The 72,089-nt window shown below is 32.1% G+C and overlaps 2 protein-coding genes and 1 non-coding gene across 3 annotated transcripts; 2 read left to right on the top strand and 1 right to left on the bottom strand.

Annotated features, from left to right (window-relative positions):
- Positions 1-12,523: 12,523 nt before the first annotated feature.
- Positions 12,524-12,631, bottom strand: LOC121221430 (small nucleolar RNA R71). Its single transcript, XR_005918821.1, has one exon. It is a non-coding gene; the product is annotated as a small nucleolar RNA R71 (small nucleolar RNA).
- An 11,590-nt stretch (positions 12,632-24,221) lies between these two features.
- Positions 24,222-28,799, top strand: LOC107891974 (TVP38/TMEM64 family membrane protein slr0305). Its single transcript, XM_041101762.1, has 9 exons — positions 24,222-24,640; positions 25,258-25,319; positions 25,796-25,850; positions 26,584-26,682; positions 26,887-26,973; positions 27,663-27,779; positions 27,915-28,007; positions 28,293-28,323; positions 28,435-28,799. Exons 1-9 carry the CDS (start codon positions 24,545-24,547, stop codon positions 28,623-28,625), a joined length of 831 nt encoding a protein of 276 aa, XP_040957696.1. The 5' UTR covers positions 24,222-24,544; the 3' UTR covers positions 28,626-28,799.
- A 12,347-nt stretch (positions 28,800-41,146) lies between these two features.
- LOC107892672 (probable E3 ubiquitin-protein ligase LUL4) lies at positions 41,147-49,550 on the top strand. Its single transcript, XM_041101760.1, has 3 exons — positions 41,147-41,797; positions 47,759-48,269; positions 49,164-49,550. The coding sequence occupies exons 1-3, from the start codon at positions 41,295-41,297 to the stop codon at positions 49,272-49,274; spliced, it is 1,125 nt and encodes a 374-aa protein (XP_040957694.1). The 5' UTR covers positions 41,147-41,294; the 3' UTR covers positions 49,275-49,550.
- The last annotated feature ends 22,539 nt before the right edge of the window (positions 49,551-72,089 follow it).

Here is a 72,089-nt window from a genome sequence, read left to right as displayed (position 1 = left end):
TTCGATTTTAAAGCTTAATTTTGATTATACGCGAGTCCGATATTGTATTTATTAGGTTTTATATTTTTTATTTATTTATTCCAAAATTTAGGAGTTTTTTAGTAATTTCAATTATTTAAAACTTTTATGTTTCTTAGTCAACTAGAAATATTAGTTTCATTAGAACTACTTCTTTATTTAGATTAATTGGAGTTTCATTCAACTTAGGAGTTCTATTTTGATGTAATTAGTTAGCCTATATGAAGGAATTTTCATTATTCATTAGATATGATGTTTGATTATTTGATTTAATACAACTCTTTAAGTTTCTTTCTTTGCAAGATATCTTTCTTGTAATATTTAGACGGTGTTTTCATCTTGGTTTCTTCAAGAACTGTCGAATTATACTCTTTATCCTCCAAGTTACTAGGGCTCAACTTTAGGGGGTTGGTTAAAACCATTTGTGAAGCTTGTTGAAGATTCTTCTTCAAAAGGTTTCATCGGGGATCGCCTTTTCGTCTTCTTCCATTCAATATTTATCATCTTACCCATATCTTTATCTATCTTAATTATGCCCATTAGAATCTTTTTCTAATTCTTCATCTTCTTGTTTAATTTTAGGTTACTTGGTTTCCAAGACAGGAGTTTTTCTTGTTTGATTCGGTTTCCCCTCATTCCAAATAACTCAAATCTCGATCCTATCCCAGGTGCCCACTACTATTCTTATCATTTGTTATCACTCCGTAACCACCCAACACAAACTCAGAACCAAACTAACCCATACAATCCCAATTGACCTACAAACACACTAGTCAAACCACCCAAATTTATACCCAACAAATCAAATCCTACAAGTTCATAAATCAAAATAAAAAAAGGATAAAATATAAAAGCAACAACAAAAATCCATCTTTTCAACTTTGAAGTAAACCTTGCAAAAAAGATAAAGAATACGAAAAAGCAAAGATGAAAGAGAATTACACATCCCTTATTTCGGGTTTGATAGTTTGAAAGGCTTTGAGTGTTTTATTCAATGATCCCAATAGTGAATAGCTTGTTTAAGAGAAGAGCAAGGCTTGACTGGGAAAATAGACTCATTGGATGGTTATTGACGGAGACAAGGTCTAAGATAGCTCAATTTTTATGTTTTGATTTTGGGCCTTTTGAGGATCTTTTCGAGAAATATAATTCTATAACTAAGAAGAGGAGATTACAAGGAGCATTTTGGTTGTAAAGTTGATTGGAAATGCTAGGATAATGACATTAAAGGGGATAATCGGTGGAGACAAAAGAGAGAGGGGCATCATTTTGGGACTAAAGAAAAAAAATAATTTAGAATATTTTCAAAATATTACTCCCATTTCGATAATATTAGTAACCAAATTGTAAATTTTCATAGTTAGATGACGAAAAAGAAAGCTTATTAATAGTTAAGTGACCAATGATATAGTTTACCCATTACATTTTCTACTAGTTTGCCTTTTGTCCACCCTTTTCAAGACCTCACAATGTGTTTCTTTGTAGGTATTTTTTCATTAATTCATCATCCTAATGGATACTATGCATTCATAACATAAATTTCTTATGGTTTAAGGTTAAAGTTAACCAAAATTATAAATAAATAAATAAACAAGGGTGAAGTTATCATAAACATTCCAGATGGAATGTTATATTACCTAAGAAAGAGTTAGTATTGAGATTATCTCCACATTACAAAATCTTAGAACTATTGGTAATATTATATTATTGACCCAAGGTAATCTTCTTGATCTAAACATGAGAATGTGATTTCAAAATATAAGATTAACACCAGTAATGTTACATTTTCCAAATAAAGCGCACTAAAATCTCCTTCTTGAATTTTGTAAATAAAGGAAATAAGTGATAGGAAAGCTTTTTCGTTTTTGGGATTCAATCTTGGTCAACTTCGAAATAGTCAAACACTTAAACTGACTAATGACTAAAAGGGAGCGATAGAAAGAAAACACAAAAGTAGGTTTTTTTCATATATATCAAATGAAACCAAATATTAGTGAAATAGATTAAGTCCAAGAAAATAAGTAGAAGCCAACATTTAAAGGAACTAACTTCCATAAAAGTCAACTCCTTTAAGTTTGACTTTAAAGTCAGTTCCTCTCGGTGCCAACTTACTTATTCCTTTTTTTCTAGCTTTTGTGATTTTCATGTAACTTCCTGTGATACAATGTAACACCCCTCACCCCACTCAATCGTCAGATCCGAGTTACAGGTTGCTACAGTTGTTGTCGGAGAAACTACAGATGAAAACATCGAAAATAATTCATTTAAACATACAAACATTTCACAATTACAGTCATTGCAAGAAAATTAGACTTTTTGAGATTCAATCAAGCTTATCAGGACTTGATTGCTAATTCGAACGTGAAATAAGGCCAAATTGTATGTAACACCCCTATACCCGGTTCGACCCAAGGAACCTAATATAGGAATATTACATTTGGTGCCAAAGTGATTTTGGCTAATCACTAATATATTTGAACATTAAAAAAAACAAATTTTTATAACTTATATTTTAGTCCCTAGTACTTGGAACACACTTGATCTTCCTAAGCACATGCCATTCCATTCAAAATTTTGAAACATACCCTCTTGGCACTTGGAGATGTGATGAGATGGATTCTCACAACCTCAATTACAACACTTCAAAATCACTGTACCTAATCTGCGCACGAAAAATAAAATCGTACGTTGAGTAAAAACTCAGTGGTATTTCTATAATCTGAATATTTAAAGACAATATAATATAATAGGCAAAATTAAATTATAAGGACATATTAATGTCTAGTATCATGACTATCATTTTTTTATTAAACAATATCCTAATTCACACAATTGCTATAAAAATGGTTATTCACATATCAAACTATATTTATTCATACAATGGCATTAGTCATGCAATACTCAATTCATGAATACATCATTATATACCATACTCAATTTTCATCACTTGCTATATAATATTTTTCCATAATTTGTTCACATATCAATTAAGCAATGGCACTATCCATTTCATATTTATTTTATAAGTATATAACTCATGTATTCCATGTATTTACAATATATTTCACATTTTATTTTCAATTTAGCACCCAGTGCCTCATCAAATAATTTGAAGTAATAATTTGGCACCCAGTGCCTCATCGAATTAATCCAAAGTAATAAATTGACGCCCAGTGTCTCATCGACTCAAAGTCAAAGAAATCCCTGAACTCTTCCAATCTTATGGCATGCCATCTATATACGGCTCTGCTTGATACAATTAATAGGTTTTAATTTCACAAATTAAAAAAAATCAATATCGAATATCAATTTTTCACATAATCACATATACATATAAATTCAATTCAATATCAAAAAGCCAAATACTCACCTCAATCACTTGCCATAAGCATTAAATCAAAAGACAACAATTAATAATTAGATTCAGATTATAGAAATACAAACTAGAAATTCCAAGCTATTCCTCGTCGACTTTATCTTTTCCCTTTTTAGTCGAGGATTCTAGTACGACGTTAGCTACGAAATTAAAACAATTAAAATTCATCAATACAATACAATTCAATCTCATTTTTCATATTTCAATTTTTACTCAATATTTGCCTAAATTTCAATTTAGCCCCTAAACCAAGACTAACTTTATTTCTTCACAATTAATCTTATATTTTCATACAAATTCTACTTTAAACTAAATTTAACTCCATATTTTCACTAAAATCCCTAAATTTTGAATTTTCACAATTTAGTCCCTAATACTCAAAATTTACAATTTATTTTACAATTCAATCCTTTTTCATTTCTAACTTAAAAATCTATCAATTTAGTCCCTAGTACTAAAATTATTCATCATAGACAACACTTAAAAACTCAATAATTTCTAAAATTTCGGCATAGGTCGAGTAGTATTTAACACCGGGATTCCAAAAATATAAAAATTACAAGAAAAATGGACTAAATTGACTAGCCAATTGAACTTGGAAACTTTGAAACCCTTGCTATGGCTTCCTTCTTTCTCTTTTTCTTTTTCTTTCTATTTTGTTTAACCTTCTGCCTTTCTTTTTGTTTCTTTTATTTATTATATCTACTTATTATAATATATAATAAATATATATACTTAATAATTAAGATATAATATTATAATATTATAATATATATTTTTTAACTTTAAGTTTTATAAATATCTATCTTATGCCGCCTCATTTATAAGTAATCGCATAATTTCTTATTTAGTCCCTTTAATTTTTCTTTAATCTATAATTCAACTTTCACCCTTTAAGCAATTTAGTCCTTATACCTAATTACTCTTAATTCATGCAAATTCACCTAACCAAAACCTAATTAACTACACAACTAGCTTCGTAAATATTTTTAATAAATATTTACGATTCCAATTTATGGAAACAGAGTCTCGGGAATACACTTTCTGACATCCCTGACTATCGGGATCATTACATTGTATAATTTCAAAACTTTGAAATAGGTATTGGTACCCTTGAAAAGTACCAATACCAAAACTAGCTTCGATGTTTGGAAAATTCATATTTAAATCACAATTATCGATACTTGACTTATTGTACTGACACTTTAAGTATTGATACCAAGTTCTCGTATCGATACCATTTTACTATTATGCTTATTTTGCAAATACTAGTCAAAGTATAAATCTATCGATACCCTTGTGAAGTATCAATCCCTGATCTAGGGTATCGATACTTTAGTCTAGTATCGATACCATCTTAGCATTCTGTTTGTTGAAAAACTATTTGAAAAGTGTCAAGTATCGATACCTTCACATAGGGTATCGGTACTTTAGAGCCAAAGTGTCAAAAACTCCCATTTTAGTCCCCTTTCATGCCCAAGCAAAAACATAAACATTTGGTACATTGAAGCACTTTAGTAACCTACATTAAGACCACTCCAAACACTAATCCATCATTTAACATATATCAAAATCATTCGAATCAACTTGCCTTAATTTGGCACCAAAATACCTCAACATCTTAATATAAGTATAAATTACATATAATTCTTTCATTCATTCAAAATAATATATAATGTTGTGCCATTTTCATATTCAATTCATACCAATGCACCATCAAATAAGCTATGCCATATAACTACCAAATTTTCCATTCAAGTAATACATGTATTATTTAGCAATCTACCATCATATTCACATTCTCATATAAGCATTACCAATTCAAAATTCAACATTCAAAAAGATTCAAACTAAGACTACCATTCAAAATAACATTTATTAACCCTATATACATACCACATAACTGAACATAAAACAATCAAAGGCTACCGAATCAAAGGTTGGATAGTGTGAGCTTCTAGACGATCTGATTGACACGTTCCGTAAGCTGTCAACTACAGAAAAAGAAAACAACAACAAAGTAAGCATTTCAGAAACTTAGTAAGTTCATAGGCATTTAATAATGACTTACCTCACTTTACATATAAATACAATAAGTAATTCAACTTGATAGATATGCCTAATCACGGTAACACAATTCAACAAGGTGTGTTTATCATATAACATATCTTATAGCCACGTAACATTTGACATACCAATCCAGTATTATTCACATGAAGTTAACAATCCAATTCCATTTTCAATATCTATTCAACGTTTAACAATCTATACCTAATATCATTTCATTTCGTTTTCGTTTTCTCACCTTCCATTTACCAAATAATTTGAAGTGTTGAACATAGAGCATTAAACTACTAAACAGTTAATAGAGTAATCAATAATTCAATTTCATTACAAGTTCGATTCACATTTTATCGATCTCAATATCATCAATTCATAAAACAATATATCATTTCATACATAGCATAGCATGATTTGTCTCAATTTCAAGTCAATTTCATAATTTCACCAAGTTTCCCTATTTTCAATTTAGTCCTCTATCGCGATAATAAATCAAGTTCATACCAATATGATTCGATCAGTCATAATCAGCAATCAATTTATTAGTTATCTTAAATTTATTTTCATTGCATTCAATTTATCATTTCTTTATGATTTAGTCTATATCTCACCTTTTGTACCGAATTGCAAACAATTCAAATTACTATCTAATATACACCAATTCATAGTGAAATTATATAAAAATTTAAATAGAATCATACCATATAGAGTTACCTGGTTAAATCGACAACAACCAACACATCGAGGACTAATCCATAATTTTGCCTTTTCCTCAATTATCCTCCGATTGATTAAAATCCCGATTTATATGATAATTCATTTCAATTTCTCAATTCTAAGCATCTTATAACAGCCTATTTTAAAAATAAGTCAGTTCAATTTCAGTTTTTGAATGTTCCCTAAAGTTTTATATTTTATTCAATTTAGTCCCTAAAATTGAAATCACCGTAAATTTCAAATTTGAACATCGATTTCATAACCGATCTCGATTTTATCCTTCTACATCCCTTATTATCTATAATTACAAAAATTTAACATCAATTTCAAATTTTTACACTTTAGTCCCTATGTTCAAAAACTAGCAATTAAACTTTACAAATTAGTCCTTTTTCATTTCTAATCTTAAAATCTAACAAATTAACTCCAATTTCATCAAGTATTCAACAATGGAAACTTTTGAAAACATTAAAAATTTTACAAATTGGTACACAGGCTAGCTTAATCAAGCTCCTAGTACCTCAAAAACATAAAAATTACAAGAAACAGACTTGTGTACTTACCAATTTAAATGGCTAAAATGATTGAACATAAAAAAAATGGGTTATTAGGTTTCTTTTTGTTCATATGGTGGAGGAGAAAAGAAAATAAAGATGACAACATTTGTTTTATTATTTATACTTACATTAACATTAATTAAATTAGTTTAATTAACAAAAATCATATTTTATTCACTTAATATATTAATATCATAATATAATTCAAAGTTAGTGGCTTCCACCACAAAATCCCACTACCCAATAATAATAAAAGGTCCAATTGCTCAATTGGTCCTTTAGTAAATTAAAAATCCATAACAATTAACTTTTACCACTTTTACAATTTAATCATTTTACCTTAATTAACTATCTAAATGACAAAATTAATGGACTAAACTTAATTAACCTCTATACTAATCTCATAAATATCAAATCATAATATTTATGGACTCGATCATCGAAAATCTAGTTCCAAAATTGTCATTTCTAACACCACTGAAAAACGGGCTGTTACATACAAGAAGTTTTCCCGTGATTTTTATGCATACAATAGATATGTTTCACTTGATTATTTTATCAACTTTAAGCATGTGCATAGTGCAAGCTTTTAGCATGTGTAGAAAAGAAGGGGTAATTGCTTTGCAAATAGAAACTCTGGTTAAAATAGTGATCGAAACTGTGGCCACAACTTCAACCATAAAATCAAAAGTGCAAAAATGTAAAGATGAACACCGAAATTATTTACGCAATTCAACCTCAGTCTACGTCTGCGGCGCCTTGCCTAGTGCAATGAACCACTATCTTTCTCACAGTACAAATAATTATTTAAGTCTTAACATCAGTGTAACTCTCACTAATTTAGTGACCTTACCATTGTACAAAAATAATGCACACATAAAATGTTTCAAACTTGAACAAATTTGTGCTCTCTTTATCTCTCATTTTTTCGGTTATCTTTTAACCTAGATAAAACTTAAGTTTATATACTACTTAAGTTTTTCTTAGATAAGTTTCATATTCTAATCACTCTTCTATAAAGTAAAGCTAAAAATAAGCATAGGATAATAATTCCATAAGAGTCTCATTGTAATTCAATGAATCACATATAGAAAAGTGACATTACTTGTTCCATAAGTAACCAATCTTCAAGTCTTCAATTTCAACTCAATTGGTTTTCATGTTTTGATATCTAACTCGTCCAAGTATCTTCAAAACAGATAGCCCAATGCTTTTGTTCTAAAATATGCCAACTTTGAAAATAGGCAAGTATGGCAATGAAACAATGCCTCAAGTTATGGCCATTGTTTCTACCACAAAAACAACCACAAAATTTTCCCTTGCCTTCAAAACTGTCAATAATCTCCCTCTTTGGAAATTCTTAAACAAAACATATACAGAAAAAATAAAATAACTATAGTTACACATTCTCCCCTAAAGGACCTTCTCCTCAATCAAAAAATCTTTGTCTACTTCATCTCAAAGTAATTTAACCATACATGAAGATAATAACACAATAAAAACAAAAATATAAGTTTGTTAATGTTATCCAAAACATGTAAGGGCAAGAGAAAAAATTACTGGATTGAGTGAATCGCCAAACTGTATTGACAAGAATTAGAATCCTAAGTTTGTGGTTATCGTTGCCCAAAAAGATGTGGTTATTGTTACTAAAAAAATTTCATATTGCATTATACTCACTCACGATTACAATTTTTAGTTCAATGATTGCAAAGGGATCATTGAAGCTGCCTAGCCAAGATATCCAACTTCAAGGCCAATAGTTTACTATTGCATGCTTTGAAGTCCTTGATCTATCTTTTATTGGCAGCAATCTCATCGAAAAGCAACTTGAGGAGCCTCTGACCAATAGTAGCTAATGTTCTTGAGAAACCAAGAACTATACTAGAATCTGTGTATAACACCTCTCACCCAACTTGATCACTGGGTCTGAGTTACAGGATGCTAAAATCGTTGCTGAAGCAACTATGGTCGAATAACTGTAAACGGAAAAATATATAGGATTTTTCCTATGTAATTTATCACCTTTTTACTTAAATTCATTGTTAAAACTAAGTAATTGTTTAATAAATTAATGAAATATGTGAAAATATGAAATTAGGACATAGAAATTATTAAAATGTGATTTTATGCTTTATTATATAGTTTTCATGCAATAAATGGCTTATTTTATATTAATTTGAATATATTATATTTTTTAAGACATAAAGTAGGTCATGCATGATTAAATTAAATAATAAAATATAAAATTATATTTAATAATTCATTTTAAAATATTTCATTAATAATTTGGGTTTTAATTAATTAATTAAATTGGATAAATTTTATTCTTTGGTCCTCTAACTTGTTGATTTATTTTGGACAGGTCTGATAGCTTTGCTGATTTACAAAACCGTCCAAATTAGAGACCAAGTCAACCCAAAATTTGGCTGCACATGGTTGTCTATTTAAACCATTCTTTGGTTTAATTACATAAGGTCCATGAAAAGTTGAAGAAATTAGAGATTTACATGAAGATTTGCACTTGACCGAGTCTCAGTCCTGAGTTGTTCTGGCACTAAAATTGACCAAAAATAAAGGAAAATAAGGTCAACCTGCTTAATTTATGGCCGCCCACCCATGGAAGATTCTTCAAAAGATGAAAACTTTGATTTTTAGTAAAATATCCCCCTCTCATCACCTATAAATAAGACCCTCTCATTCCTTCATTCATCATCCCTCATGCATCATTCTCTCGTCTCTCCAAATTCTCTTAGCCTTTTCTATTCACACTTCTAGCATTATCTCTTCATAGAGATTTTTGCAATTTAAGCCTCTTAAAGAGCCCTTAGTCGGCCACCTTAGAGAGCCATCAGCAAAGGAGCAAAGTAAAGGAACGAAGGAGCCTCATCAGTCAGAATTTTGGGTGACAGCCACTCTGAATTGGGTTTAATCGTTATTTTCTTTAATTTAATATAAAGATGTTTTCTATGTATTCTTTATTCTTGTTTACAACAATGATAGCTTAATTGATAGGAAATTAAGTTTGCTTAATTGATAGGAAATTATGTTGAATGAAGAATGTTATCTATGGCTGTGACATACATGCAAACTATGATTCATGTTGGCATATTTTGAAGCTTAGTATAATCTTAAGGAATGTTTGCATATGAATTACTTGTTAATTAAGAAGATCGATAAGCATGAAGTTATTAATACATGATTATGGGACAAAGATTAATATTGCTTACACAATTAGCAATTTTGCCTTAGCAAGGCCTTTTGTTGTCCATAAATATTACTCGGGACGAGCAATGATTTTAAGTTTGGAGGTGTGTAAATGGAAAAATATATAGAATTTTTCCTATGTAATTTATCACCTTTTTACTTAAATTCGTTGTTAAAACTAAGTAATTGTTTAATAAATTAATGAAATATGTGAAAATATGAAATTAGGACATAGAAATTATTAAAATGTGATTTTATGCTTTATTATATAATTTCCATGCAATAAATGGCTTATTTTATATTAATTTGAATATATTATATTTTTTAACACATAAAGTGGGTCATGCATGATTAAATTAAATAATAAAATATAAAATTATATTTAATAATTCATTTTAAAATATTTCATTAACAATTTAGATTTTAATTAATTAATTAAATTGGATAAATTTTATTCTTTGGTCCTCTAACTTGTTGATTTATTTTGGATAGGTCTGATAGCTTTGTTGATTTACAAAACCATCCAAATTGGAGACCAAGTCAACCCAAAATTTGGCTGCACATGGCTGTCTATTTAAACCATTCTTTGGTTTAATTGCATAAGGTCCATGAAGAGTTGAAGAAATTAGAGATTTACTTGAAGATTGGCACTTGATCGAGTCTCGGTCCTGAGTTGTTGGGGCACTAAAATTGAACAAAAATCAAGGAAAATAAACTCAACCTGCTTAATTTATGGCCGCCCACCCATGAAAGATTCTTCAAAAGATGAAAACTCCTATTTTTAGTAAACTATCCCCCTCACCTCACCTATAAATAAGACCCTCTCATTCCTTCATTCATCATCCCTCACGCATCATTCTCTCTTCTCTCCAAATTCTCTTAGCCTTTTCTATTCTCACTTCTAGCATCATCTCTTCATAGAGATTTTAGCAATTTAAGCCTCTTAAAGAGCCCTTAGTCGGCCACCTTAGAGAGCCATCAGTAAAGGAGCAAAGCAAAGGAATGAAGGAGCCTCATCAGTCAGAGTTTTGGGTGACAGCCACTCTGACTTAGGTTTAATCTTTCTTTTCTTTAATTTAATATAAAGATGTTTGCTATTTGTTCTTTATTCTTGTTTACAAAAATGATAACTTAATTTTATTTAAGCTAGGATGATTACTTTGATTAAATAATATTTATTTGATTCATGCTTATAATGTTTGTGCCTCAATCGATCATGTTTTCAATTAAAATCAAGTCTATATTTCGTTCATACGTGATTGAAATGCACTTGAATTAGCTGAGCGATCCTGACCAGACGACAGCTAATGGACACATAATTGAAATGTGCATGCTCAATTTAGATCCTGACCCGATTAAATTGTAGGTTGCATAACAATTCTGACCAAGCTCTGTTATCTACATAGTTTTTAGATTTATGTGATTAAATTGTTTCAAACCTGACACCTCCCTGTTACCTCACACGAATGCTAAGAAACCCTTAGTAAATAAGGATCTGTAAAGTGCGTATTTACTAAGTAAAGGATTCCGAAAAGACCCAATGTGACTTCCAAACTCATGAAACATCGAGTTGCCATGGAATATTTTTTTGAATGTTATTAAGCATGTTGATAATAAATTGAGTTTAATTAAAGTAATTATCCTAGTTTATTTATGTTATAATTTTTGCAAATTGTGTTTAATTTTACTAAAATCTATTTCATTCATATAGTTTGCATACTTAGGATAATTTGCATTAGGGATCATTGCATTTAGTTTAATATATTTTAATCACCACTTCTCAACTATATTGTGTTTTTTATTTACCAAATTGTTAATATAATTTTACAAATTAAGTGACTTAGCACAAATACAATCCCTGTGAAGATGATAACTCGATAGTTATTTATTACTTGATAACGACTATGTACACTTGCACAAACCTACGCGTTACAAGTTTTTGGTGCCGTTGCCAGGGATTGTCAACAGTTGCCATAGTCATTTTTTTTGTGAAATTATTTATTTTCAATTCGATTTATTTCTAACATTACTAACTTATTCTTTTTAATTATTGTGATTTTCTTTTTAGGTGTTTATGAGCATAGATCGAATTATCGATTTACTCCCTGTAGACCCTGAAATTGAGTGAACTTTTAAACAAAGAAGATGTGAACGAGCAGCTCAAAGACAAGTCGAGATGGACCTTGGAAATCAGAATCAAGACCAAGGTAATGAAGCCGATAATGTACGAAATCTTATCCTCATTGCCGATGATAGGGATCGATGCATCAAACATTATACTGTGCCACTTTTCAGTGAGTTAAACCCATGAATTAGAAGTTTGAATGAAACCAGTGATGTTTTAAATGCTACAAACGGTGGGCCAATTTAGTGGTATGCCCACAGAAGATCCACATCTCCACCTTCGATTATTTATGGAGGTGAGTGATTCATTCAACATAGTTAGTGTAACTGAAGACGCACTAAGGTTGAATTTGTTTTCGTACTCGTTGTGAGATCGAGCACGAGCATGGCTCAATTCATTTCCACCAAGTTCCATATCTACATGGCAAGAATTAGCAGAGAGATTTTTGGCTAAGTATTTCCCACCTAGCAAAAATGAGATCACAACTTTCTAACAATTGGATGACGAGTCTTTGTATGAGGCTTGGGAGTGATTCAAAGAGTTACTTCGTAAGTGTCCTCATCATGGGATTCCTCATTGTATCCAGTTGGAGACATTCTATAATGGTCTCAATGCACATACAAAATTGATGGTAGATGCTTTCGCGAATGGTGCAATTTTGTCTAAGTCTTATAATGAGACTTATGAGACCAGGGAGAGGATCGTGAGTAATAACTATCAATGGCCAACAAATCGAACAGCTTTAGAAAGACATGTAGCCAGAGTTCATGAAGTTGACACTCTCACTTCGTTATTAGCTCAGGTATCGTATAATTCCTCTATGTTAAAACAGTTAATCGCTAATAGTACTAATAATTTTGCAGCTCAGCCACTAAGACCGTTTGAAACAGTTTTCTGTGTGTACTGTGGGGAAGGTCATTCTCTTGAGAATTGTCCATCAAATCCCAAGTTAGTGTACTATATGGGGAACCAATAATAAAATAGGAGTGGACAAGGACCCCAGTCCAACTTCTACAATCCTTCATAGCGTAATCATCCCAACTTTTCTTGGAGCAACCAAGGAAATGGACCGAACAACAACTTATTACAGTAAATACCCAACCAATCTCAAGGGTTTAATCAACAAGCTCTAAAACCACCTCAAGTTGAGGCATCAAATAGTTTGGAGAACTTGTTGCAAGCGTACATGGCAAAAAATGACACTTTGATCGAAAACCAAGCAGCAACACTGAAAAATTTGGAAAACCAAATGGGTCAGTTAGCTAGGAGCTACGTAATAGACCGCAAGGAACATTGCCGAGCGATACTGAGAATCTAAGAAATTTGGGTAAAAAACATATTAAGGTAGTGGCATTGCGAAGTGGTAAAATTCTAGAACCCCGATTGATTGATGTCGAAGATAACCCCATTGAGAAGAATCAACCAGCTGTTAAAGTTCCTACACTAAAGGAATCAGAATTTGGAAAGTCTAACAAGGTAAACCCTGACTTAGTGAATTCAGATATTTTAACATCTTCTTTGGATGCAGATTTACCTACTCAGAAAAGTTGTTCGGTTCAACTAAAACTTCCATCCGTAAAGATTACACCAAAACAAGCAGAAACATGAGGTGTAATTTAAAAATTTTTTGGATGTTCTGAAACAGTTACACATCAATATTCCGTTGGTGGAGGCTTTAAAACAAATGCCAAATTGTGTGAAGTTTATGAAAGATATACTGTCCAAGAAGAAACGACTGAGTGAGTAAGAGACTGTTGCCTTAACAAAGGAGTGCAGTGCATTCTTGCAGAACAAATTGCTACCGAAATTGAAAGACCTAGGAAGTTTTACTATACCCTATAACATTGGTGAATCCTACTGTGGTAAAGCTTTGTGTAACTTAGGAGTGAGTATCCACTTGATGCCTAAGTCTATTTTCAAGATGTTAGGGATAAGTGAAGTAAGACCTACATCTGTGACGCTTCAGCTAGTGGATCAATCTTTAGCATATCCCGAAGGAAAGATCGAGGATGTTTAGAAAAGAGAACTCACCATGCAAATTCAAAACGACTAGGTAACTTTTAACATTCTTAAAGCGATGAAATTTCCCGATCCAACAGTGGAGTGTTCAGTTATGGAAGAGATAGAAACCTTGGTTTCTATGGAAAGTAATTTTGAAGAAGATCCATTGGAAAAAGCCTTATATCTTGACCCTTTGGAGGGTGAAGAATGTGAAGAAAACATGGCTTTGATGGAATCCAATCCAGGAAATTTTATTCAATCCATACGGTTTGAACTGTTAGAGTTGGAAGTCAGAGAATTTGTGCAACCCAAGTTGTCAATTGAAGAACCACCTAAACTCAAACTAAAGGTACTTTCTTCCCATTTGAAATACGTTTATTTAGGTGATTGTTCTACTTTGCCTGTGATTATTTCAACAGAACTAACAAAAGATCAAGAGGAGCATCTAATTGCTTTTCTAAAGAAATTTAAGAAAGCAATTGGTTGGATCATAACTGATATTCAAGGTATAAGCCCTTCTTTTTGTATGCATAAAATCATTTTAGAAGAAGGTGAAAGAGTTCAAATTGATGGGCAAAGGAGGCTCAATCCTATTATAAAATAAGTTGTCAGAAAGGAAGTGATCAGATGGTTAGATGTAGGAATCATCTATGTTATTTCAAATAGTTCGTGGGTAAGTCCAATGTAGTGCGTGCAAAAGAAAGGTGGAATCACGATTGTTGAAAATGACCGGAACGAGTTAATTCTAACAAGAACTGTTGTCGGTTGGAGAACTTGTATTGATTATAGAAAGTTGAACAAAGCCACTCGAAAGGACCATTTTTCGTTGTCTTTTATGGATCAGATGTTAGATCGACTGGCAGGTAATAAATTCTATTATTTTTTAGATGGCTATTCGGGATATAACCAAATAGTTGTAGCTTCCGAGGACCAACATAAAACAACATTTACTTGTCCATACGGTACGTTTGATTTTAGGTGAATGCCTTTTGGTTTATGCAATGCACCTGCAACTTTTCAACGATGCATGATGGCAATATTTAATAATATGGTTGAAAATTTTGTTGAGGTTTTCATGGATGATTTTTCTGTTTTTGGTAACACTTATGATACCTATTTGAGTAATTGGCTAAGATACTGAAGAGATGCGAAGAGATGAATCTTGTCCTTAATTGGGAAAAATGTCATTTTATGGTTAAGGAAGGGATTGACTTAGGTCATGAGATCTCAAAAAAGGAATTGAAGTCGATAAAGCAAAGGTGGACGTAATTGAAAGATTACTGGCCCCAATGAATGTGAAATGAGTCAAAAGTTTCTCAGGCCATGCTGGTTTATCGAAGGTTTATCAAAGATTTCTCGAAAATTTCTAAGTCGTTGTGTTTGTTGATAGAGAAAGATACAGTGTTTGATTTCAACAAAGCATGTTTGGAAGCTTTTGAAGAGCTAAAGAAGCGGTTAATCTCAGCCCCAATAATCGTTACACCTTATTGGAACTCACCTTTTGAGTTGATGTGCGATGCAAGTGACTATGTCATTAGAGCTGTGATGAATCAAAGAAGAAATAAAGTGTTTCACCCTATTTACTATGCAAGTAGAACTTTGACGGGAGCCTAACACAATTATACGATAACCGAAAAGGAACTCTTTGCTATAGTTTTTACTTTTGACAAATTCTGCTCATATCTTATAGGTACCAAACTTACAGTATTTACTGACCATGCAGCCATTAAATACTTGCTCACGAAGAAAGATGCAAAACTAAGGCTAATTCGTTGGATACTTTTACTCCAAGAATTTGACCTTGAGATCCAAGATAGAAAAGGTGTCGAAAATCAAATAGTTGATCATCTGTCGAGGTTGGAGAAAGATGAGGTAACTCAGTCATGTGTGCCTATCAACGAGAATTTCCTAGATGAACACTTATTTGAGGTAAATCGAATTCATGAAATACCCTGGTTTGTTGATTTTGCCAATTATCTTGCATGTGGAATAATTCCTCGAGAAATGACATACCAATAAAGGAAAAAATTCCTTCATGATAGTCGTTATTATTTTTGAGAGGATCCGTTTTTGTTTAAACAATGTGCAGATAATATAATCTGAAAGTGTGTAGCTAAAAGCGAGATTGCTGAGATCTTGTATCATTTCCATTCATCTCCAAGTAGGGGACTTTGGTGGTTCACATACTGCAACAAAGATTTTGCAAGCAGGTTTCTTTTGGCCTACACTATTTAAAGATACTTATGCTTATGTGAAGAACTGTGATAAATTCCAAAGGACTAAAAATATATCAAGGAGGAATGAGATGCCCTTGATAAACATTTTGGAGATTGAATTGTTCGACGTATGGGGCATTGACTTCTTAGACCCGTTTTCTTCTTCATATGGGAACAAATACATCTTAGTTGCAGTGGACTATGTATTCAAGAGTGTTGAAGCTGAAGCATACCCTACAAATGATGCTAAGGTAGTCATGTGATTCCTACATAAGCTTGTGTTTACACAATTTTGGACACCAAGAGCTATTTTTAGTGATGAAGGTTCTCATTTTGTAAACAAATGGCTTAAGTGGTTGCTTGAAAAATATGATGTGAAGCATAAGATTGCTACTACCTATCACCCCCAGTCTAATAGGCAAGTTGAAAGAGTGAATCGTGAAATCAAAGGTATCCTTGAAAAGGTAGTATGCCCTAGCAGAAAAGATTGGTCTCGAAGGCTCAATGAGGCATTATTGGCCTATCGAACAACATTTAAGATTCCGTTAGGAATGACTCCTTATCGGTTAGTCTTTGGAAAGGCATGTCATTTTCCATTAGAGTTGGAGAACAAAGCTCACTGGGCTTTGAAGCAGTTAAACTTTGATCTTGAGCAAGCCGATGAGAGAAGGATTTTACAACTTGATGAGTTGGAAGAGCTGAGGTTGTTTTCCTATGAGAATGCCAAAATGTGTAAAGAAAGATCAAAGATGGCATGATAGTCACATACAACCTCTCGAGTTTAAAGAAGGTCAGAAGGTTTTGTTGTTTAATTCAAGGTTGAAGCTATTTCCTAGGAAGCTTAAATCCCGATGGAAAGGACCTTATACCATCTACCAAGTTTATCCTTATGGAGCTATTAAATTATACAACAATTACAGAGGTACGTTTAAAGTTAATGGTCAACGTCTCAAACACTACTGGGATGGTGAAGTTGAGCGAGTTAAATCTTCGCTCAAATTAACAAACTTTTAATTTTTCATGAACTCATTTTGTAAATAAATAAATAATTAGAACTTATTTTCTTAACTTATTACATTTAATTAATTCTGTCTAAGGAGATTGGAACTTAAACGGGACCGTTGTGACCCCTCTAACCTTTCATGGGAATTAATTTAATATAATTTGTTAAGAAGAAATTTTTTAATTAAGCCTTAAAATTTTTTTCTGTTTAAATTTTAAATTTTTATGTTAATAAAGAGGGTCAAATTTGGCCCAAGTACTAATCAGTTTTTTTAGTAAGATACAGTCTGAGTTTGAGGCCCGAGACAGCAAAAAGAAAGGAAAATCCATGCCTTGTCGTCACACCCATTGCTTGCCGCCTAAGTAACCCTAATGGTGCTAATTTTTTGCTACATGTTGCCCTAATTTTTCCCTATATAAACCCCTCTCCATTCTACCCATTTTCATATCCCTCAAAGCAATTTGCTTACACCCTAAAAATCCCTAAATCTCCCTTTTGTACCGTCAACCTCAAATCCTGAAAGAAACCCTAGTTCTCTTCCCTTTTTTGCTGAAATTCCCTATTACCATCGCAAGATTTTTGCTGTAGCAAGTTCTACCCATTTTGCTGATTTCTCGTTTCTCTTTTGTGCAGAAAATTTGCCAAATTTTTGGGAAAAGATACCATGTCTCGCAAAAGAACCAGATCTTCAAAGACTACTCCTGAAAACCTGATTTTGATCGATGAATAAGTGAAAGAGAGATTTGATTTAATCTTCAAGCATCAACCTATGATGCCGGAAAAAAGGTTTTCACTTGAAGAGTAATGAATTTATGGTTGTTCCTATACCGATTAGAAAGAAAATCAATGCTCTCAAATGGGAACGATTTTGTGATGCTCATTCACTTCTCAATGATGAACTAGTTCGAGAATTCTATACTAGTTTGACTATGCAAGAAGCTACTGAAGTCATCGTTCGAAAGAAAAAGGTACCTCTTACTTCTAAGTCCATCAATGATTTGTTTAATTTACCTGATGTTGAAGAAGATGAGTACTACCCTATGATGAACAATATCAATTGGGATTTTCTTCAACAAGGGCTTGATGTTGTGACAAATCCGAGATCCTAATGGATTATAAGAAAGTATGGGAACCATTCTTGTCGAAAAGACTACTTAAAAACAGTAGCAAAGGTATGGTTTTATTTTGTTCGCTACTGTTTTATGCCTATCTCACATAGTTCCACCATCTTGATGGAACGGATGCTTTTGTTATATGAAATTTTGATAGAAAAGTCCATTAATGTTGGGAAAATTATCCTCAATGAGATTCAAAATTGTGCTAAAAAGAAGGCAGAAAGTGCTTATTTCCCATCATTAATCATTTCACCTTGCTTAAAATCTCGTGTTAAAACACAAGCAAATCTGAAGGGGCGATATGTTCAAGGATGCATTACAAAGTATGATATTGAAAGATTAGTAGAGAGGGTGCATGAACTGAATCAAGGCGAGCAAGAAGAGCCAACTAAGCTGGATACAGAGGAGTCAACATATGGAACTGAAACTACAGTTAATTCAGTCACAGACACTGAAGAAGAAGGATCTGATAAGGAACCGAACCGAACATTCCTGAACCAAGGGTTGAGCTAGAAGAAGAACCAGTCAAGCTAAGTGTTGAACCTGAATATACAACTCCCATGCCGAATTTTGCAAGTACTTCAAGGAAATCAGAGTTGTCAATTTTGATGGATATGTGCAAGTTCATGCACAATCAACAACAAACTTACTGGAAATATGCAAAAATTAAAGATGACTCAATTCGAAATACTTTTAAGAATATCTCTAATACTTTTGTTCCTGAGTTCCCAGATGCTACCTGTGAGACATGGATGGAAGATACTGACGATGCAAGCGGAGCTGGAGCTAAAGAAGACAAGGGGAATAAGTCAGAAAATAAAAGGGGGGATTCTTGTCCTGTTATTTATTTAATTATTTTTAGGTCTTTAGGAATTTATTTCTTTCGTAATTAGGATTTAATTTCTGCAGAATAAAACATAGCAAGCATGAACAAACTTGACACTTCTTTAGAAAGAATAAGACTATTCTTTACAATCCTACCTGGTGTTTAGTTTTCATTCATTACTTTGTTCTTGCAATGACAATATTGCTTCTTTTTAAAGGGGGGTAAGGCAAATAAATTGCTCAAACTTTTAACTTTTTTTCAAGTATGCTTCAATTATTTCTTTCATAAGTATGTTTTAATAAATAAATGTTTAGAGATATTTTTGTTACTGAGATAGTTTGTATGCAAGTATGAATGATGATTTTATCTAAATGAAAGTATGTTATCATGAAGAATGGAATGCTTGTATGATTTTAGCCTTAGTAATGTTTGCCATGAAAACTTAGTTTCTTTTGAGATTAGACATGCATGAAGGTTTATATCTTTAGAATTGAGTTAGTAACTTTCTTGAGGCGAAATCCCAGGGGGCATAAAAATCTAAAATGATATAGGCACTATTTCTTTGGACCGTTTGAGCCTTTTCAAGCCAACCCTATGATATTAGACCCTTGAAACTGTAATTTTGAGCTTAAAGGCCTATTTTTGCAATGAACCTACATTATAATCCAATTACCATCTTTTTAAAATTATCCTAATTTTGTGAACCTATCTTAACTAAAGTTGTCTTGAGAATCAACATTTGAGGAAGTTTTCATAAAGATGTATGTGCTCATGCTAAAAAAAGCAAGAAAAGTTTGCTCAGTCTCCAAAAAGAAAAAAATGTATGAGCTTGAGTTCAAAATAAGTTTGGGGTGTTCCAAAGGTTCACTTAAAGGAAAATGTTGTATTACGAGAAAACCAAGACAAAGTTAAAGGTTAAGATTTTTAAAACCGAAATGTCCCATCTCTTAAAATCCCCACCTTTAAATTAGCCCCATTACAACCTTATAAAAGACATATTGATTTAATGATTATGTCACCTACATTAGTGGAGAGGAAGTCCTAAGTTCAACATATGAAGATCATAAATAAGACTTGTGATTGTTTGGTTAATTGATAGGAAATTATGTTGAATGAAGAATGTTATCTATGGTTGTGACATACATGCAAACTATGATTCATGTTGGCATATTTTGAAGCTTAGTATAATCTTAAGGAATGTTTGAATATGAATTACTTGTTAATAAAGAAGATCGATAAGCATGAAGTTATTAATGCATGATTATGGGACAAAGATTAATGTTGCTTACACAATTAGCAAATTTTCCTTAGTAAGACCTTTTGCTGTACATAAACATTACTCGGGACAAGCAATGATTTAAGTTTGGAGGTAAACGGAAAAATATATAGGATTTTTCCTATGTAATTTATCACCTTTTTACATAAATCTGTTGTTAAAACTAAGTAATTGTTTAATAAATTAATGAAATATGTGAAAATATGAAATTAGGACATAGAAATTATTAAAATGTGATTCTATGCTTTATTATATAGTTTTCATGCAATAAATGGCTTATTTTATATTAATTTGAATATATTATATTTTTTAAGACATAAAGTGGGCCATGCATGATTAAATTAAATAATAAAATATAAAATTATATTTAATAATTCATTTTAAAATATTTCATTAACAATTTGGATTTTAATTAATTAATTAAATTGGATAAATTTTATTCTTTGGTTCTCTAACTTGTTGATTTATTTTGGACAGGTCTGATAGCTTTGTTGATTTACAAAACCATCCAAATTGGAGACCAAGTCAACCCAAAATTCAACTGCACATGGCTGTCTATTTAAACCATTCTTTGGTTTAATTACACAAGGTCCTTGAAGAGTTGAAGAAGAGTTGAAGAAATTAGAGATTTACTTGAAGATTTGCACTTGACCGAGTCTCAGTCCTAAGTTGTTGTGGCACTCAAATTGACCAAAAATTAAGGAAAAATCAACTCAACTTGCTAAATTTATGGTCGGCCACCCATGGAAGATTCTTCAAAAGATGAAAACTCCTATATTTAGTAAACTATCCCCCTCTCCTCACTTATAAATGAGGCCCTCTCATTTCTTCATTTATCATCCCTCAAGCATCATTCTCTCTTCTCTCCAAATTCTCTTAGCCTTTTCCATTCCCACTTCTAGCATCATCTCTTCATAGAGATTTTAGCAATTTAAGCCTCTTAAAGAGCCCTTAGTCGGCCACCTTAGAGAGCCATCAGCAAAGGAGCAAAGCAAAGGAACGAAGGAGCCTCATCAGTCAGAGTTTTGGGTGACAGCCACTCTGAATTGGGTTTAATCTTTCTTTCTTTAATTTAATATAAAGATGTTTGCTATTTGTTATTTATTCTTGTTTACAACAATGATAGCTTAGTTTTATTTAAGCTAGGATGATTACTTTGATTAAATAATATTTATGTGATTCATGCTTATAATGTTTGTGCCTCAATCGATCATGTTTTCAATTAAAATCAAGTCTGTATTTCGTTCATACGTGATTGAAATGCACCTGAATTAGCTAAGTGATCCTGACCAGACGACAGCTAATGGATACATAATTGAAATGTGCATGCTCAATTTAGATCCTGACCCGATTAAATTGTAGGTTGCATAACAATTCTGACCAAGCTCTGTTATCTACATAGTTTTTAGATTTGTGTGATTAAATTGTTTCAAACCTGACACCTCCCTGTTACCTCACACGAATGCTAAGAAACCCTTAGTAAATAAGGATCTGTAAAGTGCGTATTTACTAAGTAAAGGATTCCAAAAAGACCCAATGTGACTTCCAAACTCATGAAACATCGAGTTGCCATGGAATATTTTTTCTGAATGTTATTAAGCATGTTGATAATAAATTGAGTTTAATTAAAGTAATTATCCTAGTTTATTTATGTTATAATTGTTGCAAATTGTGTTTAATTTTACTAAAATCTATTTCATTCATATAGTTTGCATACTTAGGATAATTTGCATTAGGGATCATTGCATTTAGTTTAATATATTTTAATCACCACTTCTCAACTATATTGTGTTTTTTATTTACCAAATTGTTAATATAATTTTACAAATTAAGTGACCTAGCACAAGACGATAACTCGATACTTACTTATTACTTGATAACAACTATGTACACTTGCACAAACCTACGGGTTACAATAACATGAAATATAAACATAAATCATACAAATGCCATCATTACAGATCATAAATTTCATTATACTATCTTTCTCGGGTCTTATAAAAGCTGACGTATGCTCTAGAATTACCCTGGAATCACATTAGGACCAAATTGCAATATTTTCAAAATTTTAAAACAACATAGTGACGTGAGGAATTCCTCGTGACATGACCGTCTGCTTTGCCTCATTGTAATGATGGGGTTTCTCATCACATCGTGGTCCAAAACCCAAATCTCGTCGTGACAACCATCACTTGACGTCTCGACGTGAACTCTGTTTTTAGCACAAAATAGGCCTTTTGGCACCTCTTTCAACTAACTATACCATTTTACACAATTGGTGCATCAATACAAAATTTCTCCTGTATGAAATCATCCCAATTACAAGCCAAATGCATGTCATTCATCCAAATCCAAACATTCATTTCAACCTACCACAATTTTGGATTCAAAATTAAACAATTCAAGTAGATCAAATTCGATCTATCTAACCATGCCATATAACTATTCAACATTATCATTAATCATGCCATTTTATCAGCAATGTTAGCATTCAAATGTCACATTTAGAGCTTTATCATATTACCAAAACATACACTATTCTATATATGGACATTAGCTTTCCAAAATCAAACATTAACCAAGTTCAAAACAACTATCTAGCCAACGTAAACTCATATAAGTATAACACCTATGTACATGCCACATAATCAAGCTTAAACGAGCAAAAGTCTATTGAGTCGATAGTAGGATAATGTGAGCTTTGAGGTGATCCGATCGACGAGTTCTGTAAACTAACAATGTACAGAAATAGGAAAAACAACTAGTTAAGCATTTCAAGCTTAATAAGTTCATAGGTATTAAAACGAATAACTTACCTTGATTTATAATTAAACATAACAATCTAATTAACTTGATACATGTAACAACTCGTTTTCCGTGAAATCGGAACAATGGTCTTGGGACCACAAATTCGAAGAGTAAATTTTTATTTTATTATTATTTTAATGCCTATGGGATGTTATTAAGGCTGTATTAAAATTTTTTTAAGAAATTTTGACATTTGCATGATTAATTACGTGAAAAGGACTAAAACGTAAAAAGTGTAAAAGTAGGGTTCTATTAGTTAAAGGTATAAAATAGCTATGAAATTTTAATCTAAAGGACTTGGATGATAAATAGACCAATTGAGTTGATACTGGATACTTATGGACATGGTTTTGCTGAAATTATTAAAGTTTTTAAAGGTTAATTTGGTAATTAAGTAATTAAAGTTAAAACAAAAGGAAAGAAAAAGGATATCATCTTTATTTTCTTTGCCCTAACCGATTCTAGAGGAGATGAACAGTTTTTTCAGTTAAGGTTTAGGTTTAAAATTTTTAATTAATTAAATTTATTTAATTTAAAATCTATTTTCATCCCATTTAGAAATCTAAATTGGCACTTAAAATCTAGTTGGACTGCCACATAGGATTATTGTTAGAGAGATAACGGAACTTAACGGTAGAGTGATCACTTTGTAACAAAATAATAACATAAGTGACTAAAACGTAACATTTCAAACATAAGTGACTAAAATGTTACCTGAGGTAAACAAAAGTGACTATTTTTATAGATTACCCTGAAAAGAAAGTATATTTCTACCAAAGTTAACTTTTTTTTATGGAAAATTTTACTATTTAATATATAGATAAATTTTCAACTAATTTTAGGTAATTTTCACCCAAATTGTGTCTTTAGAAAGCATGTTTAAGAGACTAAGAAAAGGATGCTACCTACTGAGTTGCGATTCTCAATCCTATCCCAAAATTTTAAGCTTATTCAATACCCAAAACAACACAATAAAGCAATTGAAATAAAAGCAATCAGACAAAATCCCAAAATTCTTTTGAGTGTTTGTTAGGCTAAAACCGCTATAGGAAAAAACCAAACACAAAGCTAGAACAATCCCACTTCTTTTTTTTTTTCTTTTCATTTCTGTTTCCTTTTTAACTTTGCCAAATCTGGCAACCTTAGAAGGATTGAGGGCTCGTTCATCCCATAAACAAGAGATCCTCGATATTGATAACGAAGACGAAGAGTGTAGGCCTTGGCGTCGAAGGTTGTCAATGGCTTTCACCTGGGGTTCCTCTGTCAGGATTACTCTTCTTCTCCTTCTTATTGCTGCTATTGTTTTCGCTTGTTTCACCCTCCCTGTTGAAAAGGTTTGGTTTTTCTACCTATTTACACGTTTCCTTGATCTGGGTGAAGTTTATTTTTCTCTCTTTTTTTCTTAATTTTGCTTTTTCATTTTGTTCTCCGATCTGGGTATTTGTTGTTTTCTCTTTTTGATTGATAATTTGTTAATTTTGTAGGGTTTTTTTTACTAATTTTGTTCTTTCTTTTTGAGCTTTTTCTAATCCGGGGTTTTCCTGTTTTGACCTTTTTGGTTAATCAATTTTTGGATGTTTATATCGATTGAAGATTTGAATGTAGGGTTTTCTACTCAAATGAGTTACCTATGTGGCACATTTTGGGGTTGAGGTTATAAGTGCAAATTTGTGATTTTGGTCTTAGGTTTCACGATTGATATGCAACCAAGCCTGTACTTTTGAACCCAATGTATTTGTCTAATTGTGTTCCTTTTCTGAAACTAGTACAAATTGCAAAGCTGGGACAATGTATGAAAGAGTTATGAGGGGGACTACAAAATTAGCTAGGGCATTAATCCTTAGAGCTGAATTCTTAAGGATTCTGATTCTCTCCCGCTTTCCCAATGTTAGCTGTTAGTGTTTAAATTAAGCTCAGTTGTTGTGTTGATGAAAATAAGTTTTTCTTGCAGATTCTGAAGGATTTTTTGTTATGGGTTGACAAGGATCTTGGACCTTGGGGTCCACTTTTGCTGTAAGTCACTTGAAATCCTGTATTTTTTTTGGCTTCCGTTAGCATCTATCAAGTCATCTACTTGAATGTAATTCGTTTGATTCGGTAATATATGAATATAATAAATCTAATATAAATTGATGTTGCCGTTGAAACATTGTTCAACTGAGTTGAAGGTTTGTCGGTTTGCTTGGTTCTTACTGTCTTTAGCTTTCTGTCCATGTAAACAGAAAGTGGATCATTTCCTTTATGTGAAACATGGAGAGAATGTAAGGTTATGTGTTCTTCAACATTGCATGAATAAAATGCCCCTCAAAGAGTAATGAAATTAGCATCTCATAGTTATGTGGAATACCTCTTAAATTTGAAACTTTGGCATTGGCAATTGGCCAGTTTGCTGGTGAATTGATTAGCTGTAGAATGTAGATAACTTAGTTCTGAAGTTTTGGAATTTTTCTTTTTACTTTTCCAACTCATATTTCTTTGTTGGTTTGCAGGGCTGTTGCTTATATTCCTTTGACAGTCTTGGCCGTTCCAGCTTCAGTGCTTACCGTAAGCGTTAAACTCCTATACTGATGCTTCAGTGTAGCCAAATTTATTACTATTTTGTATGATCATGCAATTTCTTGCATTCCAAACTCTGGAGCATTGATCGTGATTCTTTCTTAGTGGCTCTCTTCCATGGAGTAGGCATGGTGTCCATGTCAGTGGAGCGTACCTTTATCTACTAATTTAGAAGTATAATCCAGTCAGTGCTGATGCTGATTATTTACCATACATGGCTCTTTTAGGAAGCTTTTGGTCAACTCCTATATGGAAAATTTAATTACCTGTTAATATACTTAGAATTAGGTTCTATAGATGAGTTGGTAGCCCTGTGTAAGGTGTCTGGATCAGGATTGAAGTTTCCTTTGCTACAACTAGTGTTGATAACAGTTTGCATTAATATCTAGAGTAATGGTATGGTAAATTGTGGCTCTTGACACTTTTTGGTTAAATTCTATGCTGCCTGCCAAAACAAACCATTTTTAACCCAAAATTTTGTTTGTCATTTACTGGAGGAGAGTTGATGTATGATGACTTGCATTCTTACAGTTAATTTTAATATTAAACTATCCCTATGATCTTTTAACTTCTTTTTTCCTTAATTTTCTACAGCCTATTTTATCAAATTTCTTGTTGTTATGTGTCATATTGTACTTGCCCTGCACAGTTGTAGATTGAAACTTCCAAAAATTAGACAGGAAGTGAACAAACTTTAACCTCACCTAGTACTGTGTTTCAGCTTGGTGGTGGTTATCTTTTTGGATTGCCTGTGGGCTTTGTTGCAGATTCTATTGGTGCAACCCTTGGTGCGGGAGCGGCATTCCTTCTTGGCAGAACAGTATGTTAACTGTTTTGTTTTGAAAACTTTTAATGTTATGCCTTATTACTTTACCTTCCATTGACTGATTTCTTGGCAGGTTATTGATGTGTTTGATATCAGTTTTCACTAAAATTTATCGCTTGCTTTATATTTACTTACGTTTCTTACTTATTTCTTGAGTATCTCGTTCAATTTTCATCTTATTATATTTTCCTTATACAGATTGGGAGATCATTTGTTGTTTCTAAGTTGAAGGATTATCCTCAGTTCCGGTCAGTAGCACTTGCAATACGGAGATCTGGCTTTAAGGTTTATAATCTTTTTCTTAATTTCTAAAGGATGGCATCTTGGTTTGTAGGATATGTCTATCCCTAAGCCTTAAATTAAATTTATGCTATTTGATAGGTTTTGGCTTAAATCATGCTTAATGCATTATGAGTTATCAAATTTGATGGCATCTTGACTTCATGAAAATGCTATTTGCCAAATAATGGGAAAAAAAAAAGAGCAAAATTTTCTTTTCTTCTGAAGTTTGAGTAGTTCGAAGGACATTGAATTAATAAAAGAAAAGTGGCTTTCGGGCTTTCAGTAAGTAATGTTTTGGATTATCTAGATAAAAATGTCACTTGTTATTTCTCCTTGAGGGTATTCATCTCATTCTACAAATACAATCAAGCATTTTTGTTCATTGAATCCATTTTGTATGATCTCAAATTGTGGATATGGGTTATATTATGTTTGGTAATCCTAATCTGTTAACTGAAATTCCTTGCAATATCCGGGAAAAGAGGAAAAACAATTCTGGCTGATATTTAAAGTTTGCCTGATGGTTCTGTTGCAACACTGTATGTTAATTTATGCTCTATATTAATTAATATCTTATTGAGAAAATGGATAATACCATTAGAACTTCCTGAGGTAAGCAGTGTGCTTATGTGAAATGACTTCTTCTGAACCACACACTTCAGATTCTTAAATTTTGTTCTGTTGTTGCACAGATCGTTTTGCTGCTTCGACTTGTACCCTTACTCCCATTCAACATGTTGAATTATCTGTTGTCCGTGACTCCTGTTCCTATTCTAGAATACATGCTGGCCTCCTGGTTAGGAATGATGGTATTTGCATCTCTCTTTAACTATCACCTTTCACTTATTGTTTCCAAGAATTTCTGCTTGCTATTTATACGTGTTTCAGTTTTTGGTGGTTTTGTTATGCTTTGGGTTTAACACTGAGAACGGTGTTTGTTACAGCCAATAACACTTGCTTTAGTTTATGTCGGAACAACACTCAAGGATCTTTCTGACGTGACACATGGATGGAGTGAGTTTTCAACTACTCGTTGGGTAAGTCTTGTTATTCTTTATATGTTTGATTGTTTATCTATTTTCATTTTAAGTGATTGGTCTCAGTGTGTGGTTGCTGAGCTTCAATTGTGGCCCCTTTAGGCCAGGAAATGGACATAATTAGTTACTTTCCGATAAGATTCTTTGCTTTGACTGGCACGAAAGGAAACCCGGGTTGTATTTCATTTTTATATAAGGCAATTCTGGTTAGGACAATGAAGATGCTTTACTTCATCACAATTCTGTCTTGTGTTCTTACAACCCATGTTTGCTTTATGAGTGCAGGCATTTCTCATATTGGGCCTTTCTGTGTCTGGTAAGCTGCAAATGACCGAATTCTAGGATAAATGATAGTCAAGAAAATACTTAGAATTTACACAACTGCAATGATGTCCTTGTTTGACATCGGTTAATTTTTTTTATGCAGTGGTTTTAATGATTTGTGTGACTAGAGTTGCCAAATCGGCTCTAGATAAAGCCTTGGCCGAAAATGAGGATATTGATAGCATCGTAGGCTCACCACCGTTGCCTATTGTGGGTGAAGCACCCACAGATTTCCACCAGCCTCTTATAATTAAGATAGATGCTGCTGCTGCCAATGAAGGTCATGAAAAATGAAGTAAAATTACCTGTAAATTCTTCTCTCCTCTTCTTTTATATGCTGTGATTCAATTTCTTTGCTTGTTGGTTTAGTTCTCCATAGAAATAGCTGATTATACAATGGAGTTGTTGTTGCGAATAAGCAATTTAAGTTTAGTTCAGTGAATGAGAAAGAATGAAACAATTGAGATATTGTTGAGAGTATGCTGATTTAGAGCTGTCTCTTTCCTCTATTTCTTGCACACTGCATGCATTATTTACTTCTGTTATTCGAGCTCGGATATGAGTGTATATCTGACATGGATAGGTTCAAATTTTTAAAGTTTCCTTGGAGGGTAATATCCTTAAAGCCGTGTTTGCATACATGTCAAATACGAAACATTAGAGAACTAGGCATGGATCTTATGATTTTCTTGTTCTCTATGGAGACATCATCTAAAGATTTACGAATACGACTTCAGATATTTTAATTACCATCTACAATGTATTCAGAGTGGATGAGGGTATTCAATTTGGTTAAACACAAACATATATATATTATTATCTGGGTTGTTTTATTTGATTTGGATTTTATTATCCAAAAAAGGTAAAGTGAATTGAATCATTGATTTGGATTTAGATTTTCAAACCCATTTTCTGCTCTAATGTTCAAATTTCTTTGGCTTTCCTAAATTTAGATGTTTAGTGGATTTGGATATGAATTCATATACTAAAACTTGGATTTCAATTTGATGCAAATAATGAACTGCTTGGGATTTTAGAATTTGAATTTTAGAAACATTTAGAAATGTTAACATACATTATAATTTATCAAATCTATAAATTTGTTGGATACTTATTCAATAACAAATTTGAATTTCTTAAAATACTTTTGTATTTGATGTTTTTCTTATTAATTTTAATACGAGTGGGCTAGGGCAGATTCAGGTTTTAGCATTTGTATTTGGGTCATTTTTAGGCTCAACTCATTAAAAACTCTTTTGGTGGGAGACAATTATCTTTGCCAACAAAGAAAAGCATAAATCCTTGTTTTGGTATGCATAAATATTTATATTTAAATTTAACTATAAAAGAGTGCATATCTATATCTATATAACCCATTTAAATCGTTAAGTTGGTGTGATCGATTAAATGGATTTGAGAAATATCAAAAAATTTATTTAAATTGCTGATTAAATGTGTTATGGGTTTAAGTATTTTTATTTTTATGTAAAATTTGAAAAAGACGATTATGATTTTTGATGCCTTTACTTTATGATTTGAATAAAAGCTTGATGTATTTATAGATATATTGGGGTAAGGTGAATGCATAGCATGAATATTATATATGATTTACTTTGTCTCCCCATATTTTGATTTAAATTGGGATAAGGGTTGATGCAAAAAATTATTTATTATTTGAATAATGTGAACCGAACCTAAGCTATTCTCTTCTCAATCTTTTCCTGTTCTAGAATCTATTTTATTTTTGACTTTTATCTTTGAATTCTCCATAACCTTTTCCTTTCCATGTTTCTACTTATTTCCTTTTAATTTTAATTGGGGGATTCACTCTTTTTTTTTAATTTATAAATTTATAAACATTTTAAGCATTTTCTTAACCTGAATTAAACAAAAAAAATAAAAGAAACTAATTTTAAACATTTTTTATATAACATCTTAATTAAATTTTATAATTTTTATTTCACTTAGGAATTTCACTAAAACTTGAGATATTTTGCTAAAGTTTTTCATCTTAGTATAGAGGGGTTAGATCTATATTTGTATAAAATAAGGAGACTAAAAACATCAAAAATAAAATTCATGTCATCAATGTGAAAGAAATTTAGATGACCCAAGTTCGCCACATCAACAAAGTCAATGCGTAAATTAATGACTTAAGCAAACGACTATTAAAATAGAAATGAAATTTTGAAAATTATTATTATATATTTTAGATTTGAGTTCTAGCTTTTTGCTCTCTGATGGACTTTTGTGAAGAAGACAGTTGTGAGACTCGCCTGTCGGAGGAGTGGGTCACAAAAAAAGTGCGCTTTAAAGGAAAGGAGGGGGATGAAGGTAGCAATATGGAGGTTGATTCATTACTAGAGAAGACACTTTCTTGGAAAGACCGACTTCTGGGGAGAAGTATTGCTGGATCTCAAGACTCATCAAGTGTTCCTGACAGAGGACTTTGACTTTTTGGAAGGAGATATTACAAGATCTATGGTTAATGGGGTTCCGTCGATTGAATTCTCAAGTAGCGTACAACAATTGCTGGTTAAAGAGATGGTGACTACGATGGGAGTTAAGCTTTTGGGGAGAAATATTGGATATAACACCCTTCAAAATAAGATTTTCAATCTATGGAAGCCGGCCAAGCCATTTCAATTAATGGATGTTGAACATGGCTATTATTTGGTAAAATTTCGAAGTAATGACGATTTCGAAAAAGTATTAACACAATGACCGTGGGAAGTGTTTGGGCAATACCTAATCGTTCAGCCATGGATACCAGATTTTAATCCTCTTCAACTGTACTCAAGTGTTGTAATGACATGGATCAGATTATCGGGTTTACTCAATTTTTTATACAAAAGGAAAATCTTTAAGGAGATCAGCGGTTTGGTTGGTAGAGTAGCAAAACTTGACTTTAATACCGACAGTAGATCGAGGGGGAGATTTGCACAAATGACATTTTTCGTGAACCTTGATAAGCTGTTGATTCTTTAAGTTTTGGTGAATGGTAGGGCTCAACACGTTGAATACAAAGCTTTACCGTTGATCTGCTTTGGATGTGACCGGTATGGCCATACGAAAATATGTGCCTGCATATCTCTAGTAACTCTGAACTCACTGGAAAGAAGGTTGAGACGGCGAAACCCATGCCATGTGAAAGTGTGTCGGACAAGGGGTCAGAAGCATTCGGGCCGTAGATGGTGGTGGAGAGAAAATCATGACGAAATTTTAAAAAAAATCGAACTCAAAATGCTAAAAGCCAGTAAGATGTTTCGGGATCAATATTTGATATATTGAATCTTTTGGAGGAAGGGAGCGATGCTAATAATGAGGGTTTAGCAGATTTACAGGGTATCAAATTTTTGAATGGAGACTTTAGGTGGGTATGGATGGGCGATTGGGTGCGGTGCGGTGCGTTTAGCTTACTTTTTGTCTCACGCTACAGTATCACTACAGTATCTAATCTCACCGCCACCGCTGTTTTTACACTAATCGCAGGTAAACGCACCGCCCATCTAAACTCACCCTTTATCAAAAGTAAGGTTAGGGTTGAGGGATTTGAAGCCGTTAAAAGTGGGCCGGGCAAGAAAGAAGCAAAATAGATTTCTTTTAAAGGCCTAGAAGGTGAGCTTGGGCCAAATAAAAATGGAAAGGTTATTGGGTCAGCAAGGTACGGGGCTAGATTAGAAAAGGAAAATGGTATGTCACGTTATTCTAGATGGGTTGAGGAATTTGGGCTTGCTATGGAAACTTTTGAATTAGTTTGAGCCAAGTTAACAAATCCCAATGTTGGGCGTAAAAAAATCCCTTTTTTGGCATAATTTTAATAATTCAAAAAATAATTGTGTTATAGTGGATGGTGAATATGGAAACTCTCTCCGTAATGATCCTTTAATAAAGGAGGTTGGTTTTGATAAAGGTTCGAAACTATAATTTAGTCCCTATTTGGCTATAACATCGCATTTTAATCCTACTTTTGAAGGGTCGGTTGAAATCTTGGTATCACTTAGTGCTGGTGTTTTGGATCCTAGAAAGCATTCTGCTGTTACCTTCAAAGAAATTCTGGCTGGGTAATTAATAAGCAATCAGATGGAGTTAGACTTGGTGATTCTAGTAAAGGCATTCTAGTTCATAAAGGGCACAGTCTTGGGGCAAGAGGGGGATATGTTCGAAGAGAAAGAAACCTTGACAAAACCACTAGGGATTGGGGTGTTCGGTTCAAACTAGAGGGAAGCAATCAGATTGCTTTATCTGATATGATGAACTCTATAATTAAATTGATTAATGCACAACTTGAGGCAAAATCTGGAAAAGCTGTTATGATTATTGCTGGGAATCTTCATAAGGAGTCGACTAGCTAGGAACGGTAGAGGTCAGTATCTCTCCATCCTCTTATTTTTTAATTTTATGAGCTTATCAGTTTTTTCTTGAAATTGTTAAGGTTACGCGAGTAGCAAGTTCCCTTGAATTTTTTGCGAGTATAATAGAGAGTTTAAGCTTGATATAGTGGGATTTTTAGAGACTAGAGTTAGTGGAAGTAAAGCAGAATGTATCATTGCCAAGTTGGCTTTTCAGTTCTCACTTCGGATGGAAGCTATTGGTTTTTCTAGTGGTATTTGGGTTGGTTGGAAAGATTCAATACAAGTTGAGATTATCCAGAATCATCCATAATTTTTATTGGTTTGGGTCATCTCCAATGTTACGAAATCTCCTGTCTTTATCTCCTTTGTTTATAAGAGTCTAGATAGACGGAAGAGAAGGCTTCTTTAGGAGGGTTTAAAAGCAACCATGTCTGATGTTTCTGTGCCCTGGATGGCTATTAGTGATTTTAATGTCATTCTCTCTTCCAGTGAAAAGAAGGGTGGGAGGAATCATGGGAGAAAGCGTCATTCTTTTGGGGATTTTATAGATTCAGCTGACCTTTATGATTTGGGTTATAGAGGCCCCTCCTTCACTTGGCATAGAGGTAGGGCTCATGAGCATCTTGACAGAGTAATAGGTAATAATGCTTGGATTGAAGCCTTTCCGCATTTTTTGGTGTCCCACCTTCTGAGAATTAAGTCTGAACAGAGGCCTCTCCTCAAGTCTCTTAAATCGAAACTAACCTACCTAGAGGGAGACTTTTCAGGTTTCTTGTTAGATGGACTAAGAATCCAGATTTTTCAGAGTTTGGTAAGAATAATTAGAGTTATAATGGGGATATGACTCCCTCTATTACTTAGTTTAATTCCAGTATTAAAAATTGGAGTAAGTTTATCTACGGTCACATTGGATATTGTAAAAGGCAATTGTTACAGAAACTTTCTAACATTCAGAAGGCAATGAAGAGGTCAGATTCTGATTAGTTAATTTAGCAAGAGATGGAAGTGTGGGAAGACTTGGAGAGCATCCTTCATCATGAAAAACTTTTTTGAAGTCAAAAAGCAAAATGTGATTGGTTAGTCTTGGGTGATCAGAATACCAAACTTTTCCATAGGCATACAATCTAAAGGAGAAAGGATAATAGGATTACTACTTTAAAGAATGATAATCGGGAGTGGATTTTCGAAGAGGAGGTTTTATAGGTTGAAGCAATTAAGTTTTTTCAGAGGCTATATAGGGAGGCTCCTAAACCTATGAAGGGACATCCATCTAATTAGGGGTGAGCAAAACTCGATTCGACTCGAAAAATTAAAAAAAATTTAAATTTCGAGTTAAACGAATCGAGTTATTCGAGTTAATCGAATTATTCAAATCAACTCGAATTTTTTTCAAATTTCGAGTTCGAATCAAGTTAAGTTTTCGAATTCGAATAACTCGAATAATTCGAATATCAAACTATAATATTTTACATTTTTACCCCAAACTCCCAAACCTTTTTACTGTTCCCTCAAAACTTTTACTCCTTCCCACTTCCCCCCAAAACTTTTACTCCCTTCCCCTCCCAACCCCCCAATCTTCCCAAAATCCATTTCCCACCAAAATTTTACTCTCCCGTTTACTTTTTCTCAAAATTTTACTCCCAAAAACCCTTAAAACCTTTTATTTTCCCCTAAAATTTTTACTCCCTCCCACTTTTCTCCTAAAACTTTTATTCCCTTCCCATCTTAACTCCCATCTACCCCAAACCCTCCCCCCTCCAATTTTTTTTAATATTTTCCCTCCAAAATTTTACTCCCCCTATTTACTTTCCCTCAAACTTTTATTCCCCAAAACTTTTTATTTTCCCCCTAAACTTTTACTTCTCACCCTTTACTCTCAAATAAAAAATCAAAATTATCCAAAAAAATCACTAAACATAAATAGTAATAATTTTATTTATATCTACTATTTATATTATTAAATTAAATTTCACATTTATATTATTTATATTATTGAATTGTTTATTCATATTGAATATTTATATTAAAATTGAATTATTAATTATGCCATAAAATATTCGTGTTAAAATTTTATATTGGTATCAATTTCACATTTTATTTTTTAAATAACTTTTATTAAAAAAATATATTTTTACATTTAATATATTTTTTAATTCCAAAATACATAGCGACAAGAATCTGATGATAATTGAAACAACTAAGCAAGAAAAGAAGCTAACCAATATATAAAAAATTAATAAATAAATTATGAGGTGATGAAAGTTAATAAAAAAAATTGATTAAGGTGGACAAATTTTATTACGATGGGTGACAGTGGTTACAAGGACCCAAAATTATTTTTTAAAATTTAACTCGAACAAATATATTCAATTCGAATTCCATCTCACTCGACTCGATTCGAAAAAACTTCAAATAAAGTTAGGATGATAAAATGAGATTCAAAAACTCGATTAACTCGAAAATTTTCGATTCGATTCGATCGAATGCTTACCCCTACATCTAATGCGTTTTCTAAGCTTGGGAATTGTCCTCTTTGATATGGCTTCGCTTAAAGCTCCGGGAAGTGATGGGTTTCACGCTTTATTCTTTAAGAATCAATGGGAACATATTAGGACCACGGTTTGTAATTGGGTAAAGTTGGTTTTTACCGAGAAAGCTATTGATTCAGATTTGAATAACACTTTAAATGTTTTTATTCCCAAGGTTTATAATCCTTAAAGCTTTTTCCAGTTTCAGCCAATCAACCTTTGTTCAGTCCTCAACAAACTAAGAATGAAAATTATCACTAATCATTTTAAAGTAGCTTTTCCTATGATTATTGCACAAAAGCAGGTTAGATTCATTGATGGAAGGAACATCATGGATAATATTCTTGTAGCTTAGGAAGCTATTCATTCCATGAAAAACAAACAAAAGAACAGAAATTGGATGGCTATTAAAGTTGATATAGAGAAAGCTTATAACCGGAAGAGATAGGAGTTTATCTATGCTTCTCTCTAGGCTGCAGGTATCCTTGATTTTTTTTGAAAATAATGTTATTATGTCTGTCATTATGAATTCTACTTTATAGATCATGTGGAAATGTATCCCAACTGAAAAGTTCTGATTTGTTAAAGGCATTCAGCAGGGGTGCTCACTTTCTCCACACCTCTTCGTTTTGACCATGGAATGGTTAGGACATGGTCTTAAGTCTGCCACTACCATGGGTCAATGGAAGCCTATCAGGTTTTTATGTCTAGAGCCTGCCCTTTATCACCTCTTTTTTGTAGATGACCTTATTATATTCAGACAAGCGAAGATGCAACAAGCTAGAATCATAAAAGGTATATTGGAAAGATTCTGTAGTTATTTTGGTCACAAAGTTAATACTCGGAAGACGAACATTTTCTTTTTCAGAGTCGTTAGTGAGGAGTTAGGGGAGCATATCAGCAGTATTTTTGGTTATCTCAAGGTCCAGAACCTCGGTACGTATTTGGGAATACCCTTTTTTTATGATAAAGTTACTAAGCGTACCTTGAGGTTTGTTGTTGATAGGGTTTGGAGTAAGCTGTACAGTTGGGATGTTAAACAATTATCTTTGGCAGAAAGGTTCACTCTGGCACAATCTGTCTTATTATCGATCCCAAGTTACTTCATGCAGTACATAATAGTCCCTAAAAGTATTTGTGCTGAAATATAAATTATAGTTAGATAGTTTATATGGGGATCCTCGACTGGGAAAAGGAAGATGGCAATGGTTAGATGAGAGGATATTTGTCAACCCCGATTTTGTTGGGGATTGGGAATTAGGCATCTACAGGATCAAAATTCTTTATTTATGGCTAAGCTTGGGTATCAGTCGATGACGAACTCCAATGCTCTTTGGGTACGTTTCCTGAAGCCAAAGTACAAGGTTCAAGACGGGATTCCAAAGGATATTTTGAAGGGAAGATGTTTGTTTCTTTGGAGAGCCCTTTCAAAGGCCTGACCTCTAATCCGTGAAAACTTAATTTGGTCTATGGGAAATGGTTATAGTGTTAAATGTTGGTCTGGATTCCAAATGTTGGGCCGTTGGTAAGAAAAACCCCTTCACATGTTAATCTTGAGAGGGACTATTTTCTTATGGATATGGTTACAGAAGATTGTAGTCGGAATTTAGATCTTTCTTGTCTCTAGTTATCAAAAGATATTGTTAAAAGGATTGTGGGGATCCCCCATCCGCACCCTTCTGTAGGTCAGGATAGAGTTATATGGGCTAGATCTACAACTAGGACATTCTCTTTTAAACATGCTTACTGGAAACTTCGTAAGATGGCGTGGAATTTGAATGATGAATTATGGCAAATTCTGTGGAAACTTCAGAGTCTACAATGAATTAGATTCTTCATTTGAATAGCGTTTAAAGAATACTAATGTCGAGCACGTGAGGGGGGATAGTGAACATCAGTTCATATGGATTTTGTAGTCATGAATCTAAGGATGTTTTACATGTTATCAGAGATTGTAGAGCAACTAAAGATATTTGGTTACAGTTGATTCCTGAAGATCAGTGCAAATGGTTTTTCTTTGGAGATTTGAGAGTATGGCTTGTGGCTAATTTACAGAATCAATTGTGGATTTGGTTTGGGGAGGTGGATTAGTCTTGCATTTTTGGGTTAATCGCTTGGCATATTTGGAAAAATTAGAATTTACATGTGTTTCAAGGAGTCTCGTAGAGTGTTGACGAAGTGATTATAGCCTTATATAGTTGAGCTAAGTAGTATGTCTTTATGGGTAAGGTGGACGTGACCAATAAGAATACAACGAATTCCCACCCGATATTAGCAGGTAATTAGATTCAGTTAAACACGGATGGCGCGGTACAAGTAGACTCGGGTTGTGTTGTTGCAAGGGAGTTATGTGTAACATGAAAGGGAATTGGATCTTAGGATTCAATAAGTTTCTGGGAGTATGTTTAGTATTGGAGTTTGATCTATAGGGTATTTTTGAGGGCTTGTCTCTTCTGTTGAAGTAGGGATTTGATAGAGTGTTTATTAGTACATATTGCATGAAAGCATTTCAGATTATTCAAGTTAACAATCAAGAAACACTAATTTAGCTTTGGCTAGGCATATACACCAATTGTTGGAAAGGACAGTACAATGGCGCATCCAACATATGCCCAAAGAAGATAATAAAGTTGCAGATTTTCTTGCAAAATTGAATCGTAGTAATGGAGACATTTTACTTTTGTTTGAACAACCTCTAAGTGTTTTAGGTTATGCCTTTGTAGACTCTTTGTTTTGTTTTATACGCACCAATTTTTTTTTTGAAAATTATTCAAATTTGTAATCCCAAGTGTCATTGTCGTTCTTGTACTATATTTTAGATTGCATTTTGTTATATTTATTGAAAAAATGAACAAATTAATTTCTGTACATTAAATGAAAGAGTAAAATGATTCATTTGTTAAAATTGTGCTATTAAATGTTAATTTTGGTGTTTTATTTAGGGATAAATATCAAAATTATACATGAACTTTGATAACTTTGACTTTGTGCGATTTTATAAATGAAATTTTGAATGATTCAATTTTCAAAAATCACTAACAATATTATCAAATTAGCATAATTTTATGTTGATATATTACATACACAGACTATTATACTAATCCAATATGAACATAAATGTATGTATTCATTTCTTTAAATTTGTACGATTGAATTAAAATCAAAGTTTCATGTATACATATGAACCACAATTTAAGTCCATGCATATAATTGCACAAAATCAAAGTTTATGTTTCAAACTGCACATTGAAATTAAGTTCATGTATACACTTGATATTTATCCCTTATATTTATAAGTATAATAATACATTTAGCTTTTGATATTTACACCTTTATTTACTTTGACTCCCACTTTTTTTTATTTGGAGTAATATAAATCTTATTATTTCATTGCTGATGTGATATTATTTTACTTTATATATCACAACAATTTATTTAAATTTTCTAAATATTTAAAATTTGACAAAATCATAAAACAAATATTGTAATTCCAAAAATTACATAAAAAGCTCTTCAAAATTAAAAATAAAATACGATGCTTAGAACTACCCATAGCTCATCCTCAACTTTTAAATAGGAGGATAATACACTTTAGTGCACTCGAACTCATATCCTCCTACACTGGCAACAATATTAATGTCAATCGAGTTAAGACTCAATTGGCATGGAAAGGGTTTTAAAAAAAATGTTGATTGAGTCTTTAGCTCGATTGGTATGGACATTATTATCAATGCAGGAAGACGTGAGTTTGAGTGCGCTGAAGCGCATTATCCTCCTATTTATTAGTCGTGAAGGGGTTTTTGGTAGTTCTAGACATTGTGTTAAAAAGAACAGATATGACCAGAACTTATAGTGATATTATTCAAAAAAAATAACAGTGAAAATCAAGTAAAACATTTTTTAATGAAAACTTTAGGTTTATTTAAATTTAATCTAATATCAATTATTATGATTTTAAAATTAAACTTATATATTATTATGTTTTAAATTTATAACTATATTATTAAGAAATTTATGAAAAAAATTAAGAAATAATTATATATAATTTAATTAATACTAGACCTATCCATGGCCGAGTAGCTCCCCTGATTTGATTTGGGTTAAGTTTGGACAAGTATTTTGCACCTTGGGCTAGTTCGGCCGGCTCGAATTCAATTTAAATAATAAAAAAATATTTTCAAAATTTAAAATTTAATTATAAAAATATATAAAATATAAACTAAAAATATATTTTTAATATTTTATTATTTTTTTAACAGTAAAATGACATTTTGGACAAGCTAAGCCAAGTCGAAAACTAGCCTAGGCTTAAAACTTTTTTAGATCTGGATCTTAATTCAACCCGACCCAATTCATGTAAACTTCTTCTTAATACATACAACGCATGGGTAAAGAAAATTAGTATTATATAGGGTTAAATATAAAATTAGTACCTGAATTTGTCCAATTTTCTAGATTGGTACTTCAGATTTTTTTTTGTCTTAAATTAGTAATCGAACTTTTTATAGTACCAGACAGCAATATGTGTCATTGATGTCACAATTTAAAAAATCTATTAAAAATCAATAAAAGATTTTAAATATCATAATTTATTTTTAAAAAATCTAAAAATTATATATAAAAATGATAAATTAAAAAAAATCTTTCTTAGATTTTCTGAATTATCTCCATAAATTTGTTCCATTTCCCTTTGCTTGCATTGTCTTTCATCTCTTGCTTCATTTATTTGTTTTACAAGCACTTTTATTATTTGTTTTCTATTTGAGTTGTATGTGTTCAACTTGAGTTTTTATCGATTTTATTTCCACGAGGACTTTTTTATGTTAAAGGAGAGCATTTTCTAAGAATTTATAAGATTTTGTAAATACATTTGAAAAAAAATTAAAGAACATTCATCAATAACACAGTAATACATTGATTCAAGATAACATATAAATATGCAAACAAATAAAATAATTAAATGAATACTTGAAATAGATATTCAACAAAACCAATTAGAATATCAAGAAAAAAAACCCTAAAATTTGAAATTGGGACCCCCAATGTGCAACAATTTTGTTTGCTTACAAGAAACTACATCAATGGGATCCAAGGTAGGTTATGGGAGGAAGAAGGAGAAAAGAATAAGCTGAGGACAAATAGGGGAAATGAAAGAAAAAAAATCGAGAAAGAAAAGAAATGGTGCAATATGTAATTATTATTTTTGTATATATTTTTAAATTTATTAATAATTTTTAATTTATTTTTTAGATGATGATGAATTCATGATGTCACTAATAACATGTGTCATCGTTTGTACTTCACTTGTTCTAGACTTAACAATGTTTAAAAAAATATCAAACTAGTTGATGGAAAAAAATTTTACTAATCTAGGACAAAAAAGGCCGTACCAATATAGGAGAGATGGACAAGTTCGGATACTAATTTTATATTTAACTCTATTATATATTAAGGATATTTTGATAATTATCTTAGGGCAAAGTGGGGCGGGACAAATTTTTCCTAAACACAAATATATCCAATTAATTGGAGATTTAGGCATGCTCTTAAATCTAATCTAAAAAGTTGATTCTATCATATGAGATTGAGTCGAAACCATTTAGTTAGATATTTTACCACCCCTAAATTTGACCAATAATTATATAAAAATAGAATTTGAAACTCAAAGTTAGGGATGTGAATGGGTGAAGGGTTGGTTCTAAAATATTTTTCAAACTCAAGTCAGTTTAATTATTATTATTTTATATTTTACAATTAAAATTTAATTTAAAAATACATTTTATCATTTAAATTGAATTCAAGCCATGGATTAAATTAAAATAGAAAAATCATTATTTAGATCCCACCCAAATTAAATTAGACCTATTCAAAGTCTAATAAAACTGTAATAAAATTTTTATTATTACAGAAAAATAGAAATTTAAACACAGCCTTCAAAGCAAAAAAGTCAATAATGAATTAGAGTGTTAGGAACTTTCATTGGTTTCACCAAACTAAGAAATAAAAGCAACTCTCTTCCTCGCCTGTCCATTTTCTTGGAAAATTTTCCCTTTTTCCCTTTCACTTCTTTCTCTCCAAACATGGGCATCTCATGGAGCAACACAAGCAATAGCAACCGGAGGAGAAACCAAGCTTACCTCCATGGCCCTCCACCTCCTCCACCTTTCTATTATCCCCAAGAACCCACTTCCCTTCCTCCTCCGCCACCTCCACCGCCATCCCAGCCTTCTACTAGCCACCCTTATCCTGCGCATCCTCCACCCCCACCGCCTCCAATTCCCAACAATTACTACTGTTCCCCACCCTACAACCCCTGCTGTTACTCAAACCCTGTCATGGGTCGTTACCCTATTCAATATCCTCCATATTTCGCCAACCAGGCTAGTGCCTGGCCCCCGATTCGTGCTCATGCCGTGGCGGCGCCGCCGCCTCAGCCGCCGCCTCATTATGTGGAGCATTATAATGCCAAGAAAGTGAGGAATGATGTGAACGTGCACAAGGATACGTTGAAGCTGGAAGTAGACGAGCAGAATCCCGATCATCACTTGGTTTCTTTCGTTTTTGATGCTTTGTTTGATGGCAGGTAAATTTTTTCAAAAAATTATTTACTTTTTTTGCTTAATTTTGGGTCTGGTTCAAGTTCTTCTTTTTAGAGGAAAAAGTAAAGATGGGTTTAGCTTAAGGTTTATTACTTTATTTTTGGATGAAAAAAAATCAAATAAATTATAGTTGAAATATTTATTTGAAAGCATGAGTACATAACCAATGGAGAAAACAAAATGTAATCCTAATCAAACCCGATGTTAGTGTAGCTGGTTTGATATGAAAAACCAAATTAAAATTATAAAAAACTGTTCTTTGGTCATTAAATGATTAAAGAAAGATAGAGAATTAGATAATGTAATAGGGTTTGGATGTTATATGGATTCCAAAATAGTGCTTGTAACTTCATTGCGTTTGATAGTGATGCCGTGAACCTACCAAATCTGAAGGATTAAAAATCTTAATGCAGCAGCAGCTAGTCCTTATACTATTTAGAAGCATTTTTGCTGCTAGGATTAGCAATCTAGTTGAGGCATGATACAATTCACATTTTTATGAGCAGATGAGCTTTCTTATTTGAGTTCGGGATTGTGCATTTGGTTATTGCTTTTCTATCTTTAAGTAATCAAACTGTGAGTATCCTTATCATATATGCATTAGGAACTATGAAAGCTATATTAGTGAATATTAGTGAATGTGGACTGTAATTGATAGGCTGACTCTTGAAAGTCCTTGCAAAGTTCCCTTCATCCTTAGGGTTGGCGATTGAAATGTCTAATCCTTTATGGGATAGAAAAACAAGCACTGCCTTTATTTCATAACATTAATCAAATGTATGAATTACAGCCCTTTAAATAAACTCTGTGAACAACCTGACAAATCTGCTTTCAACTTTTAAAAAGGTGGTTCAGATAGGACCCTTAAACCTCTTAAGAACCTGCATGTAAACAAAATTGCTTGATAAAAAGAAATTAGATAATCATCCAGATAAGATTGCAACGATCTTAACCCAGATAAGATCTTATGCATCTAAATTCTAATAAGATTATCCAAATCTAAGTTATGTGACATTTCCCCCCAAGTCAGGAAAAAGAATTGAACATTCCCCTCTTGTCCACTATGTTATGGTCCCGACTGATGGATCTTGTAACTGAATGATTCACAGGCAATCTTCTGTCTTGTCAGGGCTCTTTCCCTGATTTTTACCTCCTCCTTCCGAATGACCTATGTTGAACAAGTGAAACTCGTTGAAGGGAATTCCAAACCTTAAGACTTGACTTGTTAGAGAGAATCTTAAATCTCGTAAAAATTGGTTTAATCTGACTTGAATTTTGTTGCTACCAATTGGCCTCTTAAATAGAGGTTACATAAGTCTACTTATTTGAATAAATGACTTATAAGCTAAGGAGACCAAAATAAAGACTCTAAATAAAGAAAGACTCCTAATGTCTCTCTAAAATACTTTTAATTAAAAAAGATCTCTTAAAAGATATAAAATACTCATAAATAAAATCGCCTAATAGAATAATAAATTAATCTAATAATAATTAATTGACATGTAACACTAGCTTCTTGAATGTTAGCAACTACTTTTGTAAGTATATCAGAAATTTGTTCTTTTGGAAAATAGACCATACAAATAGTATGCAAAATTGAGAAGAAAAGAAAGAAGAGGGAGAGAAGCTGTTGCCGTGGGAGGTGCTGCTGCTGTGAGAAAAAAGAAAGAAGAAAAGGGAGAAAGGAAAGGAGAAATAGGAGAGAAATAATCTGGAAAAATCAGCTTAGTTATCTCTCATGCTTAGAGGGTATTTATACTATCTAAGAGTAAACAAAATAAGAAAGATAAAGATTTAAATCCCTAAATTACAGCAAGTATATTCAAACACTCCCCCTCAAGCTGGAGCATATAGATAATATGCTCCTAGCTTGGCTCCTAGCTTGTTGCTTATATACTCAATTTGAGGTTTCCTAAGAGCTTTAGTGAGAATATCTGCTAGTTGATTATTGACAAAACTCGTGGCAATACAGTTTGGCTCGATCTTTTGTTTGACAAAGTGACAATTTATCTCTATGCGTTTTGTCCTTTCATGAGACACCGGATTTGTAGCAATATGTAGAGCAGCTTGATTATCACATACCAACTTCATTGGGATGTTAGTTTCACATCGTAATTCCTGAAGAAGTTGTTTCAACTAGATAAGTTCACAAGTGACTAAGGTCATTACTTGATACTCTACGTCTGCACACGACCTTGCCACAACATCTTGCTTTTTACTTTTTCATGATATTAGATTCCTTCCAATGAAGACACATTCTGCCCAGTTAGCATCTAAATACCCAATGACTTGTGTATTTCCTTTATCTTTGTATAACAAACCTTGTCTAGGAGCATGTTTGATGTATCAGAGGATGCTCATCATTGCATTCCAATGGCTATCACATGGAGCTTGCAGAAATTGACTTACCACACTTACTGGAAAAGAATTGTGATGATAAGATAGTTCAATTTCCCAATCAACCTTCGATATTGACTAGGATCCTTTAGTGGCTCATCCTGACCTGGAACAAATTTAACATTAGGATCCATCGGTTCTCAATAAGTTTAAAATCCAGCATCCCTATTTCTTCCGGTATATCCAATGCATACCTTCCCTGGGAAATAATAATGCCTGTGTTTGGTTGTGCTACGTTAATGCCCAAAAAAGTATTTCAACTTCCCCAAGTCTTTAGTTTGAAAGTGACCAAAAAGATGTTACTTACGTTGTGGTTTCCCTTCATGATTATCACTTGTGATGGCAATATCATCCATATAAACAATCAAATAGATACATTTTTCATGAGTGTTATGACGATAGAAGACTGAGTGATCTGCTTCACTCCTTTTCACCCCGAATAGCTGGATAACAACACTGAACTATCCAAACCAAGCTCTTGGGAATTGCTTTAAACCATAAAGAGATTTTCACAGTCGACATACTCTAGGCTCTCCTTGAGCAATGAAGCCTGATGGTTGCTCCATATAAATTTCTTCAAATAAATCACCATGAAGAAAAACAATTTTAATTTCCAGCTGATGAATAGTCTATTGATTCATTGCAGCAAGGGAGATCAAGAGTTGAACTAAGGTAATCTTGGCGGTTGGAGAGAAAGTTTCTTCATAATTAAGACTAGGAACCTTTGTAAACTCTTTGAGCAACTAGACGTGCCTTAAAACGAGTGATCTTGCTATCAAGTCAAACTTTCACAGTAAAAACCCACTGATAGCCAACTACAAGTTTACCAAGTGGTACAGGAACAAAATCCCATGATTATCAGAAATAGCATTCATCTCATCCACCATAGCTTGTTGAATGATTGCCGTTTTGATACTTGATGTTGCCAATATTCAGCATATTTCAATGATTGATGTGATTGATTTATTCCCTTGTACTTGTGCATTTGGTTATGGGAGTAATCCATCCCTTTGAGGCTGAGCGATATGAGCAATAAGCAGATTATTTTGAACATTTCAAGGATTACCAGATGTGGAGAAGAAGGGTTTAATAAAATCTGAAATTTCAAGCCACGGCGAAGATAGAAATTTAAGAAGAAATATCAAAGGGAATCAAAATGACAGGCGGATAACACCATTGGAGTTGAAGGAACAGAGCATAGCTTCTGGAAGATTTGGCATTAAAGAACAGTGACCAGATGGATGCTCAAGTGCTCTCACTCATTGATGCGTGGGAGAAGGGTAGAAATCTTGCAGAATTTTCCTGATCTGAGTATGCTCATTTGACAGCCTCCTTCCAAAGGTTTTCTGTTGTTGTATGGTAGTAATATTTCTTCCAGTATAATCATCCACTGAATTCACAAGCCACACCTAGCCTGTAAGATCATATTTATATGGTTTCATGGTTGTACCATCAGGATAGCACCTTCAGCCTCTTCTTTGGATCACCATTTGAATGGAAAGTGACCATTGAAGATAGTTTTTTCCTGTTGAGTTGGTGAACAGTGATTTGCAGAGATGCGTTCTTATGCAAGCAATTGTTGAGGTGGGATGCTTGCTCCAGTCATGGTTGTTTTGGCCATTTTTTCTCTCAACAACTATACCAAGCCCGGTGCCATATAAACCTGTATAGGAGAGAAAACAATCCCTGCCATTACTTCAGAACCATAATAAATGAATGAATGAGAGATGCAAAATAGAATCCACTATACTAGAACCTAACAATTATAAGAACTGACTCAAGATGAGACCCTTCAATCATTTGGATAAAGATTGCAAGGATCTTAAACCGTTTAAGATCTCCAAAATCAGAAGTCCAATGTCACTATCAGAATCTGAAATCTGCTGCAAAATCTTTATAAATATGTTTTGGAATTGAACCTGGGGAACTTAACAGTGAAGGGCGATGATTAACAGAGAGAGCTCTCTAGTTCAGCAAGCACATGTGGCTAGTCCAGTTTCCAGGACTATGGCTGTGATGTATCTTCTTGTCCATTACGATGTAGCCTTACGGTATTAGATCATGTCTTGCTGGTATTGGCACTTACCTTTTCTATCACCTTTTACATTTTATGCTTCACAGAAATTTAGGATAACCCAGCATTTTAAGTTCTGGTTTCCTGGAATGTATTATTGGTTAAGCTTTTGCTAGCTGAACAGTGGATCATAATGCTATTATGCTGTTGCTTGTGAAGTCAATGACTTGATGTTTTAAACTTCTGAACTTGCATAGATTGCGCCATGCAAGCTGAATGACATTAGGTAACCTCCATTGGCTTAGTCATATGTTCTATTAAAGAACTGCCCCTTTATGGTCTGCTATTGCTTGCAAGTTTGAAATGACTTTCACAAATGTTGGCACACTTAGGATAAATGCCTTGACTTCTTTTCACAATCTCTTAGTTCCTTTACTACCATAGAACCAGCTATTTGTTCATGGAACCTTTTGAATAAACTGCATCATTTGCTCAACATTGTTCATGAGAAGAGGTAGGGATAGGATGGTAGCACGTGTATTGGAACTTTACATCCTAGAATTCAAAAGAATGGGAGGTTGTTTTAATGTTAATTTTTGCTTATAGTTTTTTTCCCATCATTTTTCCCCCATAAAGTCTTTCCTTTTTAAAATCTGCTCTTCATCTTTAAAGTTTTTACTATACCTAGATAAAGAACTAGATGTTGAAAATTTGCTTCTTGGAAGTTTCTTTCATGGCTTTGTAAGCTGCAATTAATTTCCTTGGACTTGTAAAGAGTTCTCCCTTCTTCTGTTTTCAGGCATGTCTGATTCTTTGTTTGAGGGATTCAGTGGCATATTGATTTTGCAACCACTGTTTTGATTGGGGTTGAGATAAATATCATCTGGGTTTCTCTTACGGATTTTTTTCTTGCTTTTGAAGCAATTGTTTTATGTGAATATATAGTTGATACCAAAAAGCCTTCTGTTATAGAGACTTTTAAGGTTAAGGGTTCTCAAAGTTCTATGGAAGGAAATTTCTTAAAATTGGATTATAATAGAATTTTGTTAAGCTGTAGACTGTGATATCCTGATTCAAAGGAAATAATTCAATTCTTTATTTGGATTGGTTTGTTCATTTTTTTTATTAAGTTCAGACCTTCACTTACACTTTTCCTTAGTTATCTGCATATGAAGAAAAGAGAACAGGTTACAATAATTCACTGCCTTGCCAAGCAAGTAATATGATATCAAAGGTATTGGTTTTGTATGGACTAGTGATACAGTTCTTTGTGGAAAAATGAATTTTTTGGCCTTTTTAAAGCCAATTTTGCTCTCAAATATCACAGAAGCTGAATTAAGATTCACAGTAAAGATTCTTTGTTTTGTCAAAAGCAACTAAGTTGTTGGCTCAATTATATGCTTGACATAATTCTAGGGTGAATAGATGTAAAGCTTTCCAGGTAACTACATAATTAATGTTTGGTACTTGTCTGATAAGGTATGCGAACTCCATTCAATGCTTTTATCTAATCATGTTGTTTTCTGATTTACAGTATCACCATTTTCTACTTTGCCAAGGAAGAGTTGAACTGTAGATTTGTTCCCGTATTTCCTGAAGCCTTCGAGCCTGTGAGAGTCCCATTTCAGAAGGGACTTGGCCAGAGATTCCAGCAGCCTCCTGGGACAGGAATTGACTTAGGTTTCTTTGAATTGGATGATCTCTCGAAACCATCACCAGGGGAGGATGTTTTCCCTCTTGTAATTTCTGCTGAAACATGTATGCTGCCGCATTCATCTGATGAACATGTTGATGATCCCACACAAAGTACATCAGCCCACATGCAAATTACTCAAGCCATTTTAGAGAAGAACGGTAACTCTTTCCAAGCAAAAGTGATACGGCAGATATTATGGGTTGATGGAGTCCGCTATGAACTACGCGAGATTTATGGAATAGGAAGCTCAGCAGCAGCAGAAGGCTTTGATGATAGTGACCTGGGGAAAGAGTGTGTTATCTGCATGACCGAACCCAAGGATACTGCGGTCCTACCTTGCCGCCACATGGTAAGAATTCTCCATATTCCTTGAATATAATGCATGCTAATCAGCCTGATATAATAGTTTGAAATTGGCACTTATGAACTCTTGGAATAGTGTGATTAAAATCTATGTTGCCGGACTCTTCTTTTTTCTTGAAATACCAATGCTTATTGGGACATTGGTACAAGGATATAATCCTTCATAAATCCTCCAAACACATGGAAATCTTGAAAAAATTTAAACATATCTGTGTCTGGCACATCCATGTCTAACATTCACATCTCAATCTGAGTAACATAGATTAAAATAACATGGAAACAAGCTCAAGCATTAGTGTTTGCCACTCTTGGATGTTGTGTAGGATCAGACACATCATTTACTTAAAAAGTTACATATTATCGTTCTGCCATTATGTGGGTTCCATATGGCATTCACTTTACCATCATACCCTCTAAGAGGATCATCTTTTATGGTTGGTGCTCATGCATTATAGCTATGACTTATGAGAAAGAGTGTCATGATTGATGATGGAATAATTTACTTTGATTTTGTCTGGAATTTGGAGCTTCTTTATTGCTTACCATGGAAAATATCAGAACTAAAATTTACCATGGGGTTATAATCTTGCAAAGACTCTCCAAATACGTTTAATTTTTTATTTTTATTTTTTATAAATTGAACATGTAATCGCCCTCGAGTCCAGGTAATATAGAAGAATTTTTAGATTTGAGATTGTCTGAAATTGTTGCTGAATTGCCTTTTTTAACAATTTAGTAATGGTGAAAAGGCTTGATTAATATACTAGCAAACTTCGAAATCTTTGATTAGAAGCTAGGATGTATTTGTTTGTCTATTTTCTCAAATTATAACTTTTCAAACTAGTAAATCATTCTTGCGAGAATTTTTTTTTGGTTCCAGTGTATGTGCAGTGAATGTGCTAAAACATTGAGGCTTCAGTCGAATAAATGTCCCATATGCCGACAACCTATCGAAGAGCTTATAGAAATCAAGATAAACAGCACTCATTGAAAAGTTTTCTTCCTTTGAAGTTTGATTGTACGGTATGACAAATTCTTCTTTGTGATCTTTCTCTGATTCACTTGTTTTACAATTATTTTGTATATTTTTTGTCTTCCCATTCTTCACAGTCTTTCTTATGTGCTCGTACGGGTTTATTAGATGTCACTTTTTAAGAGTGGTTGTATAAACCAATTGAGTTAAATCCCGAATTTCTCGTGAACAATTTCTGAACTTACACTTTCTAGATATTATATATATGTAAAGCTTGCATATGTTGGAAGTTAACTCTGTTTTTTCTTTTTGGCTTTCCCCTTTTGGAAGCAATGTATATTAATGAGGTGAATAAACATAGGGTTTTTTCCAAGTTTGCTGCTTGATGAAGCTTTTGAAAGTATATGTGAGAACCATGTAAAGTGTTCAAACTCTTAGCTTTATTCCTTCTTTTTTCACTTTTTTTAGTAACGTTTTGTATATAATTTGCAGCCCTCTTTGTTTCAAAGTGCATGTGTCCGTAGGTTTGGCCGAGCTGTAGTCTGAAACTTTTAAGAAATTCTGTCCAGATTCATTTGGGGTGATCTCGGGCCGACCCGAAATTACACACACTATTCCAAAATATAATAAGATACTATTTTCATATTAATATATAATCTAGTTCGAGGGAGTTGGGCCTATTGGTCTGGACATGTAGCCTGACCCTATTATCAATGTTTTACTGCTTTTTCAAAAAGGTTAGTAAAGATGGGATGAACATTCAAAGGCCAGTTGAGCTTTTTAACTTGTGGAAGGAAAATCTGGGAATATCTTTTGACTTCTGGAATGAAAAATCTGGGAATAGCTGCCATTACAAGTTAAATCTTAGGGGACAAAAAATGAAAAAGAGAAAAAGGAAAAGGTTGGGAGATTCAGGCTGATATAATTACGGCAAAGTTGTTGTACATTGGTATTAAAAATTAGTGTATGAGCCTTGCTTTTTTTCAAAATTGTAATGATCCCAGAAACTTTATAAATGCTATTAATTGGATTAAAAAGATCAAATTTTCCTAGTACCCACTTATTGGGCTTAGACTCTTTGAAAGCCAAAAAATAATCTATTCAAAAAAAAAAAGAGGAAGAAATTTTCGTTTAATCTGTAAATATCAATCTTATATGATTTTCTTTGTTAAAAGCTTTTTCAATACTTTAATAAAATTTGCAAAATAAAGAACCAAAATATTTGACATTCGGCGTATAAACGTTGTGTGTAAAAACTAAGAAAAAAAAAGCGTGAAGGCAGGCAAGAGCATTTAAGTCAAGTGAAGCTCTCTCTCTTCTCTTGTATTTATTGTGCCCTTCTGGATTTACTTTTGTGCCCTCCCCCCTGTTCGCATTACAGTTACATTCTTGTCCTAATAGCTTAGTGATGTAATTGTAAATGACAGAATTCTTTTGCTGAAAACAATGACCTTAAAAAGTCAGAATTAGCCCCAAACTCACATTTTTACAGCTTGGTAAATAAAAATTTTTATGAAAAATAAAGCAAATAAGTTTTAATTATACGAAAACATCTCCTATTATTAATAATAATATTTGCAGAGAATAAAAATAAAAACTGGAGTGAATGAATGATTAAGAAAGCATCGGCTATCTGATCCAACCATGTGGTCTTCATGTGATGTCCTCTGCCTTTGTTTTTTTATAAATAGCAAAATGTCCAATTGGCTATCACCTAACCCTTTCCCCCCTCTCCTTTCCCCTTTTCAACCACTCACCATTTCTCTTATGTCATCATCTTTCCTTCTTTTACTCTCTTTCCATTTTGTTTTCCTTTTTCTTTTTTTCCTTTGGTCAAACTTTATTTCTTTTTATTTGGACAACCAAGTTGAGCTAAGTTGGACTTCTTAGCTAAGGACAAACTTCACTCTCCCTCGACACTTTACTCAATGGACACTAAATCCTTCCAACTCAACCCAACAGAGTTAAATTCAACTGAATTTAGAGTTTAATTCAATTGATTCATGAAGCCAAGATATATTTATCAACTTTGAGATTTGAATCTCAGCATGTGTAACTTTTTCCCTATCCTCAGCTTGAAATCTCCTTTGTAGTAGGAAAGAATCATATCATATTTGATGGTTCAAAATTTTATGCTTAGAGAAAGAAATAAAGAATGCAGATAATGTAACGATCCCATTGATTCGACAAAATTAAAAACAACAAAGGTAGTAAAACTAGTTATTATAATTATGACATTAGATATTGTAGTGATTGAGATTAAAATTAACAGTGGATCTAAATTTAGGTTCAAAAGAAATGAAAATGATCAAGGTGATGGTAGAATAGGTAAAAGCATCATGGAGGTCCCTGTATTAAAAATTATATTACATTTTATCCCTTTTTAAAAAATGGGCAAATTAGTCCCTGTACATTAGATCAAAGAGTAAACTAATCCTTTCTATTAAAAGTTTTATTCATTTCTATTGTTAAAAGTTGACATAGCTGACACCACATGTGCCTCATTCTGATATACATGAATCAATTTAACAAAAGAAATGGATGAAATTTTTAATAGAAAGGCTAGTTTGTTCTTTGATTTAATGTTACAGGGACTAATTTGCACTTTTTTTTTGTAGATGAGACAAAACGTAATCTGACTCTTAGAACAAGGGCCTCTAAGAATATGATAATTGAAGATATTAGATTAAATTGTTGAAATATATAAAATGAATAATTATTATATAAATAAGGTTTGGCAGACAAAATTATTGTGTTTGTTAACAGATTTCTTTTATTCCCCCTCCTTTTTCACCATGGAATGCCAAAGAATCGTATGAAAAGACGCAGCAAAATCAGGGTAAAGTTGAGTTCAATAGTTGAGCAAGATTGTGTTTTAATTAAGGGAGAGAGAGAAACCCATTTTTCTTGTGTTTTTTGTTTGGTCACAATTCAATGCCCCTTTTTGCATATAAAAAGTGAAATCTGCCATGTTCAAACTTCAAATGGAAGAGAAGGAAACTAGAAAAACCATCAAAGCAAGAGAGGGTTTTAGGCTTTTGAGGGGAAAAAAATCAATAATTTGCGTAAAAAAGAAGGGTTCAAACTTCAAACTTCAAACATTAAAAATTAAAATTAAAAAAAAGGGGCTACAAAGAAACGTGATTTATCATTTCCATCATTGCATATAGGCCTAGTTTTCGTGTACCTTATATTCTCCATACCATGCTACCTTAGAATTTCTAACTTTTGTGCATCATATAATAATAAACTTTAATTATATATATTAGTTCAATTGGTACCGTTACTGTTAGGTTAACTTGAAAGCCATGAAATTAAATGTTTTTACACACACTCTAAAAGATAATATTGGCGTTCGTATATTTTTATTAGGGTGAGTATTTGATAAGTGGGCAGTTGTATATCTCTTTTTTATTTTAAATATTTTTTTAGTATTTTACTATATCCTTATAGGATATTTATCAACCCCTTGGTCCTATTTGTGGAGTTTAAAAACTTTACTGATAGTGTACCAAATATTTTCCTTCTGTCATTTATTGTATGCATCACTTGTTTTACTTCCAATACGATTTTTTTTAATAATTGAGGGTAGGAGACGGGTTGTTTGGGATCAAACCTAAACTCTCATGCTTTATAATTTAATTTTCTTGTTACTAAGTCAAAAGGCTATTGAGTACTTCCGATACAAGTTTTAAAGATAAAGACAAATAAAACAAAATGAAATGAAAATAACATATAACACAATATTCTATAAAAATTAAATACTATAAAAATTAAATAAATATTTTTTTTGCCAACATTGTTATGGTGATTGTGGTTACAAGTTTTAAGTTGTGTTTAGTAATGCTTTTTAGAAGCACTTTTGATATTAAAAGCATTTTTGGAGCACTTTTTAAATTTATTTTTTTTGACTTTTCTAAAACATTTTTTCAAGTTAAAATTTTTAGTTTTTTCTCTTCCAAAAGCACTTTGATAATTTAATTACGTTTTCATCCCTCTAACATATGGTACTTTCCCTTCTCTAGTTAATTGCTTAAAAAGTATTTAAAATTTATTTTTTTATATATTAAAATATTAAAAACAAATTATAATAAATTATTTTCTATATTCTTGTTAAAATATCATAATATTAACTAATTTAAACATTATTTAAATGCTTATTTGTTACTTTATAACACTATGTTTAAAATGAATATTTTATTTCTCAAAAGTACTTTTTGACAATAATATTATTGTTGTGGTTGAAAAGTGTTTTTAAAAAGTATAGTGAAAATGGGTGTCTTATAATTTCAAATGTTTAAAATTGTTGTTAAAATGGAAAGTTAAAATGTCCATGCTGGAAATTAAAAAAAATAAATTAACTTAGATGTTATTTAAATAATTTAATATAATTATACATGAAATATAAATTTTAAATAATTTTTAAGTAATTAATATAAATTATTTATAAAAATAATATATGGAATATTTTTAAATTTACTATAACAATAAATGATATTTACATAATTTAATATAATAATATAATAATTTAAATTTAAATTTTAAATATCATTTAAATAGTTAATATAAATAAAAATATTTTAATAATTTCATTTCAAACGAAAAAAGACGATAAATGTTAGCCTTCACATTTGGGTAAGAAAGCATTTTTTGGCAACATTTTTTATTCCAAAAGTGTGGGGTTGAATAAAATTTAATTTGATTCGATTTTTTTTTAATTTCGAGTTAATTGAATTTAATTATTTAGTTTTTTTAAAATCAAATTGAATAAGTGATTCAGATTTTTGAATTCAAGTTAAGTTGAATTTTAAAACTTGAATAACAAATTGATATAAATATTCATTGGGCCTAACAATTTTGAAAACGCGCAACTTGGTCACTCTAAAAAATTACAAAAAAAAATTTGAAATATTCTTCAGAAATTCAATATATTTATAAAATATCTTTTTCCAAAATTTATAAAAATTTATATATTCAAAAAATAAAAAATTATTAAAAATATTGAAAATTATATAATAATGTTAAATTATAAATTAAAAAAATTCAAATGACAAAATTTGAGGCTTTAAACAAGTAAATTATCAAATTTAGTTTATCATTCTAATTATTATTATTTTCTTATTTTGTTTTTAAGATTTCTTAAATATATATATGGTATTTATGTTTTTTAACTTAAAATTTAGTCATATTGTCAATAAGATTTCAATATGGCCAGTTTAACTTTTTTAATTTAACTCGAATAAATTTATTCAATTCGACTTTGCTCAATTTAATTCTAAATATTTTCAAGTCAAGTTAGGATGATAAAATAAGACTCGTCAGTTTGATTAATTCAAAAAATTTTATTCGATTTAATCAAACCCTCACACTAAATCCAAGTGTTTGACGTTATTTTTGTAGTTGAGGAAGGGAATTTTGAAGTGAAAGTTATTATAGGTTGGCATAAAAAATGAGAGTTGGAAGGCAGTAGTGGAATATTGAGGGAAAAGCCGAAAGCAAAACGTAAAGAAAATGTTATGAAGAAGTGGAAGGCTTAGGCTTGGCAGACTGTTGTCCATTAATACTCATTTTTCCCCCATCAAATGAATAATGCAATCCCTCTCTGCACAAAATTTATACCCATGTTGCCCTACTTTCCTATTTTTGGACCAATGTTTTCATACCAAACTATTTCTTTGTAATTTCATTTCTATACTTTTTTTTTTACTTCATTTAAATTAATCTCATATAAAAAATAACATTAATTCGAGTCAAATCAATTCGAATTTTTATCTAAAAATAGAAATATTTTATTTTCTATTATAAAAGGAAAGGTCTCATTAACTAAACAATCCTCCGTATATTTTATTAACAAAAAGTTATCATTTACCTTTTTCTCTCTCTCATTTTATTATAAAAATGATTAAATTAAAAGATATCAATTTTCAATAAAATAAAAATATTTAAAATGATTTTTTTCAATCTTTTATTAATTAATCTGTTTAAGAAATTTGGATTTAATTAAATGGATTCAACTCAACAACCCCATTCTTGCATGATAATAACCCAGCATGTACTCATGGCTTTGAACTTCCTTCTTAGGTAATACCTTCTAACAAGGAAAGGAGGTTTATTGATCTTCCTAATTTAAAATAAAGTGAAAAAGAAGTAAAAAGCAATATTATTTTCAACAATTTAGTTGGTATGTTGTACTATATAAATACTATATAAAACAAAGGTAGCACTCATAGTCTTATTTCTAGGCATGCCAAGTCTAGAAACTTGGATAATTATTCTCTCTCTCTCTCTTTTCCAACATTAACCATAGCCTTTGAATATAGCTTTACAAACAATTTTCTATAGTTTTAAAATATATTACCATTAAACTTCGATTGTACGTAGTTTTTAAAAATATTTTGAATGGTAAAAGTCGAAAATATAATACCAAGTACACCCTTAATTAATTTGATAATATTGAAATAGGATATAATTTTTTTTCAAACACGTGCACAAAATATAAAAAAAATAACACACATATTAAAATGTTAAAATTTGTATACAAAATTCACCATAAATACCCCCTTAAATAATCCATCTACCCATCCAAGGGGTCGGCCCGCTTTGCTTTAACCCTCCCCAATTTGGATATTATTTTCTTAACACTCATCTTACTCAACCTGTCTTCAATTTTATATTTATTTTTTGAAATTTTTACCTTTTTAATATATATATTAATTAGTATTATCCACTTAATTATATAACCGTCCTTAAAATTGACAATATTTTTACTTTTTAACCTTACCCCATTTTGGTAATGACAAAATTACCCATGTCGAGTTGGACAAGCCAAAGCATCGAAACGTCTTATTTTGTCTTTCCCCTACATCATTTGAAATATCAGTGAAGCAGAAGCTAATTATTTTTGTTTACAACTAATTACGTTACAATCATAGTAACAAAAAGTAAAATGAGTTACCACCTCTGAATTATTATCCATTCAATATTAAAAATATAATCTTTTTTATATTTTACAATATTTTTAAGGGTAAACTGTTAAAATAGTCGCTTTTGTTTACTTCAAATTACATTTTAGTCACTTATGTTTGAAATGTTATGTTTTAGCCATTTACTTTATCGCATTGTAACATTTTAACTACTGAGTCATTAACGGTGTAACGGTAAGATGACATGGCACGTTAAATCATCATTTAAAAAAATAAAAAAAAGGTTAATTTATAAAATCGTTCCCCATATTTTTTTTATTTTGAGCAATTTAATTTTTTCTTTTATGTTCTTTTAACTTTTTTTTTTCTCTTTATGTTCCGTTCTTTTCTCCTTCTCCCTCTGTTTTCCTCCATTCTCCATTTCTTTTAACGTTGTTTTTTTATGTTTTGCATTTCTTAAAGATAGTCCCTATACATTTTTTTTGAACAATTTAATTTTTTTTAAGTGAGGTGAGCTTGTGGACTAGTTTTAACAAATGGAAAACATAAAAAAGCCATATTAAAAAAAATGAAGAAGGGAGTAAAACAGAGGGAGAAGCAAAAGAGACTGGAAGATAAAGAAAAAAGAAAGAAAGTTAAAAGAAAAAAAATTAAATTGCTCAAAATGAAAAAAATATAGGAATCCATTGTAGAATTTAACCTAAAATTTTCGTTTGAAATGATGATTTAACGTGCCACATCAGTTTACCGTTAATGTCAATTAATGCCTTAGTGACTAAAATGTTATAACACGATAACGTAAGTAACTAAAACATAACATTTCAAACATAAGTGACTAAAATGTAACCTGAGGCAAATAAAAGTGACTATTTTGGTAGTTTACCTTATTTTTAATTATTAATTTGAACAAAATTGACCAAAATTGTTGAAACTAGACAGGATTGGGAATTGGCTAGTACATTATCTGAAGTAAAGCATAGAATCGATTGATCAACGGACCAGTACAAATCGATTAAACTAGATTAAAATAGGTTGAATAAAGTTTTATAATTCTTTTAATAAATTTTATTTTTATGATTTTTTAATTAAAGCTAATTAAATTGATAAGATAAATTAAATTAAAAATTGACAATTTAATCGATTTGATTCCAAAAACATTTCCGAATTATTAAAAAAAGAAGGAATATTGTTTGGAACCAAATTCATGGGTGGGAGTAGATAACCTATCCTCGGATAGATCTCCTGTATAGGCAACTTGTGCATTTAAATGACCACCAGACTTTTAAACCGATGGTGAATTTTATACATGGGAGAAATTTTTAATTTTTAATAATTTCAGACAACTCCACCTATCTTAATTCTTCCTAAATTTTAGAGGAAAATGTTAATGGTTTACATAAAAAATTTTGGTACATTCAATGTATTTTTAAAAAATTTGATATTTGATATTTAAATCATATTTAATTTTTAAAAAAATTAAATTAAAGAATTATAATATATTAATAATACTATGCATCTCTAATAAAATTTATTACAAATGTAATTTTATTTATTAAAATTTATTTTCATTTAATAAAATATGATTAATATATTTTTTATATAGGACGAGTATTTGGTACATTAGCAATGTATTTTTCTATTCTACAAGTAGCCTTAAAAATTGATAAAAAATTGACATGCGTCTTTTTTTTTCATATTTAACTATATTCTTATAGAAGATTTGTCAATCCCTTACATTGCTTATGAAATCTAAAAACTTAACTAGAAGTGTACCAACTAATTTCCTTTTTTATATAAAATTTTAACATTTCCTTTAAAAAAATTAAATATTTTATTGAAATAATATATTCTAAACTTTATTATTTTTATTTCACTTAAGAACGGAACTAAAATTTACTAAAATTTAAGACAAGAAGATTCTATAAAGAACTAACTAAGTAAAAATGTATTTCATACTTTATGGTTGTCGCTGTTATAGATAAAAAGTTGTTATAGAGATAAAAAAAAACAAAATATAAAAAATTGATTATACAACAAATTTGGATATTATAAAAGGTGGTCGTTATACAGAGGTTGATTGTATATTTTTTCAACTAATACATCAAAAATGAAAATACAAATTAGTTTTAAATCTATGGTATGCATGAGATAATTATTTCAAAAGATTTATATATCACAAAAAAAATTAATTTTTTTATTATTGGATGATAGCTATACTTATATGTATTTATAAGTTAGGCCATGTCGGGTTTCGATCACACTCATGTATGATATATAATTACTTAAGCTTGTTCAACTTGAAATGTAAATCTTACATTTTGCTCATGTCCAGAAATATTTATAAATGATTAACTTGAACTTGTTTGAATTGTCCATATTATTTTTTTAATTTATTTAAAAGATATATTATTTTCATTTAATATTTAGTAATTCTATACGTTTATTTTACTATCATTATGTTTCTTCTTTTTTATTAAATTTCTAAATACCAACGACTAAATGTTATTTTACTATTTACATTATAATACTGTATTTAACTTTTACATGATACATAAAATAAAATAAACATATTATAAAGTTGAAAATGGAAAAGGTAGGGCTTGACGTTTAAATTTTGGAAGACGAGCCCAACACAAAAGTTAATCAAGCTTAATATTTTGCTTAATTTTCTTTTTTTTTAGCTTAATATTTTTGTTCAAATTATTCTAAATATTGGACATGTTTTCGAGCTAGAATAGGTAACTCGTGTTGAATATCAACACCAACTTATTGTAAAATATGTTTTGTCAATGTTTATATTGTAAAAAGCTTAACTTAGGTGAGTAGTCTTTAAGTTCTAAGTTTAGTCTTAAGTTTTATGTTAGTAGGGGAATGAATCCCACATTATCTAGGAAGAACAAAGTAAGGGATTGTGAGTTTATATAAAAACTCATATCCCACATTGCTTAGAAAAACAAAGGTAGTAAGACTTTGGATTTATATAAAGACTTATGTAATAAATGTTAAGTGCACCAAACCAAATATTGAATCTTATATTTGGTTCTTTAAATTCTTTCTTTCTTTTATTGTTTTGGAGTTTTAGGAGGTGTAGCTAAATTTTAGTTTAGTGGTGTTAGAGGAGTGAAAATTTTCTTAGTATGCCCTGTAGTTGTAGCATTGTATAATTTTCCACATCAGAAAAGAAATTGTCATAGCTACTTGAAGATTATCCTTGGTTGCTTAGTTGTTGGAAGGAAGCGTGGTAGTGTGAAATTGCATGTCTAGGAAAGATTCTGGCTAAGGAAAGACTTGGTACTTAAGAGTGTCTATTGTGACTTACATCTCTTTTTTGGGAACTACCTGATGCATTGTTCATAAAATACTTTCACTCTTTAGGTATTTAATTGTGAGAATTGTCGGTGAAATGAAGAAACTTAACAACAACTATAATACATGATCAACTTGCATAATGTCTTATCTGCAAGGACAAGACCTATAATACCCCGAAAGTTACTACAGTAAGAAAGTGAGATATTCTTCTTGATATAGTAAAATAAGGAAATAAAGTGACAAAAAGGGAAATTTTGAGTTATGTCAACATTGAGAAGTATATTATGATATATTAATTCAAGAAAGGACTAAATTACAAAAGTGAGAAAAGTTTTGTAGCCCAAGAGTAAATACTCAAAATTTGAGGGATTAAAGTGTAAATATGAAAAATTTGAAGGACCACTAGTGCAAATATTTTAAGGGTGGAATGATCTAGAAACTAAGAAAAATGGATGAATTAGGACCAAATTGAATAAGTGGAAAAAATATGAGAGGTTAAATCAGAATTTTACCAAAATGAGTAATGAGTCAATGGAGGAATTTTGAAGAATCATAAAGGGCAAAATGGTCATTTAGAAAAGAAGATAATTTTGAAGAGTAATGATGATGTTGGTGATATTTTAGATTAATTAAATAAATATTAGTTTATTAATATTTTGATTTGACTTTTAATTATATTTATTATTATTTTATTTAGTATATAAGGAAAGAAATATGAAGAATTCACTTCATCTTTCCATGCTACTAACGTGAGAAGTGTAACACCCCTAACCCAAATTCGTCGTCAGAACATGGTTACGGAGCATTACTAGAGTTCACAAGTTAATTATCAGACATTTCATTTTTTGTAGCATTCATATTTGAAACAAATCAAAATTAAAACATTAATGAGCTAACGTTGGCCAATTTAACTTATACATGCCATTCAATGCATTATTCTCCTAACATGCACAAACTCAACATTCAAGTTATTTCAATAATTTCCATGTATCAATAATATATATACCATGATTGATGAACTCATCAATTCCATGATTTCCATTCCCTTGTTATTTTTCCATATTTATCCTGTTGAACTACTTGGAATTTCGATGGATTTTCAGGGGTACACCTAAGTGTACAAATCTGGGTCCGTCAATTCATATTCATGTGCGCACATTTCCATTTCAGAGAGCACACTCCCACGAACCTCATCCTTACAGCGGGATTACCAGTCCAGGCTAAATCCCCTATAATATAAACTCATAGAGTATTGTCGAGATTACCAGTCCAGGCTAAATCCCCTGCAATGACAATTACTCTAATGAGCTTGGATCTGAATTATCAGTCCAGACTAAATTCAGACCCTAATTTGGATTACCCGTCCGGGCTAAATCCATTTTCCACATATTCTTCGAGAGGGCTATATCAGGATAGGATCGCCCGTCTGGGCTAGATCCTTTTTACCGTCAATTCCTTTCAGAGATCCATCGAATTTTCCTTCCATTCAACCGGGATTTCTTCCCCTTTTTATCAAATATATCAAAATTTAGGGACATTTTGGTAATTTTCTATTTTTCTCGAATTTCCACCCAATCTTGATCTAAATTAATATTTCATTCAATTTATTAGTTTAAATAATAAAACAATTCATTTCATGCAATTTGGTAACTTTTTGACATTTTTACAAATTTACCCTTAAAATATTACTTTTATTCAATTTAGTCCCTGAACCTAAAACATGCAAATTAGCCATTTTTAATGAAAATTCATGCTAGTTGAATAATCATATATTTTCCTCCTCCTCCTCTCCATTCCACATCCTTAATGTATATAACATGCTTATATGAAACATTATCTATAATTTCACTATTTACTTATTTATTCATTCAAAGCTGTCCACCTGAGTTATGGTCACAAAATTTATTATATCTCATGATTTACAATTCCATTACTTACACAATTTCTTCTATGAGAAACTAGACTCAATAATATTTAATTCCATATTTTATTCATACTCTAATTCGATTTCCACAATTTATGGTGATTTTTCAAAGTTAACCTACTGCTGCTGTCTAAAATTGTTTTAGTGCAAAATGTTGATTACTAAATTTATAACACCCTTATTCCCTTTCTCTATAATATTTCCCATCACTTTCTCTTATTTTCCTTCACTAATATATCAAGAACATAAGACTTTATTTAAGAAAACTCTACTATAACATCATTCCCATACTTTTTCAATAATATCAAACTTAAAAATATATTGAAATCTTGATATTCTTACATTGTGCTATTGATTTCAATCTTTAACTTGATTTTCTCTCTCCTCCAGCTTCTACTTCTTGAATCTAACTTGATATTCTAGCTCCCCATAGTCTCCTTATCAATTTTCTCTCTTGGTGGCTATGGAAATTTCTTTGATTTCTAAGTGAAAATGATGAATTTTGGGTGGGAGGACCAAATTGTAAAGAAAGCAAAGTTTTCTTTCTTTCTTCTCTTCTCTTCTAACATGAAATGCATGGAAAAAATGGTGGAATGAATGATTCTTCATCTTCCTTTTCTTATATATACTAAATAAAATACTAATAAAATAATAAAATATCATTTAAAAATCAAATTAAAATATTAATAAACTAATATTTATTTATTTAATACAAAATATCTCCAACATCATCATTATCTTCTAGATTTCTCTCTCTTCTAATTGACCATTTTACCCTTTATAATGTTTAAAATTCCATCCTTGAGTCATCACTTAATTTGGTAAAATTACGATTTAGTCCCTCAAAATTCTTTACCTTTTCAATTTGGTCCTAATTCATCCACTTTCATTAGTTTCTAAATTATTCTACCCTTAAAATATTTGCACTATTGGTCCTTCAAATTTTCCATATTTACACTTTAACCACTTAAATTTTGAGTATTTACTTTTGTACAACAAAACTTTTCTCACTTTTACAATTTAGTCATTTCTTGAATTAATATATAAAATACCATAATATACTTCCCAATGTTGACATAACTCAAAATTTCCCCTTTTTGTCACTTTATTTCCTTATTTTTACTTTGTCGAGGTTACTACCTTACTTTCTTACTGTAGTAATTTTCAGGGTATTACAAGAAGAGAAAAGAAAGAAAGAAATTTTATTTTCTTTACAATTTGGTCATTTCACCAAAAAACTCACCATTTTCACTTAGAAATCAAACGAATTTCCACAGCTACCAAGAGAGAAAAATAACAAGGAGACTATGGGGAGCTAGAATATCAAGTTAGATTCAAGAAATAGAAGCTGGAGGAGAGAGAAAGTTAAGTTAAAGTTTGGTTTCAAGAGAATAAGGTATGGATGTTAAGGTTTTATGTTATTTTTAAGTTTAGTAGTGATAGAAAAGCATGATAATGGGCTGTTTTGAATGTAATAAATATTCAGCTAGCATGGGTTTACATTAAAATGGCTAATTTGCATGTTTTAGGCCCAGGGACTAAATTGAATAAAAGTAAAATTTTAAGGGCAATTTTGTTAAAATGTCAACAATGACCAAATTACATGAAATGAATTGTTTTGTCTAAATTAATATAGTGAAAGAAATTATTAATATCAAGTGGGTTTATAGTTTTAATTTTGTTGTATGATGATATTATAAAGTGATTTTGTTAAATATTGATGTTAGGATCAAATTGTGAAAATGGTTAAAATATTAGGGTTTGGCATTAAATTTCTATTTTATTAAGGGTTGTATGATAGCCTAGAATATTTGGATAAATTATTAATTGAGAAAAATTAGTTGATTTAATAAATTAACTAGTTAAGGGACTAAATTGTAAAAGTTGTAAAAACTAGGGTAATTGTGTAAATTCAAAAAAAATTGAAATTTATAAATTGTGAAATGAATTGGAACTAAAATATATGCTAATGAATGATTAATTTTATATTTTAGATCAAGATTCCGTAGATACTCGTGAAAAAAAGAAGGAAAAATAGTGGAATAGTCCTTGAACTCCTGCAATTATTACAATTCAATTCAGGTAAGTTTGTATGGTTTAAGTTTAATAGTCATAATGAAATGATGAATGATATTATGTATTTAGTATATTGTTGAAAATAGAATATTGTTAAATTATTATGTATTTAGCATGTTGTTGAAAAATGGAATATTGTTAAATTATGAATTTGTAGTGAATCTGATTTAAACGGAAAATAGGATACACGGGGTTGATTTGATTAAAGAGACCGAACAGAAAGTGAAAGTGATTCGGGACAGCCTGAAATCAGCATCAGATCGTCAGAAATCTTATGCGGATTTGAGAAGAAAAGATATAGAATTTCAGATCGGCAATAAAGTGTTTTTGAAAGTCTCACCGTGGAAGAAAGTACTCAGATTCGGTCGTAAAGGCAAATTGAGTCCAAGATTCATTGGACCGTATGAGATTATAGAACGTGTCGGACCGGTTGCTTATAGATTGATGTTACCACCTGAGTTAGAAAAGATTCACAATGTATTTCATGTTTCGATGCTCCGTAGATACCGATCTGATCCTTCACATGTGATTTGTCCGACGGAGATTGAAATTAACCCTGATATGTCATATGAAGAAGAACCGATTAGCATTCTGGCTCGTGAGATCAAGGAATTACGAAATAAGAAAATTCCGTTAGTTAAAGTATTGTGGCATAAACATGGAATTGAAGAAGCAACTTGGGAGTCAGAAGATACAATGAAAGAGCGTTATCCAAACCTATTCACCGGTAAGATTTTCGAGGACGAAAATCCCTAAGGGGGGGAGAGTTGTAACAACCCGGTTTGACCCTAATCGGACATAGTGGTTTCGGGACCACAAGTCCGAGACAAAAAAATATTTTAATATTATTTTGTGTGTTTATTTTGTGTGCATTTGATTGTGTGAAATTTTCGTGTTTTAATTTTGTTGTTTGAGTGTCCGATTAAACAAAAGGATTAAATCGCGAAAAATGGAAATTTAGGGGTTAATTATAAAAGCACCTAATTGTTGTTGTCTTTTTAAATGGAAGGATTTATGATGCAATAAGACCATAAAGTAGATAGTGGGTGATATATGACATAATTGACCTTAATATATATGTTATAAAAATTTATTATAATAAGGTTAATTTAGTCAAATGTTAAATTAAACATTAAATTAAAATAATTGATGAAAAGATGAATGTTTTCATCTTAACTTAGCCGAATTCATGCAAAAGAAAAAAAGAAAGGAAGTCAAGTATTATTCGGCCATTTTAAAGCTTGATTAAGGTTAGTTCTTTGTTCGGTTTTTGATAATTTTTACGTTTTTGAGATCGTTGCTTCGAATACTATCCAACCCATGTCTTAATTTTGTGAATTGATGAATATTTTGAATTATGCCATTGATGAATATTTGTGTTTTGGGATGTTTGATGATGAATAATGAAAGATATGTCTTAGATTAACATGTTTTGTCTTGGGATTTTTGATGAATTTGAGTATTTAGGGCTAGATTGTGAAAATAAATTTTTGAGGGACTAAAATGTGAAATAAATGAAATGTATGGACTTGTATGAATACAAGGAAGATTCGGCCTAACTATAGTGTTGTGAGATTTTGTGTATTTTGTGTTTTATGCAATAGGGACTAAATTGCAAAAAGTGTAAAATGTCTGGGGCAAAATGGTAATTTGCCCATTTAAGTGTTTTTGGATAAAATTGAATGATTTGATGAATAAAAGGGTTAAATTTGACTATGTTTAGATCAAGGAACGAAGAAAACGAATTTGGATCGGGGGAAATCGAAGGTAATCGAATAGTCGATCGTGTTTGCTGATATCCGAGGTAAGTCTATTAGCAACTAAAAGTTATTAAGTTAATATTTATACATGCATACTAATTTTATCTTATGATTGAGCTATAATTTAAAGTATAATAGTTGAATAAACTTTGGACTATAGATATTGTATATAACATGTTCGAATATACAAGTATGATCTTGTATAAATTATTGGATTAATCAAAGGTATGTATAAGATATAGGTATATATATATATATGGTTTGAATGATTATATAAGTATGTATATATATATAAAGTCGAATAAGCATGCAAATATACATGTATGTGTTGTGTATTGAATTTAGTTATGTCATTATATAAGTATGCGAGGATTGATTGTGCATTTATATATGTACAAGTTTTTGTTTTGAAATTGAGTATGAAATTATACATTCATATGGTAGATTCGAATATGTATAAATGCACATGTATAAATTCTTGAATCGAAATTTGGTATGGAATTATATATGTATGTGAAAGTTTCGATTTTGTATGTATATTCACGTAAAAGTTTTTGAATGGTAGTGAAGATATGAAATTGTTAGTTTGAATTATTATAAAGTGATTGAATGTAATACGGACGTTACGTCTAGCAGGCTTAATGCTGGTGAAGTAATTCAGACTTTAAGTCTAGCAGGCTTAATGCCGGTGATACATTTTAGACTTTAAGTCTAGCAGGCTTAATGCCGGTGATACATTTCAGACTATATGTCTAGCAGGCTTAATGCCGGTGATACATTTCAGACTATATGTCTAGCAGGCTAAGTGCCGGTGTACTGAATCAGGCTTTAAGCCTAGCAGGCAAAATGCCGGTGAATCTGTTTAAATTGTGTTAGAATATGCAATGGATATATCTATGATTTGTGATTATATGAAATCGATGAATACATATGTACATTAGATATATGTGATTGCTGAATTTATAAATGCATATGGTGATATGTGGTAGCTAAACATATATATGTTGAGCCTATGTGTTTGATAATTAATCATGTATGCATTTGAGATATATATATATATATATATATGTGTGTGTATTTCGAATGAATGTGTTACCTAGGTATTCAGGTATACATTCATAATGAGTATATTTATATACAAACAAATATAAGATGTGATTGATGTATATATATTTGTGTTAGATTTAAATTGATTTAGATCTTACCATGAGTGTACATATACAATCGGTTTGATATGTATATAATATGTATATATATATGCTCGGTGGTATACATTCAATTGTAATGTTGTTTTGTGTAATATATATATTAAACTGAATTCATCCGACAGGTATACATATCTGACTATAAATGAAATGGTCTGAGTAGAATAATGTATGAATGTTAGTTGGTTGTGTTAGTTGAAATTTCAGTAGAATAGATTAAAAAGGTTATAATAATTATGTGTTTATAATTATACATTTAGTTATGCTGGAGACTTACTAAGCTATAAAAGCTTACTTCGTTTGCTTTCGTTCATTCGTTTTTATAGATTTGGAGACGCGTTACGAGCTCGGGGATCATCAGCACAGTCCATCACACTATCGACTTCTTTTGGTATTTTGTTAAATATTTGAACTCGATCTTATGGCATGTATAGGCTTGATAATGTTTTGGTTAGTTTTGAATCCTATTGTGTAAATAGCAATGTGAAAAGAGTTTAGTTTCCATGCTTGAATTTGATTATATATGTTCATGAATTGGACTTGCATTTGGAATTAGATATTAAAGTTATGTTTATGTGAGCTTGGTTTCGTAATGCCTCGTAACCCTGATTCGGCGACGGAGACGGGTTAGGGGTGTTACATTTTATTGGTATCAGAGCTATGGTTTAGTCGATTCTCGAAACTAGCGTAGCGTGTATGAGTCTAGCTATACATGCCATATTTTTATATCGAGATAGTGTGATGACTGCTGACGTCTAAAAATGTGTTTTCGTATAGTAATGGATCCCGAACGAGCCGTAGCTGATGATGTTGAGAGTATAGCGCCTGTTCCCGCGCAAGGGACAGAGCCAGTAGATTCTCGACCAATCTCGAGTAACCAGGAGGGAGAGGCTAAACAAGCCTTCTACCAAATGATGAATGACTGGTTTACTCATTATGTCCGAACTAATCCGGTTACACAACAACCTCCACCCCCGACTAATCCATCTTCGATTCCTGTTATACCCCAAGTAAGTGATCCGATGAGATTACTTAAGCCTCCGGTTGACAAAATTCGAAAACACGGGGCCGAAGAGTTCAGAGCTACTGATGATGATGATGCTGAGCGAGCTGAATTCTGGCTTGATAATACTATTCGAGTGTTTGATGAGTTGTCTTGCACCCCTGATGAGTGCTTGAAATGTGCCATATCCTTGCTACGGGACACTGCATATCACTGGTGGAATACACTAGTATCGGTGGTTCCGAAAGAGCGAGTGACCTGGGAATTCTTTCAGACTGAGTTTCGTAAGAAATACATCAGCCAGAGATTTATTGATCAGAAACGTAAGGAATTTCTTGAACTGAAACAGGGTCGTATGACAGTGACAGAATATGAACGGAAATTTGTGAGACTTAGTAGATATGCTCGAGAGTGTGTTTCAACTGAAGCTATCATGTGTAGAAGATTTGAAGATGGGCTGAATGAAGATATTAAACTGTTAGTTGGTATACTTGAGATAAAAGAGTTCGTAGTACTTGTTGAACGAGCTTGTAAAGCTGAGGAGCTCGGGAAAGAGAAGAGGAAAGCTGACTATGAAGCTCGAGATTCTCGTAAAAGATCATTCAGTAAATCATTTCAGTCGACCTCAAGGAAATTCAGAGCGGATCATAGCCAATCTAAAGCTACTGCAGGGTTTCCTAAGTATGATCGAGATCGACCCCTGTGAGTTCACGAGCTACTTCAGTTGCTAGCGTTGGTAGTGTTCGACAAAATAGATCAGAGTGCAAGCATTGTGGGAAATGGCATCCTGGGGATTGCAGATTCCATGATCGGTCTTGCTTCAAGTGTGGTTCAAAAGATCATTTCATTCGAGAGTGTCCGATGGTAGCTGAGCAAAACACTGTGCAGGATACCAGACCGAGTAATGTGCCAGTCCGAGGTAGACCGCCGAGACAATTGAGTAATGTAAGTGGTAGTCAGAGAGGAACCAGGGACACAACAATTCGATCTGAGGCCCGTGCACCTGCCAGAGCTTATGCCATCCGTGCTCGAGAGGAGGCTTTTTCTCCAGATGTTATTACTGGTACTTTCACTCTTTATGATACTAATGTTATTGCATTGGTTGATCCTGGTTCGACTCATTCTTATGCGTGTGAGACTTTAGTATTCAGTAAGACTTTACCTGTTGAGTCTACTGAGTTTGTAATTAAAGTATCGAACCCCCTGGGCCGGTGTGTTTTGGTTGACAAAGTGTGCAAGAATTGTCCGTTGATGATTCGAGATTTATGTTTTCCAGCTGATTTGATGTTGTTACCATTCGACGAGTTCGATATAATTCTGGGTATGGATTGGTTAACTCTGCATGATGCTATTGTAAACTACAAACGGAAAACTATTGATCTACGGTGTCAGAATGATGAGATTATTCGGATCGAATCTAATGATCTGAATGGTTTATCAGCAATAATATCCTCGATGTCGGCTCAGAAGTATGTGAGAAGGGGTTGTGAAGCTTACCTTGCATTTGTTCTTGATAGTAAAGTGACCGAAAAGAAGATTGAATCTGTACCAGTAGTGTGTGAGTATTCAGACGTGTTTCCTGAAGAATTACCGGGTTTGCCACCTATTCGAGAGGTAGAGTTTGGTATTGAGTTAGTACCAGGGACGACTCCCATATCGATAGCTCCGTACCGTATGGCACCGACCGAATTAAAAGAATTGAAAGTACAGTTGCAAGAGCTGACTGATAAAGGTTTTGCACGACCGAGTTTCTCTCCTTGGGGTGCACCAGTTCTATTTGTGAGAAAGAAAGACGGAACGATGAGAATGTGCATTGATTACCGGCAACTCAATAAAGTGACTATAAAGAATAAGTATCCGTTACCACGGATTGATGATTTGTTCGATCAGTTGAAAGGGGCTACTGTGTTTTCAAAGATAGATCTGAGATCAGGCTACTATCAGTTGCGAGTTAAAGACTCTGATGTGCCAAAGACTGCTTTCCGAACGAGGTACGGACATTATGAGTTTCTTGTTATGCCTTTCGGACTTACTAATGCACCTGCTATTTTCATGGATTTGATGAATCGGATCTTTAGGAAGTATCTGGATCGGTTTGTGGTAGTATTTATTGATGACATTTTGATCTACTCTCGAGACGAAAATGAGCATGCTGAACATCTGAGACTTGTGTTACAAACTTTGCGAGATAAGCAGTTGTATGCAAAGTTTAGTAAATGTGAGTTCTGGTTACGTGAAGTCAGTTTTCTGGGCCATGTTGTATCAGCATCGGGTATTTGGGTTGATCCGAGTAAAATTTCAGCTATACTTGATTGGAAACCTCCGAGGAATGTTTCGGAAGTTCGAAGCTTTCTGGGGCTCGCTGGCTATTATAGACGTTTTGTGAAAGGGTTCTCTATGATTGCGACCCCGATGACAAGGCTACTACAAAAGACGTTAAGTTTGAGTGGTCAGAAAAGTGCCAGAAAAGTTTCGATCAGTTGAAAGCTCTTTTAACCAAAGCTCCAGTCCTAGTTCAACCCGAATCGGGTAAAGAGTTTGTTATCTATAGTGATGCATCTTTAAATGGTTTGGGCTGTGTATTGATGCAGGAAGGCAAAGTTGTAGCCTATGCCTCGAGACAGTTAAAGCCGCATGAAAAGAACTATCCGACGCATGATCTGGAATTGGCCGCTATTGTATTTGCGTTAAAAATATGGCGTCATTATCTGTTTGGCGAAAGATGTCATGTTTATTCCGATCATAAAAGCTTGAAATATTTGATGACTCAGAAAGATCTGAATTTGAGACAGCGTCGATGGTTAGAATTGTTGAAAGATTACGAGCTCGTGATTGACTATCATCCGGGAAAGGCTAATGTTGTTGCTGATGCCCTAAGTCGAAAATCACTGTTTGCTTTGCGTGCAATGAATGCACATATGGTTATGTCTGATGATGGTGCGATAGTAGCTGAGTTGAAAGCAAAACCGTTATTTGTTCAACAGATTTGTGAAGCTCAAAAAGCCGATGATGATTTAATTGCAAAACGAACTCAGTGTGACTTAAATGTTGATTCAGAGTTTCTAGTTGATACTGAGGATTGTTTGAGATTCAGAAACCGATTATGTGTTCCGAAAAATCTAGAGTTAATTCAGATGATTTTGAATGAAGCCCATAATAGTCGATTTTCTGTTCATCCGGGTAGCACGAAAATGTATAATGATCTGAAACAACACTATTGGTGGCATGGAATGAAACGAGACATTTCTGACTTTGTTTCGAAATGTTTAATATGTCAGCAAGTAAAAGCCGAGCATCAGGTACCTTCTGGATTGTTGCAGCCGATCATGATACCTGAATGGAAATAGGACAGAGTTACGATGGATTTTGTATCCGGTTTACCGTTAACACCCAGCAAGAAAGATGCAATTTGGTTGTTGTTGATAGATTGACAAAATCGGCTCACTTTATTCCGGTTCGTATTGATTATTCGCTTGATAAACTTGCTGAATTGTACATTTCTCAGATTGTAAAATTGCACGGAGTGCCTATTTCTATTATTTCGGACAGAGACCCGAGATTTACATCGCGGTTTTGGAAGAAATACAAGATGCTTTAGGTACGAAACTACATTTTAGCACAGCTTTCCATCCGCAAACAGATGGTCAATCGGAGCGAATTATACAGATACTTGAGGACATGTTGAGATGTTGCATTCTCGAGTTTGAAGGTACGTGGGAACGATATTTACCTTTGATTGAATTTGCTTATAATAACAGCTTTCAATCTAGTATTAAAATGGCACCTTATGAGGCTTTGTACGGTCGTAAATGTCGTACACCACTGTATTGGACCGAGCTCAGTGAAAATAGGATACACGGGGTTGATTTGATTAAAGAGACCGAACAGAAAGTGAAAGTGATTCGGGACAGCCTGAAATCAGCATCAGATCGTCAGAAATCTTATGCGGATTGAGAAGAAAGATATAGAATTTCAGATCGGCAATAAAGTGTTTTTGAAAGTCTCACCGTGGAAGAAAGTACTCAGATTCGGTCGTAAAGGCAAATTGAGTCCAAGATTCATTGGACCGTATGAGATTATAGAACGTGTCGGACCGGTTGCTTATAGATTGATGTTACACCTGAGTTAGAAAAGATTCACAATGTATTTCATGTTTCGATGCTCCGTAGATACCGATCTGATCCTTCACATGTGATTTGTCCGACGGAGATTGAAATTAACCCTGATATGTCATATGAAGAAGAACCGATTAGCATTCTGGCTCGTGAGATCAAGGAATTACGAAATAAGAAATTCCGTTAGTTAAAGTATTGTGGCATAAACATGGAATTGAAGAAGCAACTTGGGAGTCAGAAGATACAATGAAAGAGCGTTATCCAAACCTATTCACCGGTAAGATTTTCGAGGACGAAAATCCCTAAGGGGGGAGAGTTGTAACAACCCGGTTTGACCCTAATCGGACATAGTGGTTTCGGGACCACAAGTCCGAGACAAAAAAATATTTAATATTATTTTGTGTGTTTATTTGTGTGCATTTGATTGTTGAAATTTTCGTGTTTAATTTTGTTGTTTGAGTGTCCGATTAAACAAAAGATTAAATCGCGAAAAATGGAAATTTAGGGGTTAATTATAA

The sequence above is a fragment of the Gossypium hirsutum genome, chromosome D09 (assembly GCF_007990345.1).
Source record: "Gossypium hirsutum isolate 1008001.06 chromosome D09, Gossypium_hirsutum_v2.1, whole genome shotgun sequence".
In the NCBI taxonomy this organism is placed as follows: Eukaryota; Viridiplantae; Streptophyta; class Magnoliopsida; order Malvales; family Malvaceae; genus Gossypium; species Gossypium hirsutum.
This window is presented reverse-complemented; position numbering and strand designations above follow the sequence as displayed.

Excerpts from the sequence above, each read along its gene's own strand:
- LOC107891974 (XM_041101762.1), top strand. The coding sequence starts at position 24,545 with ATGGCTTTCACCTGGGGTTCCTCTGTCAGGATTACTCTTCTTCTCCTT. Across the intron at positions 26,974-27,662 it reads TACGGAGATCTGGCTTTAAG|ATCGTTTTGCTGCTTCGACT; the intron begins GTTTATAATCTT and ends GTTGTTGCACAG. Across the intron at positions 28,008-28,292 it reads AGTTTTCAACTACTCGTTGG|GCATTTCTCATATTGGGCCT; the intron begins GTAAGTCTTGTT and ends TTATGAGTGCAG.
- LOC107892672 (XM_041101760.1), top strand. The coding sequence starts at position 41,295 with ATGGGCATCTCATGGAGCAACACAAGCAATAGCAACCGGAGGAGAAAC. Across the intron at positions 41,798-47,758 it reads GATGCTTTGTTTGATGGCAG|TATCACCATTTTCTACTTTG; the intron begins GTAAATTTTTTC and ends TCTGATTTACAG. Across the intron at positions 48,270-49,163 it reads TCCTACCTTGCCGCCACATG|TGTATGTGCAGTGAATGTGC; the intron begins GTAAGAATTCTC and ends TTTTGGTTCCAG.